Source organism: Phalacrocorax carbo, chromosome 2, assembly GCF_963921805.1.
Source record: "Phalacrocorax carbo chromosome 2, bPhaCar2.1, whole genome shotgun sequence".
NCBI lineage: Eukaryota > Metazoa > Chordata > Aves > Suliformes > Phalacrocoracidae > Phalacrocorax > Phalacrocorax carbo.
Genome location: NC_087514.1, coordinates 149,947,137 through 150,019,225, shown reverse-complemented (window position 1 = coordinate 150,019,225; position 72,089 = coordinate 149,947,137). Strand labels below are relative to the sequence as shown.

The following is a 72,089-nucleotide window of genomic DNA, read 5'->3' as shown; positions in this document are numbered from 1 at the left end:
CCTGTGTTAAAAATCTGTGCTGGATTGATGGGATTCTTCAAATGCTTTTCTCATTGCTCTGTTGAGCAGTTACCAGTCAAATGAGATTAAGAACAAAGAGAAGGACTCTGGAGAGAGATGTGATGGTGTTGGGTTGCAATCCACCTCCTCTACTTTATAGTCATTGTTTAAGGTGACCCAAAAAAATCCCATAAGAGAAAAGTTCTTTTCTCCTCTTCTCCTTCAAAGCAGACATCTGTTAAGAGGGGAGTTAAATGAAGCTGAAGATAGTGGAGGAAGTACTGAAACTGCAATTACTGCTGTGCAATGTCGTTCTCCAGTAAAAAGGAGCCAGTTCCTTTGCAAGGCCCAGCTGGCTGCTTCCATGCCCAGTTACCAGGGGTTCATGTGTTGCCACCATTGTGCTATAAGTGAGAGTAGGATCACTCTGGAGCACCCTTACCACCCCCCTGAGAGGCCCTGCTCCCACAGGGTGCAGCTCACCCCACTCCAGGTGACAGCAAGAGAAGCCAGGGGTAGTCAGCACCTTGGGGATCAAGCCCAGAAAGCTGTTGCTTCTGCTCCTGAAAAAGTATCATCAGCTGGCTCTGCTCCTCTTCCAAGAGAGCTGACAAAAAAGCTATTTAAAAATCTGTTTAGAATTACGTATTCTCTGCTTCAGGGTTTGCTAAGCTCGTTATAGAAGTGGAATGAAATTCCACTGCACGTTTAACATTTTTATTGTTCTTATTTTCTGAGCTTTTCCAGCCTAATAGAGAATGACTGATCCCACTGGTGATCCGAGAGGGACGAGGTGTAGGAATCGCAGCAGCCCAAGCACCATAGCAATACTGTGACTACCAGTTTGGCTACTTCATTGTGCAGGCTGATCCAAGGAGGGATTAAGAGGATTTCGTTTTCCATTTTTTAAGTTGAATGGGCTGGGACAAAAGCCTTTTAATGCATTTCTATACAAGTCAGGATATTTAGAAAAGCAGTAAAAACGGACTGCACCAACTTTGGGCTTTGAGCAATATAAAATCATTTGCCATAGGAGATTGACTGTACGAAACTACCCAGCTTCCCCCTCTTTGATCCTTTAGTGGTCACTGATGACCTCCTGTCTTTCTCCGTTCTTTACAGCCTTCTGCAGGGAGCCACCGACCACTGTCTGGCAAGTAATGGGAAAAACGCAGCCCTGGAACATCTGATTGCCAGGTTGTATTAAAGTCTGCGGAGTGTGTGGTGGCTCAGATCAAATACAAATCAAACATAAACCACAGCTTAAATTTAAGTTGACCTTCACCTTCTGACAGGTTTGAAAAGGATTGATTGTGTTTCATTTGCTCCTCCCTCTCCCCCCACCTATCCCTACAGATTTGTAATTAAGGGCAGAAGCAAAGGGAACAACTAATTGTTATCACCATTTTGGATTTCCAGACTAAGAAACTTCAGTTCAGGGAAATGTTGTCCAAACGTTATGCTAAACTGACCCATGGCCAGGAATTTTCAACACTGCACTCATTGCTAATCTGTATGCATCAAATCATGCACATTTTTCCCTTTTAGCACCCACCACTTGTGCCTGAAGACTGTTCAGCTCTTGACAAAAACTTCTGCCAAAAAGACGGTATTTGCCTTTTCCACTAGCACAGGGAGTGCAGGCGAGGAGGGAATTGGCTTCATATTTAATGACCAATACCTCATTTTGGATTACTGACTTGTAGTACCTGCCACTGCAGCCAGCTGGAGACTTTGTTGACATTTTTGCAAAACCAAGGCCTCAGTACCTCAATGGTATTAGCTTTTGTAACCCTTTGAAGGCTACTGCTACCTTATTTAGATAACTTCACCCATATACCTGCTGTTCAACATGTACTTGTTCTATGCAATTAAAGCAATGTAACTACAAAGCTCTTAACTGGGCACAGCTTTACAGAAACTGAGTAACAAGGCTGTACAAATGGCTGGCAATGCTGAATACACTTTTGGCTAGGCAGGCACTCAATTCGGCAGATTGTAAAGAAAAAAACTAACCCCTTGATTTGGATCAAGTGAAACTGTCCAATTTGTGATTAAACATCTACTGCAACTCCTGGCAATTTACATGGTAGCACAGGCACATGCGGAAAAGACTGTTCATCAACTGGTTCCCAGAAGGGAGGAGAAGGTGGGTTTGTCTTCTTTTCCTTTCTCCCCCTGTCTGTAGCCCAGCAGTCCTCTCAGCTGTCTTATGTTATTAAAGACTCAACTTCAAATCTTGCCTGTCTGATTTGGAGGGCTCCAGAGGGTTGCCCCAACTTTTAGCTTCTCTCACAAAGAATACCAGTCATCTATACCAAGCAATTTTTTAATATAGTTTCCCTTTGGGAAACTGTTCCTTCTGCCTGCAGCCCACCTTGGGAATCACTCCAGTGCTAGCATGTTTGATACGTACTTGTTCTATGGAAGTCAACAAGCCAACGCGCTGAAGCAGTGTTTGTGCTTTAGGCACTAGCAGCAACAACCTGCACCAATAAATCGTATCTCCTTTACAGATGCAAAATAGTCCAGAAAAATCTGTACAAAATCTTATCTCAAAGTAGGTCACCACTAGTTTAATGATCGGATGTATTAAAGACCATTTTTGTGTTTAATTGTATTTGTCAGAAATCTACCAGATTTAAAAAAAAAAAGGAAAGTTCTTTTTAACATGTAGATAGGAAAGGTGTCAGAAACCAGTAGATACCACCAACAATCACACGTAATAACTTGGAAGCACGTTACACCACAACCGACTCTGATTCTCATGAAGATAGAAGAGCTTCCTCCACCAGCCAGTGAAAGGTCCAGAATATTTCTGGGTAGTCAGTGTAAAGTTAATTATAACCTTAGAGGTAATTCTTAATTTTTAAGTGGCTGGGTTCTGAAAAATGTGCAATAATTATGCCCATTCTCAATGTTAATTTTAATCCTTTAGAATATTTTTTATTACATATATATGTGTGTGTGTCGATTTCAGTTTCCCTTGTTTTGTATTTGAAGTCCTCAGCTGAGATTTTGAGGAGAAAAACTCGTTCCCATCACCTACTGTGTTCTTTCTTTCTAACCAAAGGACAAAATCTCGATCCCTCTCAAATCACTGAAGTTTCGACTTTTAGACCATAATCTTTGGAGCAATGTGTTTGCTGTTAATCACTTTCTCTTGGGTCTCTGTGTTGTTTTGGTTTCACTGTAGGCAAGGGGACAGTAATAAATCAGGGGCTCGCCTGGTGCTGTCCAAGGTAACAGTGTCCTCCCACCGCTTGGCTGCACCCAGGGCTGCCCCACGACATGACACGGGTGTGTGCTACACCCCTAACACAGCTGGGGAGAGCGTTACTTAGTCAGAAAAACCCTCCCATGTTTCTGGGATTTAAGCATCAAAGTAATGACTGCACCCTATTTCTCAGTTGTAAAGGCAAGACGACGTGCAAGGATCAAAGTGCCACCTTCTGAACCATTCTGAATCTTAGCAAGCCTCCTCAAAAAAAAAAAACCAGAACAAATCCCAAACCAAAAAAAAGGTTAATATCTGTGTTTGAAAAACCTATGCAGTTTTGGCCGTTGTCTAATCAGAGCAAGATAAAATGCATATGGTACTATTTTAAGTTTCTTTAAACTTCCCAGAAATATACCTCTTTGCTGCCTCAGTAAATCTGGGAGGTTTGAAAGCAAAGTCAAAATTACAGGGACACAAAAGTTGCATTTTTAACAGAGGCTGCATGCAGCCACAGAGATCTATTTGGCAGGGAGGGAGAAAAAGAGATCTGTGTGTATGCTTGCATACGCCTTCACTGTTTCAGGCAACATATAATAATTTCCCTTGTGAATAGCTCTAAAGTTATTGTAGCATTAAAGCTGGATAGACCTACAGTAATGGTATTTCCTGACATTTCCAAATGTTAAAAGGTCAACAAAAACAGTACGTATGGAAACAATCTCTTGTCATTACATTCTATAGCATGAATTAAATAAACATTTCCTCTTTTTTCTCCTTTCTCCTGTCACTCAATGTAAAAATCTAAACTAGGACTCCAAATCAGCATGAAACCAGTAAGAGGTTTAATTAAAGAAGAATTCAATAGAAGGAATCTATTCTGTTTCAGTCAGATCCACTTTTTCTTCACTTACTGAGGAGTTAATGAAATTCCAGCAGTAATCACTGACAAAAACATGAATCTGTGCAGAGAAAGTCTTCCTCAAAAGGAAGCTTCTAGTAGCAAGAGACACCCATCTCTAACCAGTGCACAAACTGGTGCCCCTCAAGGCAGTAATGTTCCCTGCCTTTGCTTTACATGTTGTGCAAGAGCATAGCTCCCAGTGTAGCACTAAGTTCAGCCACCGTCTGGTACACGCTGACAAGCTCATCAACAATAACTTTTCAACTGCTTTTGAAATCAGACTAGGAACCAGCTGCTCCTAACACCAGCCTTAATCTGTATGGGTCACACATTAATAGACAGCTTAGCACTGGGGTGCTCAGTGTAGCTGGGCATTGCCCATGAACAATGTCACAGCCTGCTTATCTGGCCCAGGAGAGAAATGCAACTATTTTTGCAGCATGGATCTGAGACTCCAGCTTTGCACAATGGTTGCCCTTTCTTAAGAGCTTCTTGTACAGCCAAACAGCATGGATTATGTTTTCAGTGTGTTAAACTGTAAATGCTGTTTCATGCAAAATATTGCTGGACACAGTGATGACCTACCAGAGCATGACTGGGCTAAAACAGCAGAGGTGTGACTTATCTGACCCGATCCTGTGGTCCTCGGTCATCTGGCAGGCTGGAACAAGGAGAACAACTAACTTGACAGATTCAGTGAAGAGCTGAAGTTTGAACCATACTGTTGGCAGCAATGCTCACTTTAATACCCTGGTCTGGTTGTCCCTACCCAAGTTTTCTGGGAGTAAGATGACCTTAATCATTTAACTGATTATTAATGATTCTTATATTTCATTATATGAAACTTGCATTGATGTATGAATTTATTTACCTATATATGAAGTATGTGAATACTCATATTTCGTATACATGGATATGAATATGATCTATATGTATGATATATAATAATTATATATAATATATTAATATTATTACAGAATGTATACCTTCATATACATTGAATATGGCATTCTTATTGCCATATGTATATGAATGTGTACATCATATTCAATACAATATCCATATTTTAGATTCAATATTCATATACATTAAGTATATTCAAACTTTTATAACTTCAATGTGGACTGCAACAAAGATGCTCCTCATTTCATCACCAATTTCTTTCTTCTGCAGGGAATAACCTGGTAGAGCCCAAGTCAAAAGGGAGATTTCTAAAATGGCCCCACCACCTCTGTGCTGTCCAATGCGTGCCCCCCTCAGGCAGTACAACCCCACCCATAAGTTATATTCCCAAAATAATATCCAGCTGGGTCTGTTGAGGAATACCAGAAGTGTTGTTGCTCAGCTTTGATTCTGTTGGGAGGCCAGTTTACTATAGCCACCTCAGAGTTTTGGGTGCATCTCACCAACCACATCTGGAGAACAGCCTATTCAATACTGAAATTTTACTTTGATCTCATGTTTTGTGTGGGTGTGACAATAATTCATCTTGTGGCTCTCTGCTTTCACCATTAGCGCTGCTTCTCGTGTCCTACATCTGAAATAGGGCCTGTAAACTGTACCGCTCCTAAACAGAAGTTATTTGCCACACTGGCTTTGGCACTTCTTGGCCTTCTAGACATCTGATAAGTAATCTTCAAATTATTTTCCACACAGAGAAAATGCACAAACCCATGCAATGGTTGCATTGTGTAGTGTTACCTCCATCACCCATCTCTGTCCCAGGGTAAATTTTAACTCTAGAGGACAAATTATCCTTGCAAACATCTGCAATAAGGCATTCTTACTATTTAGACACACTACTTTCTGCTGCACAGTAGCATACACCTAATGTGTGTGTGGAGGATGACACTTCCCCACCTTTCACCAGACAGGTAGCCTCACACACCTTACGGAAAAAAACAGTAGTCTGGTAATGTAACAGTGCAGAGCATAAACTGCTAGTTAGATCTTCAAACACACCCAGTATTCCTCGGTTTAGAGGAAGACACACGAGGCTCCAAGGACAGATTAGGGTCAACTACAGGAAGTTCCATCCCAGACGTTCTTTCCAGGACCTGGACCCAGAATGAATATGGTAGGAAAAGCCTCCCTAATAAGTCAAACTCTTTCTTCTTTCACTAAATAAACCAAACATTTTTCTAACCTGTATTGTTTCTGGCTCTGCTCACCACTCAGCCCCTTACTACAGCTTACTTCAAAATTCCTTGCTGGGTGTTTGGCAGAGGGAGTATGATCTATAGCGTGACCTTGCAATTCAGTGCACCGCTGTCATTCTGTATAACGCACTGTAAAGCATAGCTTTTATTGGAAATGAAACTGCATAAACACTCTTACTTTAATGTGAAGTAAAACATTTTGCATTACAAATGTGCAGATTCAGGTTGGGAGAAATTATTTACTGAAGAGCCAAAAATCAAGAAGCAATGTGCCTATATTTTGATCCTTTTAAAATGTAGCCAGTGTCTAATAAATTCTGTTTCAGTTTTGTAGTCTTTCATTAGGGGGAAGATTTGTCTGCATACTATGGAGAGCTGAATGGGATTAAACCCTTATCTGTTGCTCTCTTTGTCCATGTGAGCTCCAACCCTCTGCCCACCACAGTGACTATAAATAGTCACTGGTTTCATGAAGTAAGGGAAAAGCACAGTGAATCTGGTTTTGCAAATCTAATTGAAGATCAGTTGGGCTTTAGTTATCTAAGTGGAATCTCTTTGTCTCTACCATTGTAGCTCTACTTTTCCTACATATACTGTCTGACAGTTTGTTGAAAAACCACCTAGCTAATACATGCACTGTAACACATGCTTTAATTTTGTGCTTTTTCAGTCCATTATTAACTGAGCCATCACTATTTGTTCAGAATTCAAAGCTGACTACCTCCAGTGGTCTAAAAGTATACGGGCAAAACTCATAGGCATCAGCATTGCATACCGTACAGCATGAGAGGTCACAGGAACAATTATGTGTCTGGAAGGAGACGCCCCAACCAGGCTACAGACAGTTAGCTAATATTATTCCAATGTGTGATTTTGAGAGAGGATAAACCTGTCCTGGTCGTCAGCTATGTAAAATATTTGGATCATTAGGCTAACTCTGGCAGTATCTTGCTGGTTGGGTTGGTTTTTTGGTAATATACTCACAGTCATTCAGTCAAATATTTGTGCCAGAACTTTCACCCACAGAAAACACTGCCAAAATGCTGCTTCTGAGCACCTCAGTGCTTTGTTTAACAGGTCACAGTGTCACAATTGACACCCCTCAGAGAGCTAGTACGAGACACTCAACCTGCTACCTGCAGCAGACTAGCCCTAGGGAGGTTGCTTGCTCCAGAAAATATACCCCAAAACAAAAATAAGAGAGAACATAACGAAAAACACAGAGCCGCAGGATAGCAAATACAGCTGCTTTTTCCTTCGTCCATTACTTCAAGGCCATCCCTGCAATATGGATTTCATTAATAGCTCAGAGACAACACTGCAGAATTACAAGTTCAAGATGTTATTGGAAAAGCCACCCCATGACTCTTATGGTTTTTTTTAAAATATCATCTTTAAAACCAACTTTTAAAAAGTGATTATTTGGTGTGTTGTAACACTGCCAGCGATTGGGCTGGAAGTGAGTATACACATATGCAGTGAGAGCATAACGAATAGCAAAGACTTTCTGTGCAGCTTTCCTCAAAATAGAAGAAAAAAAGGCAAAAGTATGGTAGAGAAGCTGGGTTTGAGCACAACAGGGTACAGCTCTTGGTACACCTGAAAGGTTTCTGGATCAGGATCAGTGACTTCATCTGTGCTTATACACAGATCGATGGAGCTCCAGTCCTCTAATCATAGTTTTCTACTAAATCCCACATACAATTATTTCACGGTGCCATCATATTTGGAAGTCAGCTACTATAACAATGAAGCATAATGCTGTCATCCTGATGTTAGCAAACTCTTAAACCACAACCTTTTCATTGAGAAATATACAGATTTTGCCTTAAAGAAAGTTTTCAACTTGGCCAGTTATCAAAGTTTCAAGTATACAGAGCAATTACATGAAACTAGAGTGGAAACAAGACATTGCAGTTCTGAAACAAGCTATAAGACACTAATTAGTGCTTGAGGGTGCAGGACAGCCATGCTCACCGCTGACCTTGCAGACCAAATAACTGCTGCACTCATCACAGCTGTGGTGGCAGAGGTGGGTCTTCAGCATGGCACCAGTGCCAGGCTCAACCTTTCCCTTTGATCATAGAGCCTTAACTGTCACTGTGCCCCACTGCACACCCAGTGCTCCGGGTCAACCAGATCTCCAACAATTCAAACAGGTGGGGTTTTTTCACAGCTGGCAAAAGCAAATCATTTTACAAAGCCTGAATTTGCTAGTCACAAAGAAAACTCCTAAGTGTGGCGCAGGATACCATGTCCTCAGCCAGGCACAGTTTGCCTTAGCCCAGCTGCCCTCCACCTCACCAAGGCTACCCGGCTTCTCTCATTGAGCATGCAGGAAAGCACAATGGGCTGGCTGGCATGTAACAGGCCCCTAAAGAGCTGTTCTTAAAGCAACATTACTGGATGCATCACCTGAAATGGAGACTAACAAGAAATGTTTCAAATTACATATTGCAGTGCTGCAGTCCAGGACAAAAATGACATCCCATGTTTTACCTGCTGAGACAGGAGACGACCTGCCTGATGAATGCAGGCTGCCCAATCTCTTGCATTGCATCTAGAAAGCTACAAGAGATAACTGAGAGGCCTCCCCTTCAGAGTATATTTATGTATTTATATATAGAACTACTCTAAACTTTGTATACTCTATATATACATGCCATAACAGGTTTTCTTGGTCATTTGTGATGCGCTGTCCTGGTACTGCCTATTAAAGAAAACACTGAATATTTAAAGTCTGTTTAGGTCTTCTCACATGCCATTGGCGTAAGAATATTAAAATCATCACTTCAGTCTTGTATTATATATTCTTCACCAGATTATTTTTTAATTGTTTTGGTGTGTGTGCACAAATCCCAAGGCATATGTGCAAATTAGGATTCCCGTACCATGCCAATCTGGGCACATGCCTCGTTTACATGCTCATTTAAAAATGTGAGTCTTGTCATTTCAATCTGCTACAGTAATTTAGCTCTAATGTGGAACTGGTGCCAGGGTTTTGAAGGGTTATTTTTCCTCTCCGTGGACAAACTGCTATACTGGCGTGGTTACATTCCTATTCAATGGCATTATGCCACTTAAAAGAGTTAACCTTCTCTATGCAAATGTTAACAATTTTCTGGTAATGCCATTCTACTGAAAATAAAATAGAAAATCAACCGCTGCTGTTACAGAAATACACAGGTACTCAGAACCATGGCATGATGGCACAGAGTGCTCTTCAGCTCTCATCTATGTCACGGAAAAATGCTGGGCATAAGCTCTAAAATAACCCAATTGTTCTGGATATGCTTACGAGTAAAATGAGCTTACTGTTAGCTCCATGTAACTGTCTCTCACAGCAATGCCCATTCTTCTCCCTTTGCATAGTATTACGGAGAGCAACACGGGAATCCAGCACTATGCACCATGGCTAAAAGAGCATCAGCAGCAGTCTCGGAGGCAGGTAGACAGCTCTGAGGCCAAAGCGGAGGCCCAAAGCATACCAGAGGGTAAGAAATGTGCTGGCAACTGGGTGCCACATCTGGAAACCTTAATTCTGAAATGTATAACTTCATCTTGCAGATGCTGTGCTGAGTGGCCAGAGCAGTTGTCTTCAATTATGGTGAGAGCCAAAGGGTGGAGAGAAACAAAGAGGGTAACAAGAACTAGATGCTGTTCTGCCAGCTCCTGAAAGATTATATGTTTATTCATTTAGTTAGTTACCAAAACACCGAGCTTTTTCAAGAGAAATCTAGACTTTGTATATGTCCGTGAGCAATACAAGTGCACAAACTAATCTGCATCCAAGATGGTAGTTAGCTACAGCGGATGGCAATGATACTGATGTTTATTATTTATAATATCCTCTTGGTCAAAATCCAGGGATCTGGCATATGTACTGAAACATTCTGAATTTCCAAAAAATTATTATCATGAGTAACTCGGAGATTATTATCTGCAGAGCACCCAAGTATGTGCTTTGTAGCACACACTGTCCTTGTCTTAAATGTTAATATTCCTGTTCTAAATGTCACTCATCAGGAGAGAAGACAACTGGGCAGGGAAGGTTGAGGGTCAGAAATGACATGATTAATGGCAGAAAGATTGTAATTCTACTCAGTAGACATTGGCACCTGTTCAGGAAATATTCATTAGATGGTGAAAACTTAGCTTTCTTCTTTGTGGAACAATTCACTCTAGCTGGGCTCTTCAGACTTAAATATATTGTGTATGAAGCAAATTGCTTGCCCGCATCCTCACCACCTTCTGCTTTCAGCATTTCCTTAAGCCATGCAAAACAGCCCTTTGAGGGCAGTATAGCTACAAATAAAACAATTACACCAGTTTTAGCTCTGGCCCTGTGAGTCTCTGCATCTGATACCATTCACAGCTCTCCTACCTGCACTGGTGAGGCTTAAGTGTAGCTTACTCCCAATACTGTGCCTCTCTCCATTGGTAGATATTCTCTTACAGGGCATTAGGCCTCCCTCCCTCCTGTCCATGACCAGGTTTGGGTCTCAGCCACCCTTCCACAGGGGGTCTGCCACCACCTTCCTCAGTGCAGCATTACCAGGCCAACAGCTGCTCAAGGCATATCGAGAAGTCAGACCAGAACAAAGCTGTATCAGCCCATATGATCTGTCTTACCATGCAAGGGCAAGTTCCACTGCTGGCACACAAGCACCTTGTGATTAATATTCTTCCCTTTACTGTATCAGGTCTGGTTTAAGTTGTAGATATTAATAGTTGACACTACCCTTATACTTTAAGCCACCTTGAAAACTCTGGGTGGCATTAAATAGCAAAGTAAGTATGTGCCATAAAATAAATGCATTGTATATACTAGCAGGACAACATTATTTAAATGGCTGGAATCCCAAATAAAGTGTGAATAAGGAGCAGCATAATACCTTTAGACTATGGGTTCTTGGCTTTTCAGCATGTAAGAAATCAGTAATTTTTTTGTCATAGCATACAACAGGCTTTGAATGGTTTTCTCCTTCCTTGACTAAAAGAATAAATCAGAGAAATTCATGGTGTCATATGCAAATGGAGATAACACCAGTCCAAATCAGAGGGAACACAGCCTAAGGCCTGGCTCCCTGAAATTTTACACTTTGAAATATGGGGGGGGGGGGGGGGGGGGGGAGGACTGGTGTGATTAATTTTACTACCAGTTCCAGCAAAAAGTGGACATAATAAATTGCAGCAAAGAGAAACCTATGGACCTTGTATCTAGATATCCATCAATGCTGTAAGCAGCAGCACTGCAAACTGTGCCCATAAGATCACACTCTTCTGGTGGATTGAGGGTCTTTTGTTAAGCATTCAAAGTTTCAAAACATGCTGTTCTGAAGTACACAGCCTTTTGAATAAATAGTTTGGGAAAATAATTCACCAACACACACAATGGTTCAAATGCTATGGTATATAACACAGAGTACAGGCTTGTATCAGTCATATTCTTGGTGTAGAGGACACTGTGGGTTTAATACAAATTGTTTACCAAGAAGAACATTACCTGGAAAGAAAAGAGGTTGCATAGATCAAAGTTTTTCTTCCGGATCAATGAATGCCTTATATTTGAAGGTCACTACTACCACCAAACTGTTCACATGTGCAGGGATACATTATAAAAAAGTGACACCATTAGAGTTGAAGAGGTATTTAAAAAGCAACAGGCAAAATCCTAGCCAAAAAGACATTTTATCTTTGTAGAGAGAATTTGGTAAACTAAGGTTCACATTTTCCTCAACCAATTTCTATTCCTGATTGAATATGCAGATGATAAAAAAACACAACAGGTTGTTCAAAAGACAGCTGTCAAAGACACTTACTTTTCTGCAAACATAAATATAGCCTGTGATTTGGCAAACAGACACAATGTTTTTACGTTTTTATCGTTAATTTTTCTAACTCTGACCATGATGAGAACTTTGAACAACCAATACATGATTTATACCTGCTTAACGTAAGGGTGATTTGCTAGAACCAGAACTGTTAACTAGAAAGAGTATTTATTTCTCCCTCTGGCTCCATCCTATCCTATCTACAACCTGATAATCTGGTTGAGAACAGTTAGCTTGTTGATTTATAAGTGTCATATGTGGTCAAACAAAGAACACACCCTTTAAAATATATATTTGAAGTATTGTCCCAAAATAATAAGTTATGTTTATTTACCTAAAATCTCTCACACATGCGAAGTATCAAGAGTCATTTGAAACTTAAAGATCCATAATAAAGTTCTGAACAAGAAAAATAAAGGCTATGAACGTACGCTTACAACCACTCTATAATTATCAACAAGGCTTTCTTTATGGAACTCTTGTTTCTCTTAGTTGCTGCTTTAGTTAAATCCACACAGGACTACAGAAAGGGAAACATCTCAGTTCCTGTATAAAATACAATCTTTTCCCTCAATGGCAAGAGGAAAATCATGGTGCATAAGAATTCTTTAATATATTTGCCTTTAGAGTTTATTGACTTTACTTCTACTGGTATTTCACCATGCAGGAATAACATTTGGTTACCAAAACTGAATCCTTGCTGACTTAAAAACCCATCCATTCAACTACATTTTTGAACGAGTTGTATTAATTTAAGCAGCATGAAGCTAGCTGGGCAGAGAGAGCTAGGTCAACCAGCTATATTTTAAAGGTTTTCTTTTCGGGGAGGGGGGGAGCCTAAAAACTTGCACCATAAATCAGGATTCAGCAAGTGAAAGGTGGAACAAACATCCCTCTGGGATAATAAATCAAGTTAGTACTTGAATTTGTATCATCTTAGAACATCTTTCAAATTTATTTATTAGGTAGCTGAATGATTTTATCTTATCCATGTGTAGCCATCCAGTTCTGCCTGTGTCAAGCTGTTCCAGACTACATCTCTCTGAGCAGTAGCCTGTGCCGTATTGGAAAGAGGCTACCATTGATGAATATGGTTTTGATTTTGGAAAAGTGAGCTGTCTGTCTTTATCATGGATTAAGGTATCATTCAAAGGTACACAGTACACTCGGCTTGGAGCGGGCCAAGGTAGTCTCCATCCCCGCCAGCCCTCCAGCCAGGCTCTCCATCTGGTTCTCATAACGCTCCCCAGCTACATTTCATCTCATAAGCTGAAGAGACGATGCTAGATTAAAAGCAGGCCCAGCAGCGATAGGTTTCAGAAGTTGGGGCAGGTATTCTAATTATGTAACACATGTAGTCATTTCTGGTACATAAATTGGCTCCTTACCAGTACATATTTTATTAGTACTGGTGTCTCCAAGAATGGGTACTTTAAGGTAAATGGCATCAGCCTGTACCATACACCAGGGTAAGGAAAACTTCTGTTTGTGTTTTGTCTCTTTAGTCCACTTCTAACTACCTTTTAACTTACTACTAGAAGACTGGTAAATAGCAAGCCACCTAAACCCTTGCAGCCATAAAAACATCATTCCCCTGGGCAGGAGAGGCTGCAAGAGGACTCGCATTTTCTGAATTCTATCTTGTCACTGCATTTTCTACACTGCGGCCTCCACTTTGCAACAAAGTTCACCCCAGCACAGATTCTCAAGTTCCCTTGAAGTCCCTTGGAATTCAGTGGGATTCAGGGGCTCTAAGCTTTCTATCTGGCAGATCCTATTGCAGCACTGGGGACAACTGTACCAAAAAATCTGATTTACTGTTGCCATAGGTACTATTTCAAGAGCAGCATACAAAGCCATATAAAAAGCATTACACTTGCTCAGCTATATCCTTTGAGTATTGGTTGAAGTCACTTCCATTGTTTTAAAAATAAAAATGATTTATTTAGGCCCACGTTCAGGAAAGCATTCAAGTATAAGTTTAAATAAAATAAGCTAGAAGTAGAATAAAATAAATTGTCTAAAGTATACTGAAATATCTGGCTCTTTTAGTAGGTTTCTGACATAGTTAGAACAGAATTAATGAATATCCTAATACAAGGAATCACATTGTTTCCTCAGTAAATAAAAGGTAAATAGACTCTCAGAGTTCAAAACTGACAATTTTAAAATACAACCCCTCCAAAATCAAAACAAAGTCAGTTTGCTAAAAGTGGTGCAAGTCAGGGTGACCATGTAATCTGTTTCTCTACTCTAATGAAACAAGCATCAACCCTTTATGTCGCCCAGCAGATAACTGGGTTTGTAAAAGGAAACACTGAATTTCTATTGATTTTGCTGTAATGCACACCAGCACCTAGTGCTAGTGTCACCTCAGGACCTTGCCACAGGAACAGTTATATTTGTACCAAGTGCCAGCTCTGGCATATACCACTGCAAGCGAACCTATACCAAAGCTATTGATCAGCTCCACAGCTGCTTTGTCCCCCAGCCCCTGAACACCCAGTGAACTAGCAAACTGTTTTGATACATGGTAGACTTGGAAAATCCACCTAGTAGGGAGATTTTAGCAGATTTCTTAGATTTCCCACTCGTACTTAAACCAGTATGTCAATAAACTGAATACCTTCATGCTTGGTATGAATCTCATATTTCTCCTGAACTGTCCTGGAATCCTGAACTTCCACCTGTCTGACATGAAAGGAACATTTAACAGAATTTACTGGTTAGTGGAATTTACCCTACAGGATGCCTTTTTTTTCTTATCCCGCAGGCTGGTAAGGCTCCAAGACTGCTGAAAAAGTTCAGCGGGGGACAGCATTATACAACCTCTGTGCGCATTGTAGCCCTATATTTAAGAACACATTTAGTTACAATTTATTTCCATGGCCTGTTTTCTTTTTCAGCAGCCTGTGTGAATTCTTTCAGGATGACATTAAATCATTCAGCTGTACCCATTGTGTTGGATTCAATATAGAGCGGACCAAAGAACGTATAGGCTGAATGCCACTCTGTCTCTTAAGAATTACATGATTACTAGAAGTAAATTATGGTGTATTATAATACAAAAATATTGTCATGAGTTATTTGTGGCTAAACACCAAAACAAAGTAATATGTGGCAATGTCTGATACACAGTTGACTTAAAGTCATTTGCTCCAAGGACTTAGTTACTAACCAAAATTATTGCCATTAACTTGTTCCATAACAAAACACTGCACAAAAGAAAAATAAAAGTACTTTATGTGGCCATGGAAAGCCCCATCCTCAGGCTAACATTCAGGCTAGATGTTGGGCCATCCCTCTCAGGCTCATTCAGTCCAACTAAACTGAATAAACCAGGCACTTTGAAATCAGTCCTCCTCATTCAGGCTCCAGCACTGTGCTGGTCTGTTCCTGCGCTCAGTGCCACAAGCCAGCTTCGCACACCCAGTGTTCCCCATCGCTCTGAACTGCTCTCATTTAATTTTCCTTTTCATTTCTTCCAATTTGTTTCCCCAATCCCTCTGGAGCCATCCTGCCCAGAGTCTGGATGCTATCACAATACAAATAATTTGGGGTGAAAAGGACTCCATTCTGAAAATGGAAGAAAGTGGACTCTTGGAAAAAAATTGAACCTTTCTAGAATAAATAAAACATTTTAAATGTTATTCAAATAACTTGCTTTCATCTCTCTTTTTATTTGTTTAAAGTTAATTGGAAAGCAAGAAAGAAGTCACCAGGACACACATTCCAGGAGCCTCCTTGGTATAAATCAGGGAGCACACACGCTGCACACCAGTAACAATGAAATGACCCCTTAAAACATCGCATTTCTTGCCAAGCATAACTCCTTCAAACACTGTAAACTCCACCACTGGCCAAAGTTTGAGAGCTGAAAGTTCTTCTTTTCCTAGTTGAAGTTGGGGCACAATTCTGAGAAAGAAAAAGGGGCTAAAGCAACCCATCACAGCTGCTGTTTTCAGTAGAAAAAAACCAAGGTGCAGTAGTTAACAGAGAGGTACTTTCAGCCTCTAAACCCCCAAATTCTCCTGCAGGATTAAAACTATCAGGCTCCTGTCATCAGTAATTTGGGTGCACCTCTTTCCCAGCATGCCTGTGGAAACCACTCGCACTTGCTGTGTTTGGCCAGACAAGATCCAGCCCTGGGTTGTCAATGACACCAAGCTGGAATTTGAATTGGAAGACAGGGGAAAAACATCAGAACCGGCTCATGATGTTTTTGACCATCAACGCCATTCGGGCTGTACTGCAACAGTCCATCAACACACAGAAATCAGAATCACGAAAGTCAAACAGTTTAATTTAAAAATTAGTAGTATTCAAATTCCACAAAGTCTTATTCCTCCCACTTTTCAAGTTTACAGCTTTGTTACTGTGACTCCTGTGCACCTGGTGGATTGGATACTAGTGGGACACGGGAAACAAAAACAGATGATTAACATTAGCCAGCGAGTGTAAGCACCGGGGAAGGCCAAAAAATAGGCTGCTTTTAGCTCCTCCCATGTTATCCAGCTGTTCAGATTAAGCAAACACTGAGAAAATTATTCATAATTTGCACTTACATAGAATTTGCTATTAGAGGGTATCAGAGCAGTTTATGACTATTAGATATTTGGTGTTAATGGGAGAAGGGTCTGACATTCATCTGCAGAGAAAAATGCATCAAACAATAGGAGACAGTCAAACAGCATAAATATATTGCACATGCCACTGTAGGTATCACTGAAAATATGGAAAACATTTCGAAGGGAAAGTGAAAATAGCTGAAATATAGAATTATTTATGCCAGAAGACTTCAGAAAATAGTTCCTCTTAAATGTTTTTCCTTCCACTGCTTTGTTAGGGAAAACCAAAAAACAAAAAGAATCCCCTCTCCATGATCTCCCTCTTCAAAAGAAAATTAGTGTTTGATTCCACGGAAATAGTTCAGTGTCATGAAACAGATCTCCATTTTTTTGAGGAGAGAAAATCCCAACTATTTTTCTACACCTTCTGCTCATAGAACCCAGGTTGCTTTGGACACTTAATAACCACCACACGAAGTGAAACACTTTTAAAAAATCCAAAATAGGTCAAACAACCCTGCCACTCTCTCTGCATCCTGCACACTCAACTCCTGCGAATGCAAAAGTGTCATTTGATACTAACAACTCTCTTGCAGAGTTTGCCTCTTAGCATCTGTGCCTGTATTTAGAAAAAATAAAACAAAATCACCACTGTGCCAAACAACAGAAAATGGCTTAGCACATAAAGTAAGGCTCCCAACTGATCTATACTGGGACAATTATAAGGGATGTGTACCAAACAAACAAAGATAAAGCCTATGAAGACTGAATGCCTGTTTTATAAGGCTTCCAGCAGTTACCCCTTCACTTCAGTCTCCCAGTCCAGTTCATGAAATAAGCTGCTGCCATCTTATGGAAGAGACCTTGAAAAGCATTTGGTCCAAAACCAGTTCTGCTCTTCCTCCCTTGCTGCTTTTCTTCATCTCACTTGGTTTATTCTGTGACTAATAACCTTTTTTTAAATAATTTTCTTGCCTAGCAAAGATCCGCCCATTGTGGTGAGTTATTCTTAAGTGCAAGTTGCTTTCTCACCTATGATTTTACAGTAATTTTCAGAGCATCCAGGAAGTCAGATGGAGTAGTGTACTGGGAAAGGCAACAAACCAGCCAGGCTGTTAATCCTGACGCTGCATCAGACAGAGGTTTCTTGTATGATACAACAAAAGCCAGCTGGAGCCATTCAGCCACTACAGGATAAAGTCATCATTTTTGCCCAGTCTTAAGGCAGTTGTTCTGTGTGCTCCGTCTCTGGCCTTCTCTACATGGCCAGCTTGAACTAGTTTATCTAAAGGTGTGATTTTTTTTAACATGCTTACTAAGATAAATGAAAATACGCCAGCTTAAGCCTGAAGCCAGCATGTACACAAGGGTTCCATTTCTGCACCTGCAAGGCACAAAGAGCTGCATTTGCAGAATATCAGGGAGCTTTGCTGAGTGATTTTTCCTTTGAGCTGAAAGGGAAATCCCTCCACAAGCTTCCATGTTACTGCATGATAGAAATGCAAGATTTCAGGCAAGGACTGCCTGTGAGAGCAGAGTTGTCAGCAAGGTGAAGATACTGTATTTGTGTGAATGTAGGACTCCCGCAATTTCACAGCTTTTGTTGTAACCTAGGACACTATATTCACCTTGAACATTTAAATCAAAAACATTTTTGGAACGAGTATGATGAGCATGAGATTCAAGAAAAATGCATGAGAGAAGCCAAGTGTCCTCTTCACCTCCCGCAGCAGCGAATGCTGACCTGCTACCAGCAAGGCTGAGCTCCCCAGCCCTTCTGGGGCTAGCACCACGGGGCAAAATACAGTCATTGGTCAACCACTTACTTCCTGTTATCTACCCAGGCCTCAGCTCTTCTTTTTCCTCCTCCCCATGAAAAAGTTTCCAATCCACTGATAACGAGGAATAATGTTAAGGAATTCTTACTGAGAAGAAGCAGCTCTTAGTACCTAGATTTTTAAGTGATATTAGCTAGATTTAGGTAACTTGCATCCAAAAATCCTACAAAAGTTAACTGAGATGTCTAGTCATTTGATAGCTATGTCTAATAAACACTGAATTCCATGGAAATTCCACTAAATAGAGTAGTTATGGTGCTGTATCAGTATCCAAAAAGCAAGCAGGAAGATCTGGAGCTATGCAGACATTAACCCCAGACAATGCAGTAGAAAGATGATACAGTATGTCATTAATAAAGAATGAAAGCGGATTTTAATCACTGTGCTGCTAGGAGGCATGAGCCAGAGAGCAGAACTACACCAGGGACTGAAAAGGTTGCTAAGGGATTTTATAACCTCCAGAGCTGCATGTAACTGCAGAAAACATGTTAGGTAAGAGACAAATATCAACACGAGACGAGTCAAGAGCAGAAGTCTTCAAATGAGATTGGCCAGAGAGGGTGGAATAGCTAACAGAATGAAACATTTTTAAACACCGTTCATTGGAAATTAGTCTCATCAGGAAGATCTGCTTTCCTTCTTTGGGGCAAACACAAAGTAAGTGGTAAGGAAAATGACACAGGTTTTTTTTTCAGAGTTTGACACGTCATGAACAGATAATCTAAAGAAAATGCCCACACTACAAGGTATCTGTAAGTCCCATCCATACTCAATAGATTGAACTGACTAGGTAAACATTAGCCAAGACCAGAGACAGTAGTGCAGGCATGACACTGCAGGCACTCCATTTTCATCATTTTCATCAAGAGTTTGTAAAAATTGTAAGTCACTGCTAGTAACAGTCAAAAAAAAACCCAAACCGAAACCTAAATCTTGACAGACTGTTGAGGAGAAGGGCAAAGAAACCCTACAGACACATCAGGATCATTTGGTAAAATGAGTCCATTGAAAGAGCACATACATCCAGCACATTGTCTCTACATAGTTCTTTCTAAGAGCAAAATCATAACAGAAATCTGCTCTAATCCAGAGGAAGCATAATTGTCTTCTCTGTTACCCAAAGCCGTAGCGCTAAAGCAACAGTGCACAGGCAGCCCTGGGTACACGAAGTGATGGTTCCTGGGTCAGACCATAATGCATATTTTCCCATACTCCCAGTACACCTAAATGAAATTTATATATAGCATCACTGAACTATTACGAGAAAGCTACAAGAACTGTACTAGGGGGAAAAAACTGGTCAGGGACAAGGACACTAGGTGGGAACCCAGGCATGTTAGTCCAAGCTGTGGGTTTCTGCCTCCTTGTGGGATTTTACACAAATAATTTGTGCCCAAATTCTCAACAGGAGTTTGCCACCTAAAAGCTTCTACAGAAATCAAGACCCCTCTTGCAGTGACTCAGCAAGCCTACCTCAAAGCACTGCAGAGGGCCAATGATTGCAGAGAGCTCATATGCTATGGTAATGGACAGCTGCAGGTGCCCAAGACAAATATACCATCTTCTTTCTCTCATATCAGCTTGAAAAACCTCATTTAGTGGCATGTCTTAGTTATGCCTGCAAATACCTTATTATAACATCCACATTGGTCTTTAAATAAAAATTCCAGCACTTTCACGGCCCCTTATTAGCTGAGAGATATAAAATTTCAGTAAGGAAAGAGATTGTGGTTTCAAGGGTCCACTTAGTCTCTAATCAGAGCATAAAAGAGTTTTTTAAACATCTATTTAAGATATGAAAAACACGTTGCCGTTTGTCTTTTTTCTTTTTTTTTTTTTTTTTTTTTTTTACTTTTTTACTTTCCTAACAGACTCCTCCAAACAGCTTCATTTAAAATGGTCTTTTTATGCTGCCTGGTGTTTTCTTTGGCAAATTTGGAGAGCTGGGTTTTGGGAGAAAGTGAATTGCACCAAAAGACCAAAACGGGATTAGGAGATTTGACAAGACTTCATAAAAATCAGTTGTGCATGGGCAAAGGGGGAATTTTTCAATAGGTCATTTTAAAAATAAAATCTCCGGAGGAAAGAGTTCTCCTTGGTGGCAAACTCCTCTAACCCTTGCAAAGCTGACAGGAGGAGTCTGCAAGGGAGGCAGAGGTTATAGAGCACGAGAACACACACAAACTCTCACATCTTAAAGTTATTTTACACATGATTAGGTGTAATTTTTCATACAATGCACACATGCACTTGAGCAATGGCATAGACCTAAAGACAACCAAAGTCCTTTATGTCGATCTGTCTCGCAAGTAGTTTTGGGGCTGGAGGAGGCAAAGGGGCAGATTCTATCTTTAACATTCACAAGCCTACTTTTTCATTTCCCCCCCTTCTTAATTTGCTCCCTGTCTTCCCAATATTGGTTATGCTGTAAAAATACCTAGAGATCAAGGGAGATAGTCTATGCAAGGATGGACACAGAAGACTTTGCCCACACCATAGGTATAGGTCAAGCTGCAGAGCACTTTTCCAGCCCCCCTCCTATCACCGATTGCCCTGACAGTGCAGGATGGATTTCTGAGCACTGCAGAAGGAGACAGCACAGTCCAACACTGCACATTTCTAGAGCATGATATGAGCAGCAAAACATTCAGAAGATACATCACCCCTTGCTCATAGATAGCAACTGCTTTATTTAATAGTTCCTCTATTAGAGATATCAAAGTAATCCTTCTTGCAATGCTGACAGTGAGCGTTTGCAAGTAATTACAAAATATCATGGTATTCTTTAGGATAAGCTGCCATTAAACTATGTTGCTGTCTCAGCGCCATATAATTTCTTCTCTTCCCAACTTCAGCCATGCCTGTAAGATTGAACATCCCTAAAATATTTCCAATCTAATCTCCTTTTATTACTAAATTAATGTTAGACCTAGAACTTTCCACTAAGTATAGGGAAACCACACTAATGTTAATCACTTACATGTGGTCGCTAACATATTAATAGCAAACACTTGAAAAGATTTCAACCGCACAGTGCTGCCAAGGCTAAAAGCAGCAGGAAAGCAGCGGAGCCATCAAGCATAGGCCTGGACCAAGACAAAGGCGTAAGCACAGAGCAAGCAAGAAAACATTAATTTAAATAACTGAACTGCAACAATTCTCAATTATATGATTTACTTATAGATAGAAAAAAACACAACACCATCTGCCACAAAAATTAGGGGCTCTTCAGCATTTGTTTAACATGTTTTCATGTGTTTCCAAGGTTGCTGACCTGCACTTGCTGCACTGCAGCAGGGCATAACTGGGACTGATCATGCCCAAGGGTTTACCTCAGCTCAGGAGCGGCTACTAACACCACCACAGCTTTTTAGGATTCAGCTAGGAAACAAAACTCCAAGTAGACATTCTGATATATGCGACTACCACAGGGTCATTAAACTAAAAACTCAGGTTTTAGTGAACAAAAAAAGCCTTAGAAGTGTTTTCCTGATACAAAATAGAGACACAGAGCCGTTAAGCTGCTTTCCTCAGAGCCACACTGAGAACTAAGACTATTACTAGGTTTAAGCTTTTTGATATGGCTCATTTCCACAGACACTGATGCATTAAAAAAAGCGGTACAGACTCAGAGAAGTGATTACATTACTAGTTCTGTGCTGTATTACCCAAGAAGAAAAAAAATGAAAAGGCATCACTTTACAACAAGCAGTTTTCCTGTCCAACAGGAAATGCAACTGCTTCTTTTACATGTCATGAATGAAACAATCTTCAGCTTGGTTCCAGTAGGCACGTAGGCATCACCTGGAAAACACAGGTTTCAGTAGAAGCCTCAGCTAAGATTACACACACTTTCATTACAGCAAAGGAAATAAACAGAAGGACAAGCTTTCCATTATTAAGGTTCCAAAAAACAGTGGAAGAGGTTGTCTGCAGAGGCAATAAAATCTTCATTGTTGTGTTTCTTGTAAGAATATTTTAAATACATTAATGGTTTGAGTGTACTTGGTCCTTTTCTTAAAGTCCTTTCCTGCTCTGTTTTCCCAGACTAAGTCTGCAAACAAAAGATGTATTCAGACTTCAAGCTAGTACGATAAAATGTTCCGAACTGTATACTGTCAAATAATTTTGACTTCTCTGGAGGGCATGGCAAATGCATTTCAATCCTTTTATTGCTTCTGACTACTACCATGAAATACATCGCAAATAATTTCCACTAAGCTCAGAAGACTGCTGCTCATATTTTGAGGAGAGCCACTGTATCTGCAACTGACAGGGGAAACTTAATTGCACTTCTTTTTGATTGCTCCAGCCTCACACAGTTTGCCTCTCCTCTCTAGGCAAAAGGAAATTACAAGACCAAAAGATGGCTTTTTTTCTTATTCTTTAAAGGGCAAAGAGAAGCAGGCAGGATATTCCTAGGGTTAAACTCACCTGCTGGCTCAGTCCATCTGTTATAGCCAGCCCATCATATTTCATCATGTTTGCCTGTGAAACAAGGAAAGTTTCCTTCATTCTTTTTGTCAGCTAGTGTGCAATCCTAGGAGAAAGAAATAGTGTGGTAGGAAGGTGCTCCTACCTCTGGATCAAGGTCAGACAGTCAAACCTCACAACTGGAGCGGGTCCATTCCCAAATACAGTCCCTGTGGCACCAAACGAGAAAAGATCCAGGAAGCAGCCTGCTTTCTGGAGAGGTACGTTCAACTATCGAGCTCTGCGTTGCTTGAGCCAGACTGCCTTCAGTACCTGAACTAGCTCCTGTGTCTCCGCCACGTTAGCAGTCTATTGATGCTTTTCACACCCTTACTCATTTACCATCTTTCTACCTGGATTGCTACATATGTAGGGGGAGGCACAGGCATTCAGACCTGACACAAAAGGGTACTGTTCCATCTTCTGGTTCACACCAACAAATAGCAATATGCCGCGATAATAGCATTATTGCAGCCATTTCACAGACCTGAAAAAGGACCTCTGTGCCTTAACACTTGTCTCTTCCAGCTAGATCTGCTAGTCCTTCCTCTCCTACAAGCTTTGACTCAAACACTGTAAGTTACAGAAAGGCCTGTATGAGTAATACCTGCAGTCTCAAACACCAACAATTTGTTAATTAAACCATCATTGTTGATCTTTGAATGCTGTCAGTGATCCAACAGGTTAGCTTGAAAACTGTCTGAGAGACCATTATTAACACTTCACCAAAAAACATAAAGTCCTGCACTGAGCGAGTTTGGCTTTGCAACTTTCTGGACTCCTCCCTATGGCTACATTTAAACTCTGCCACCTGTGAGGACATTTTAGCTCCCAGGCCCATACAGCCCAGATGCCCTCCAATTCCAGTTCAGGATGAAACCTGGATCTGTACCATTGCCTCATGCCAGGGATCCCAGTGGAAGGACACCAGGGCGTGCAGGCCAGACAGGAGCCGAGCACCATCCCCATTAGCTCCTGAAGGGAGCAGCCAGTGGAGCAAGACCCCAGCACACGCTGTGGGACAGACCTGCTCCACAGGTTTGAGGCACATGGCGTAGACTCCCTTACAGTACAGCTTAAAACACCAGAGGAAGGGGAAGGAATCTGCTTTCTGTCAAACTCCATACTAGGAGAGGCTATCTGCTGCTGCTACTACTGAAAGTACATTTTCCAGCCCCTAGCAGTTCCTATCCCTTCAAAAGAAGATTGCTCAAACTCCTCCTAAAATTACCCGCACATCATCTTATGCTTACTCAGCTCAGTTACAGGAGCACTTCACCAACAACTTTGTCAGCAGCACTCCAAAGCACAATCTTGCAGAGATTAAGCTTCCTAACTTTTAAAAGCAATTCAACCATTTTCAAGCCAACATTTTACTGTATGTTCTTTACCAAACAAACTACAGAAAGGCTAAGCTATTAGAACAGGCAGTTTCCTTCTGTCGGGAAACTAGACATGAAACAGGTGCAGATTCACTAGCTGAACAGGACTCAGCTCCCGTCATGTTTCTCAGTATTTCGTATCCTTTGGTTTCCATCAATACACAAGGGCATACAGAGTGAAAGGCTTCACTTTTCTTGGCTGTTGAATGGCAGTGAAGAATGCATACACCCACTACAAGCTGAAGTTATCAGTGCTTTCTCTGAGGTAGTACAGCTATGAAACTAAACCCTCCCCAACTAACCAACCAACAATGCAAGTTTCACCTTGAAATCTTCACTGTTTGTTAAGACCTGCCTAAGAGCTATCTCATCTCCAACCCCCAGACCCCAGAAGCAGTGAGAATTCTGCAGTCAGCCTCTCAGATGTCTCTCAATCCATGTTCTGAAGCATACCTGTGTTTTGCTTTGATTGCATTAACATTCACAGAATCACAGGTTGGAAGGGACCTCAGGGATCATCTAGTCCAACCTTTCTGGGAAGAGCACAGTCTAGACAAGATGGCCCAGCACCCTGTCCAGACGACTCTTGAAGGTGTCCAACGTGGCCAAGTCAACCACTTCCCTGGGGAGATTATTCCAATGGTGACTGTCCTGACTGTGAAAAATTTTCCTCTGGTGTTCAATCGGAATCTCCCCAAGAGCAATTTGTGTCCATTCCCCCTTGTCTTCTCCATGTGACTCCATGTAAAAAGGGAGTCTCCATCTTCGTTGTAGCTACCCCTTAAGTACTGGTACGCGGTGATGAGATCCCCTCTGAGCCTCCTTTTCTCAAGGCTGAACAAACCCAGTTCTCCCAGCCTACCCTCATATGGCAGGCGTCCCAGTCCTTTGATCATCTTGGTGGCCCTTCTCTGGACCCCTTCCAGCCTGCCCACATCTCTTTTGTACAGCGGGGACCAGAACTGTACACAGCACTCCAGGTGTGGCCTGACAAGCGCTGACAAGCTGAGAGCGGGATGATGACTTCTTTCTCTCTGCTGGCGATGCCCTTTTTGACGCAGCCCACCATCCTGTTGGCCGCCTTGGCCGCAGCAGCACACTGTTCGCTCATGTTGAGCTTTCTGTCCACCAGGACCCCCAGGTCCCTTTCCACAGCCATGCAGGTTTTCAGACTCTTACAGCCATGCTTATGAGCACAACAAGAACATGGGTATTGCAGGGCCTTTCTGCAGCTTTGGCTAGAGGAACAGCGCTGTTAACCCACCTCCAAAATACTAGCAGATGGCCTAGTGTGACATTACCTCAAGCCCTCCTCTCCTGAGGGAGGTAAGCAGTGAGGAATAGCTACTCTTCAAATTAAAAAAAAAATCTCATCTTTCACACCCCACAAAAGGGGGAATGGCATTTCTTTCCCCAAGCCCCATCTGCTACAATATTCTGACACAATAACACATCAGGTTTGTTGCAATAAGGTGCCAGCAGCACTGGCCTGTCACTGTCCAACACATACAGCCATCACCGTCAGCAGTTATCAAATGCAGTCAGGAATTCAGCTCTTCTGATGCACTGCACATCAGTCTCTGTGGCGCAATCGGTTAGCGCGTTCGGCTGTTAACTGAAAGGTTGGTGGTTCAAGCCCACCCAGGGACGGGCTCGCTTTTAGGGGCCAACAGCAACCTCATGAAGCTCAACAAGGAAGTGCCAAGTCCTGCCCCTGCAGAGGAACCACCGGCAGGCACCAGCAGATCGGGGGCACCCCACTGGAAAGGAGCTTGGCAGAAAAGGACCTGGAGGTCCTGGTAGACACCAAGTGAACATAAGCCAGCAACCAGCCCCAGCAAAAGCAGACGGCAGTCTCTTGGGCCGCATTAGGAGCATAGCCAGCAGGTCAAGGGCGGTGATCTTTGCCCTCTCCTCAGCACTGGTGAGGCCACATCTGGAGTACTGCATCCAGGTTGGGGCTCCCCATTACAAGAGAGACATGGGCATACTGGAGAGAGAGTCCAAGGAGATAATTAAGGGAGCGTTTCTCCTGTGAGGAAAGGCTGAAACTGCTCAGCCTGAAGGAAAGGCGACTGAGGAGGGATCTTATTAAGGTTGATAAATACCTGAAGGAATGGTGCAAAGAGGATGAAGCCAGGCTCTTTTCAATGGTGCCCAGCAACAGCACCTGAGGTGATGAGCACTCACTGAAACACAGGAAGTTCCGTCTGATCATCAAGAAACACTTTTCTTCCTGTAAGGGTGACTAAGCCCTGCAAAAGGTTTCCCAAAGAGGTTGTGGAGTCTCCCTCCTTGAAGACATTCAAAAGCCATCTGGACATAGTCCCAGGCAACCAGCTCCAAGTGTACTGGCTTGAGCAGGTGGGTTGGACCAGATGACCTCCAGAAGCCCCTTCCAACCTCAATCATTCTGTGATTCAGGGTATGGTTCAGGAGAAAAATTTAAGTCAAATGGCATCTAGGCAGATGTGATCTCTGACCTCTGGCACCTTGAGTACGCAATTAATCTAGAACTTCAACTTTGATTTCATATCAAGCTCAGGCTTTATCAGTATGTAAAGCCCAACCCATGCTTCCACAGGCATCCTTCCTTCTTCCAGACAATGCTTGCCCACAGGCTTTGTACCTTTGTCATACCAACCCTGAATTAAAATAATTCATTATGTGTGAAGCTGAAGTTCAGAGATGATACTTAATCTCTAACCAATATGAAATAATAATATACATTGTATTTCTATATTGCATTATATATTTTAATAAAGTATCTTAATTATAACAATGTTTTATTATATTTAATAGTGGGTTTACTATATGGCATACTATATAATAATTGTATTATATATTTTGTGTGCATAATATATTACATATTAAATATATTTTATATTATTAAATCTGCCTTCACAGTTTGGGCAGCTGCTGCTACTCTTCCCTGAACCCCAGTTTACAGCTTTGGTCCTAATCCTAAGTAGTAACGAGATGCTCCAGATGTAGCTATGTTGAGAAAAAAGTTTCATGCTGTCATGAACACCTTGATAGCCACACTCCTCAGATCAGAACATCCAGCCTGACAAGCATTAGGAACGCTGGGAAAGCTGGGACGCAAGCACTCCTGTCAAAAGGATCCCATCAGCAGACTTGTTCCAAGAACCAAGTAAATCCAGAGCTGATTACACACAGAAAACACCAGAAAAGTTTCCTTCCAATCATGATTTGACACTCTTATTTTAAGGCTGCTTCTGGGTTTCTTTTAGGCTTCTAACAAAGAACCAGAGCCCACGAGTCCCAGAACTTCAATAACCATTTTGCTATTGTTGCATGTAAAATATGCATAGATGCTACAGAAACTAGTAGCATGAAAAAAATATCGTCAGTAGTTAACCACCATGACCATTTAAACTCCCAACAGAAAGGACCAGATGTTACTCTGGCACAAGGACAAGGACAAAACTTCTTACTCTTGCATCAAAATCAGCCACAGAATGTAAGCATGCAGTAGTGTGGAAACACACCTTCACAGTTCTTTGCCTGTATAACCCTTCTATTTTTAATTAAGGTGCCACAGATACTCAAGAGCAAGGTATGTGGAAACCTTACAAAACTTGAAACAGTTTTAACGGAGAGCGTCTCTCTTTTTTCCCCCAGAAGCTAATGCTGTTGGAAATTGACCAGGAAAAACACCTTGTATTTTGCCCTTGAAGGCTCAGCTAGCTCTGAAAACCATGCAATGGTTTGTCTGGCAAGATGAAAAAGCCCTGTTCACACCAACGTTGCTTCTTGACACCTTCATGAAGGACAGCAAGACACTGAAAACTACTACAGAAGCTTTCAACAAGCTAGCACATGTGGGCTCGATGCAGCACCTCGAACATTTATATAAATCTTCCATAGCTAAATAGCGGTAACTTGTGCTGATCACAACACAGGCTGCCCAAGTTTTGCAAGTTGAAAAAATGCATCCAGTTCAGCCTCAAAACAAAGAATTATGACACTGAACTATGGGGCAAGATTAGAAGGATTATTGTAGCTCACTATATATCCTTCCGGTTACTGGCAAACAAGGGAGCTAACAAAGTGAAGTGTACGGAGCAGTTGCCACTGTGGTATGTGATGGCAGCAAGAACACCGCTGTTTCCTGAAGTTCAGCCAAGGCTGATGAGACAGTCATTAATATTGTTTGGGGACTTACTGAACTCAGGTTTTCATTTTGTTAGGACTTACTTTGAGCCAGCTGTTGATCTCATTATTGCAGTAGGAGAACAGGAAAAGTGATGCTGTAGTTTGGCTAAAAGCCCCACTAACAATAAAAAAATAATAATTAAAAAAACGCATCTTGAAATCTCCACCAGAAGCCTGTCCCACCTTCGTTTTAGAGCAGTGGAAGAAATCCAAGACAAAACCGTAACAACACTTAGTAGTATTCTCAAGCGTAAGTTCAAGAAGATGCAACTGCTGTGCCGTATTCTTCCAGGCTAGTGCAAACACTACAGAAAGCCCCTGCCAGACACAAGTACTTAACTGCTAGTTAGTACTGGAAACAACTTCAGTTTTAACTGTCTTTCGTGATCATGATCATGTAAGATTTCTCAGTTATCTCATTCTGGTTTAGTATTTTCTTATAAACTATATGCCACGGAAATGGACACATTCTCATTACCTGATGAAGAGCAAACAACAGCTATCTCCACTATCCCTCAGCTACCTACTGAAGTAGACTGAAGGATCTCTCATGCATACTCCTCTGCCTGCAATACCCAATATTCCACAAAGACATAGGCTTAAATCAGTACTACGTAGAGGTTACAATACAGATTTTAGTAGTTTTAGATATTCTTGCATTACAGCTACAACAGTGAAAGTGCACTTGGAAGTGACCGTGATACAATTCTGACCTGGAAAGAGGAAAAACAACTTTGGAAGTATGGGAACAGTCTTATCTGAAAGATGGCAGCTTTGCCCTCACACCCACCCCCCCAGAAAAGAGGATCAAGAGGAGGATTTAAAAAATACATATATATATATATATACACACACACACACACTCCCTTAACAGCGTAAGAGTAACTGATGCTAAATTTGCTCTAACAAGTACTAGAGGCACAGGAACCCACCCCTCCAGTACGTAGCTTCTTGCCAAGAGTAATGAGGAAAGCTATCAAGGCTCTAGGAAAAGCCATTCCTCGGGGACATAACCAAACGTGCTTAAAAGATAGAAGAGCTAGTTGCTAATCAATTAGAAAACACCTGCTTTAAAAAAAAACAAAACAAAACAAAACAGCTAACTGCTCTCATTCTCACTAAATATGCTGTTTCAGAATACTCTCCCAAGAAAAATTTTGCAGGGAAAGAGGGAGCAAATGACTTGATTCTTTTGCAGAACAATACCCGCTATTCAGAGTGCCCTGCAGTTCCTCCCTTTGACAAGGGCTGTCAGATCTGGCAAAGGCAGAATGAAAGATGAATCCAGGTCCCGTGATAAAAGGGCCTTCCATAAGAAAATTAAAAATAAGTCTATTCTCAACATAGGGATGCACCCAGACTAGGGAGAAAATAGGTAGGGAAATAAATTACAGGCATCTGCCAGCATTATGCTACTTGCCCAATATTACTGAAATAATTGGAATAATTGTTATTCAGAGTTTTAGTGCTCCTACAAGTTTCCTCTACTGCTAGCCTACAAAAACCAGAAATCCTTTGAACTCAACGCTAACAAACAAGATTTGCTCAGCCCACATGTTCTACATGAAACAGTAATACAAATCTAACATTTTAATATAACATGTATGTATATTTAATATTAATTACATTTACATATTTAAATTATCCTACTACATTAACAATACTATAGATACAATATTTGGTAAAAACTAGCATGGTTAAGTCTTCAAATTTTGGTATTGTTTTCTAGCAAGTGTAAAACAGAATACAAAACAAAATTTCTGTGTGAAGAATAGTGTATTTTAACAGAAGCAGCCAAGACCTGCTGCAAAATACAGATCATGTATGTTGACATTTACACAAAACCTTGCAGTAATAAAAGGTGCTGTCATCACTATATTTACAAGAAACTGCCCAATAGTTCAGTACTGATTGCACTATAGTGATTATTTAAAAAGAAAAAAACCAACAGAACAACACAGCATCCTTGTCTTGTCCTTCAGAAATAATATTTCTGTAATAAGTGACCTTGTTTAAGCTGTATGTACTAGAAAATATACAACTCTACAATAGGAAGAGGTTAGAAAAGTTGAATACTGAGGAAAAAAATTTATTAGTCTATACAAGTGTTCTGAAACAAACCATTGGCTTTGATACAGCGAGTTCAAGTGAATACTCATTGCAGTAGTATTTTTCCATATAGAGATCAAGAAGCCCTATAGCTTTAGTGTCTGTGACAGGAAGTTTTATTTCTGAACAAGTAGCCGCACAAAGCAGACACGTGATAAGAGATCTTCACAGCCACAGCGAGCTACAGTTTGAGACAAAGTTATATTATAAACATTTAGGAAAATCAGGCATCCGTACTGAAGTGTGGCAAATTGATTCACAATGAAAGAACAAAGGTGTCATTCAGACTCCTTGCCAAAAATGAAGACTTTCTAGAACAAGTCTAGGGAAGGCTGCATCATAAAAACCTAGAGTGCAAGAGTACCACAAATTTAGTATATAAATATCACAGGATTAAAACTCCAGTTAAGCCACCAACTGAAGTGATGATTAAAAAGAAAAAAGCTTTGCAAAGGAAGCTTTCAAAACATCTCTTCAAGAAGGTGCCGATACCAACTACGGCCTGTACCGATTCGTATTGTAGACAGTTCTGCTGAAAGACAAAAATTCAGCAGACTTGTCTAAGGACTGTATAATCTTGCTGTTTTAATACCATAAAAAAAGCATTTACCAGAAGAAATGAAATGTAACATTTATAGCTCACACGGTTTTCAAGATCTGTGCACACTAGATAGTTCTATAATTTCAAGAGCATTTAAAAATAAGAGAGCAGACAATGCACTAATGTGTCTTAGATGGATTTTTTGAATAATTAAATGATGAACGTATACAGTCATAAAATTTGTAGTGCATTTGTTCTTGCACATTATTTATGCTACTTATAAAAACCTGAAGATTGCAAACTGGGCATGCTTACCATAACGTTTTCAAACTGGGAAAGCTGCAGAACATTTTTCCTACAAGTGTTCACTGCCATGATACAAAACAAATATGTGCAAACTGCAAGGTCCCTAAAAATAGCATTTAATGAATTTATGTACAGAAAGATGTCACTATCTGTTTAAATACGCAAAGAATAAGCTTCCCAAAGTTTATAACATAGAACAATATCCACCACACGCTGCTCCTCCTCCTCCATATCCTTCTTCCTTGTTTGTTAACTTTACACCTCTGTTTTGGCTTTCACTCTCCCACAGTCCAGGAGTCTGAATGATTTTTTCAACAAGTTCTTCAAAGGCACACTGTACACCATCACATGTTTTTGCACTTGCCTCTGGAGAAGGGATGCAAGAAGTCAAATGTTAGCACCACTTCCAGTAACTTGTTTAGTACTTCTCTTTCAGTGAAGTCTCAACCTACAACCTAGACTTACAATTTCTACAACATATTCTATAATAATTTAGCAGTGCCAAAATTAGCAGGTATGCAGATTTCTGTCATCACATAAGGCAGCACCTCAAAAGACTCTTTAATAGAAGAGCTTCCAAGTTGAACGTCACTAGGATATATGGAGACAGCTATAGCTTAGCTTTATTTTTCTGTGGAAAGCGTTTCAGTAAGAAAGAAGGGTTCTACTAACTTAAGATGTCTGATAAACCTGATTGCTGTTCTGTATTTCAGTTCTGTACATTAGTCAGAACTGCAGTACCACCATACCATAAGAAGCAAGGATCCATACTGCAGGATTCTGGGTCAGCCTCCATGACACAACTCATATGATAAAAAACAATAACGGATCTCAATTCTTCTGCAGTTAAAATTCTAGGCAACTTCACTCAGGAGCCTTACTTTGGCTAAGCCCAAGAAATTTGCTCACAGGGTATGAGAGCAACAGATGCCATCTGAAACTGTTCAGTGCCACCAGGGCTTGCCCTGTTCTCCTACACAGCCAAGCAGGTGCTTAGCATATGTAGCATGCGCATATACATATTTATAGTTTAATTTTAATGTTTCTTTTCATCTTCCCTACACTTAACAGCTTGTGCCTTAACTTTGAACTTCTATTTCCACATCTGACACCATACCCAAAAAGAAACACAGCAAGGTACTAGACCAAGATATGTCATTAGTCAGAGATGGGAACATAAGTACAGGAAATGTCAGTGAACTGCTTTTCTACTGGAGTAATCCTATAAAGTAATCCCTGCTGATCCTTAAATGAAACATGTAATAAACTTAAACATAAAGAATCACTTCACCACCCACTTTAATTTATGACTATGCCTACAAGACCCATTTCATTTTGCAGCAAGATGAGAGCAACATATTTGCTCCAGTCACGATTATGTCATTATTCAATCCCACCCACCATTTGTAAAATTAATTATATTGCTACCTATTTCTACATCCCAGTTCTAACACAGATTTCTGTCAAGCACCAGCTCTTTTGCTATACTGAAAGCTGGGCACTAGTACCAATTTTCTCTCTTTCATTTTGCTTCTGTTATTAATTTAGCAAGTAAGCTGGGAAAAGAAATCAAACAAAACCTCAAATCTAAAACAAGTTTTGTCAGACTACAGTAAAGCCTGTATTCCACCCGTAATCCTTATGCATTTCAGGATACTCATCCACAGTTAGAATACGTATCTGGACCTATTTAGGGATAGTTTTAAAAAAGATGGGAACACCTATTATCTTTGTACCTACTGCAGCTGAGAAATATCATTAATTGGACTGTACATATAAAGATTATCAGTCCTACAGAAGCGGTACTTTTCATTATGTAACAAAAAACAAGTAAGATCTCTGCAAATATCTGTTACATACCTATGAACAACATGGAATGTTTTCTTGCAAATTTGAGACCTTCATTTCTGTCAACTTCACGGTTTTCCTATAAGAAGACATAGCATTAATATGCATTATTAACAAAATACACCAACAGATTACTTACTGCAGCCAAATTAAGTTTACCTTATCAATCTTGTTTCCAACTAGCATTTTCACTATGTCGTTCCTTGTGCAGTATGTTTCCAATTCATTTAACCAGTTATCCAGCTTGATGAAAGTATCTCTTCTTGTGACATCATAAACTGAAAGATATTAGCAATATTATTTCCACAATATTTTTCCAACAAATAAAGCTTACATTACAAAAGAGCAAAAATTATGGCTTTTTGAATTACAAAACTGAAGGAGTCCCAAGGACTCCAATTTACTTACTCCAGCCAGACAACAACTGGAAAAAAGTTGAATATCCACCAACTCAAATCACTGATGACACTAATGCAGAGCAACTCTAAGATTCAGTCATCTACTGTTCTCAGCCTAATTTATGTTGAGACATCCTAGCTTACAGGTTAGAAGCTAACATTCTCAAAAGAATTCTACACTTGCAGCCCCCTGATGTAGGATACTTTTTAACATCGCTACACAAAAGATGTGCAAAGAGGATGGCATGACCTACTAAACTGAGTTAATTAATGATAATTAAGACTTCTGTAACACTGTTGGTATGCTACTGATTTAGCTAAAAACGTAAACTGACTGCCAAACTCTCACAAATACCAGTGAACTACTGAATTTTCAGCATTTTTACTGTTTCAAACTGTTTAGCATATGTGTGGGATGTAAGTAATATAATAAGCAATACTAGGATCAGAAAAGGAAGGCAGAAAGCAGATGTTGTTAAACCTAAAACCCACTACCCAGTGACTGTCTAATAGCTACCATTTCAAGCTATGAAAGTATTTGTTCCTTCATTCTCACATCCCATGTGGAGACAGGCATAAACAGTTGGTTTCAGTCAAATCTATAGCTTGACTTGCATGAACAACCTTTACTTTAGGAAATTGTTTAACAAATAATAACCTTCTCTTGACTATTTAATTAAAATGAGAGAGCAAATCTCAACAGCCAGCAGAACTTTTATGGCTTTCAACAGTAAGTGGCAGGTGCAGTGCCAGCAACTAAGCACCTTCCTATACCAGGAAGATAATGCAACTCAGACTTAGGAAAACAGTACATACAAAACAAAACATACCAGGAAGCCTCATGACAGAGGTTATTCCGAGTTAATTTATCTGGACACAATAACTCACCAAGAATCTCTTAAGTCAGATGCAACTTAAAAGAAAAAAAATTAAACTTACTTCCCTGCCCTTACTTTAGTTAGCTCAATTCTAGCAGTGGAGAAGCAGAACTTCAGACCTCAGTCCCCAGTAAACTGGTTTCCATTTACAAAGGAAAGCATTTCCATATTCAAAAGAGACTTCACTGAAAAGTTGCAATTACAGGTTTTGGCCGGGGTTTCTCCTACACAGACTGATGATTTTTATGTTCCCAGCTAGTCTTTTCTAAGTGATTCTGACTGCGTAACATCCCATCAGTACAGAGATACAAATAGCAAAACAATCCCAGCTGGACTCCACAGCATTTATTTTCATTTCATTAAGAAAAAGGAATAGGTAGAAGAAAAAGAGAAGGCTGTATACATACTGATACAGAAAGGATACACTGAGGAGAAGAGAAAAATCTCTTTTCTATTTTCTTTTCTTTTGACCCTGGGCTTAGTAAGCACAGGCAAAAACCAAAAGTAATAAACAAAAGGCAAAATTCTTTGCAGCACAGGGACAGCTCCAAGCTATCCCTTCAAACAGCAAGTTTTTTATCTCATGCAAGAATCAGTGGTTCTCAGGCCAGTCACACTGACTACATGAGAAAGAGGTCAAGACATCAAATTCAAGATCCTTTAATATATCAGGTGTTCCACACAGATACAATGATTTTTAATATCAAGTAGATATATAGGAAAGTTATATGGGTCTATGCAACTCCAGTACATGAGAAAACAATACATTTATTCAAAATAGCATGCAAAGCTATACTTACCTAGGATAACACCTTGTGCACCTCTATAGTAACTGGGTGTTAATGTTCTGAACCGCTCCTGACCTGCAGTATCCTAAAAAGCCATTCAGAAAGGTCCATTATTCAGAGTTTGAGCAGGATCTAGTTTAGCTCTCAGGTATTCTGCTTCTAATGATCACATAATATAAGATTCAAAGCATATTCAACTACCAGATTAACTGAGTTTATATCCTCCCCTCCTGTTTTACTGCACATTAACTTTGAGATTTTATGTAGTCTGTCATGGGAAACACCTTTAAACTGCTAGATGTAGTAACTAACTGGACTATATAGCAATAAGATAGCCATTTCTGCAGAACATTTGTTCTGCAACTAGTATGGCAACAACCAGCAAGAAAGAAGCATAGCTGTAGTACTTACTAAGATTTTGTAATAAGCATCAAAACAGATGGCAACAAAACTAGTTCCCTCATTTCAATCACTTTGGTCCTATTCAATTTAATTCAGTGCCAGGGTAAATGTATTTAACACGCTATGACAGAGCAGAAGCAAGTCAGGTTTTTCTCTTTTTAAGTAAAGTTCAATTTACATCCTCACATTTAAAGTGTCAACAGCTCTGCAAAAAACTCAAATATTAGAATGCTATTTTCTTAACAGACATCGTTACAGTGCACACTCATCACAAACTTTATGGATAGATTTAAGTAACTTCATTCAAGTTACCCTAGATTAGAAGCAATACATGATACAGTGTGGATTCAAAACAGTTCCCTGACAAAGAACCTGAATAACTTAACTGAACTTCCAGCATTTTACAAGTCAGTCAGTCAATCCCACACATCTCAAACTGGTTCTGTGTCATGATACAGCTTTACAAGCTTTTCTTTTCCAGTTTACCTCAGAATTATTTCTTCATATTCACCAATATGAAAGATAAACCCTAAGTTAGCCCTATGTAACATTTTCCATCCCATGACCACTCATAATTCTGCTACCAGTCTGGTTTTCCTCCTCTATGTCTAGTTGTCTGTCAAGTTGTTGCAGTTACTTTCCTTGCCAAACTCATTTATTTTAGTGATTATTATCGTCCAATTAAGACATAAGTCCTGTTTGTTAGCTGAGATAGGAAACACCCTCAAAGCAGCAGAAGTATTGCTATATATATTTCATGTTCCACTACTACTTCCCAAGGAAGCAAAGGTCAGGTATCTTGCTTACATGAGAAACAAGGTTTTATTCTTGCTTGCTAGAAGAAGTCACAACTGGGTCTGAATATTCAAAAGGTGCTTCAAATCACATAAGTGTGGAGGAGACTGGTTTGCAGAATGGAGAATGTTTAAAAAAAGCTTGGAAGTACTTTTTCCTTCTTCACTTGCCATGAATTTAGGAGTTCTACTTTTAACTACAGTAGATGTTGAACACACTAAGGCTAAGGTTACAAACACTGCCTCTCCCTCTTTCAGCTGCATCTGCTACAAATAACACTGACCTTGAGGCTATAAAAGTCTTTGTATGAGGGCAGTAATAATTCTTAACCTATTAATACACTACTAAATTTTGCCTAAAACATTTAGGTTAAGAAGTGCACCCTTTTAAAACCTGTCAAGTACAGACAAGAGTGATGCATACAGGGGAGTCTCAGATTAGTGAGCGCTAACTCTTAGAGAACAATTAATTACTCCTTCAAAAAATCTAGGAATGGCCACATTCGCAGTTTTAGAGCCTGACTGATTTAGTAGCATTTTACTCCTCCTTTTCTCTACTCCTATCCCAATCAGACCTGAAATCAGTGCTGCAGAAGCAGCTCATAGGCAACAGAATTGCCCCGTTAGCCAGTTGCCTCACAGTTCATTCCACCTTCTGAATGGTTCAGTATTAATCTCCCACTCATATCCCAATCACCTCCATATTAAATAGAAAAGGATTCTATACAAACTGTACATTATGTAAGCTATCACTATTCCTAAAGTAAAGCAGTACATTAAGAACTCAGGAAAGACTTACCCATATTGCCAGTTTAGCTTTGTTTCCATCAACTGAAATAGTTTTCACCTTGAAGTCCACACCTAGAGGAGGAAAAATATTTCAGTTCTTCAAGCATACTACAGCTATTTTTGAAAGAGAAAGTAAAGAGAAAGGGGAAGAAAAAAAAACAACTCAGAAAACAATTTCTGAGGAGCAGGAAGAACAAGTTTCATCATCTATTTATGAACCTTTCTCAAAACTCAAGGTTTTGTTGCTAAAAGGCTACCAAGTCCTATCAAGGTGATCATGCACAGGTAAACTGATATAGACAGAGACTCATCTACTACATGATTGCTATCCTGTGAGAAATAACATTAGATGACAGTAATTCCTCTAACAAACATGTCAAATAAGCTTTACATTATATGAACACATGGTCTATCTCTTACTGGTATTCCAGCAACATCAGGGACTCACCACGCCATGCTCAATGACAAAGAATAAAAAGAACAGACAACGTGGTAGCAGTTCTGCTGCTGATAACAGCCATCTCCCTCAATATCTGACAATTCCCACTCCCCACTTTTCTTTTTTTTAAACACACAGGAACTAGCAGCCTATCACTTGCCCAAGCACAAGCTGCACAAAACTCAAGCCACGGAAAACAAGATGTTAATGACTGTGCAAATTTAAAGGATATAGCAACACACATCAGTTGCAGAGGCTGGATACAGCCATGATCTGTTTTGCTGTAATTTAATCCTTAGGTTACCAACAGCAAATAACTGGAAGAATGTTTAAATTTTTTTGGAGCAACTCTCACTTCCCACCAGGCAGCAGCCCTGAAATGAAGTAGTAGTGCAGAAAGTTGATACCTTTATATGAACAACTCTCAAGTGTAACAGCAAACATTCTGCACTTTGACTTAAAATGGTAGTCATTGTACTTGCTACAAGAATAAGAATTTCTAACTATTCTAACACAAAATGTTTAAGTAGGGCCTCATGATAAGTGTGCTGCAGTTATATTCCCAAGGCCAAGCAGATTACAAACAAGTGCAAACAGCTGCCAAAACATGTTCAACTTAAAGTCACAGAGGGTATATAGGATGCTTAAGAAACTGTACACTGCAACCAGATTTACAACTTCACTGCAACTGAGGTTTAAAAGACCTTTGTTTAAAAAAAAAAAATATCACACAACTTTTATTCCGCTGTTTCACAGCTTCAGCTCACTAGTGTTCCCTGAGTGGAAAGTGATTTTCAGACTACATTCTACACTGGAAGAAGCCCATACTCTTTATTTCAAGCAGAATTTTGCCAAAGTGCATTAACTTTCACAGTAACTGAACAGAACTCTTTTTTCAGTGACTAAGACTCCAGTAATGGAATGCTCCATGCCATGCGCAAGGATGGTACATTATTTTAGGATTACGTTCACAGAAGAGAACAGTCGCTATTAACTTTGTTTTAAACACCAGATCTTAGAACTCTACTGTGTTCACAGAAGACTGCTATGCTAGCAAGTTGACTCAAATTGGTCCTAAAGAACATCCTGCCCTGCCAATTTTGCACCACTCAGCAGAAACTTTTAGGCTAAAGAATCTCTTCTTCCACTGTAGTTGCATATTTCTTTCCCTAACCTCTAAAAATCACCATTGCTCAACTATGATGTCCAACAGCTCACAGCACATTCTTATATCCATTAGTCTGACCTGAAAACCTATAACTGTAGATACTACACACCTATCAGGTACTTAACATAACAAATCTAAAATATGTCACAGTAGTTTTAAGAAGAAAAACTTTTCTTAGGAAAAAAAGTATTAGGTGTATTTTGAAGCCACAGCATCCTCCTCCCATTCAGCAAACAGATTCAGTATCTTGTGTCTGCACAGCTCTGCAATTTTCATTTGATAGGAAGTGCATATATACCTTTATGCTAGCCTTGCTGCTGGCTTAAAATTAAAAGATAACAATTTAAATTCTGCAGGACCAATGCAAGTAAATTAAGCAACTAAAATAGTTAATAAACCCCATGTGTTAGACTAATTGTTGAAAAGCAAAAGTATTAAAATGAACTAATAGCACACCAAAATATATCCTTTAAAGTCATCAAGACATGGCAAATTAATTCTAGTAAACCAAGAAGCTCACCACATACAAAAAGCCAGTTCACAAAAAGAAATCTTTTAAATAAGTAGGGTTTTGATTATCAATCTGCCATAAAAAAGTACAAGTAAGAGATGTTGTAAGGGGTAATAAAAATGTTTTTACAAATACATTGACAATAAAAAGAGAATCAAAGAGAATCTCCATCCTCTACTGGATGTGGAGAGGAACATTGCTATCAAGGATGACAAAAAGGCTGAGGTACTAAATGCCTTCTTTGCCTCAGTCTTTAACAGTCAGACCAGTTATCCCCAGGGTATTCAGCCCCCTGAGCTGGAAGGCAGATCAGGGGAGCAGAATAAACCCCCCATAATCCAGGAGGAAGCAGTTTATGACCTGTTGAGCCACCTGAACACTCACAAGTGTATGGGGCCAGATGGGATCCACCCGAGAGTACTGAGGGGAGCTGGCGAAGGAGCTTGCCAACCCACTCTCCATCATTTATCAGCAGTCCTGGTCAACCGGGGAGGTCCCAGATGACTGGAAACTAGCGAATGTGACGCCCATCTACAAGAAGGGCCGGAAGGAGGATCTGGGGAACTACAGGCCTGTCGGCCTGACCTTGATACTGGGGAAAATTACAGAGAGCTACATCTTGAGTGAGCTCACCAGACAAGTGCAGGACGAGAGGATCAGGCCCAGCCTGCATGGGTTAATGAAAAGCTGGTCCTGCCTGACCAACCTGATCTCCTTCTACAACCAGGTGACCCACCTAGTGGATGAGGGAAAGGCTGTGCATGTTGTCTACCTGGACTTTAGCAAAACCTTTGACACTGTCTCCCACAGCATCCTCCTAGAGAATCTGGCAGCTCATGGCTTGGACAGGCATACTCTTTGTGGGGTAAAAAACTGGCTGGATGGCCAAGTCCATAGAGTTGAGGTAAACTGAACTAAATCCAGTTTGCAACTGCTTATAAACAGTGTTCCCAAGGGCTCACTTTTGAGGCCAGTCTTGTTTAATATCTTGATCAATGATATGGATGAGGGGACTGAGTGCATCCTCAGTAAGTTTGCAGACAAAACCAAATTGGGCAGGAGTGTTGATCTGCTCAAGGGTACGAAGGCTCTGCAGAGGGATCTGGACAGGCTGGAGTGATGGGCCGAGGCCAGTCATATGAGGTTTAACAAGACCAAGTGCTGGGTCCTGCACTTGGGCCACAACAACCCCATGCAACGCTACAGGCTTTGGGAAGGGTGGCTGGAGAGCTGCCCAGCAGAAAACGACCTGGGGCTGTTGGTTGACAGCCAGCTGAACATGAGCCAGCAGTGTGCCCAGGTGGCCAGGAAGGCCAATGGCATCCTGGCTTGTATCAGGCATAGTGTGGCCAGCAGGAGCAGGGAAGTGATCGTGCCCCCGTACTTGGCACTGGTGAGGCCGCACTTTGAATACTGTGTTCAGTTTTGGGCCCTTCACTGCAAGAAGGACACTGAGTTGCTGAAGCGTGTGCAAAGAAGGGCAACGAAGCTGGTGAAGGGTCTGGAGAAGAAGTCTATGAGGAGCAGCTGAGGGAACTGGAGTGATTTAGCCTGGAGAAGAAGAGGCTGAGGGGAGACCTTATCCATCTCTACAACTACCTGAAAGGAGGTTATAGTGAGGTGGGTGTTGGCCTCTTCTCCCAAGTCACTAGTGATAGGACAAGAGGGAATGGCCTCAAGCTGCACCTGGGGAGGTTTAGATTGGATATTAGGAAATATTTCTTTCTGAAAGAGTGGTCAGGCATTGGAACAGGCTACCCAGAGATGCGGAGGAGTCACCATCCCTGGAGGTATTAAAAAAAATTGTACTTCAGGGCATGGTTTAGGAAGCATGGTGGTGGTGGGGTGGTGGTTGGACTTAATGATCTTAGAGGTCTTTTCCTACCTTAATAATTCTATTCCGCTAAGCAGAAAAAAATGCAGGGCTCAAGAAAACCTTGCTAAATTGAACAAACAGGGTACTTATGTTCCCTAAATACTTCAGTGAAATACAGACATGTTTGTGTGACAGGTATCAGTCCTGAGCTCGCAAGAGTGATGTTTCTATCTCTGACAACAGAAAGCCAACAGTACTTTCCACCATGCCTTGGAAGGCAGCCAGAAACAAGACAGCACTACTAGACCATACTCCTGTCTGTTGACACCTACCACCTCAGCCATATGGCCTCAGCACTACACAAAAACATACTATGGACTTACAGCCTGCAAGGAATAGCTCTGTCACCTTCATGCTGCTCTCCCATTCAGGCCAGTATGCCATGCTGTATGTACAGGAAGTGCAAAATCAACTAGAGTGTATTATTTGTGTTGTAGGTAACTGACAAGTTGGACAGCTTAGGGTTGGAGGACTCCAAGTGTAAGGAATGATAAAAAGTTAAGACAGATCAGATCTGTGTAATACATCACTTATGAAAGAGGGATTGCACTGAACACTTACCTAGAACCTCTCATACAAAGAGCAAGCTAGTAAAGACAAGCATGCACAGTAAGGAAAACAGAAAATACAGGGGTATATACAAGTTAGCCTCAAGAGAATGCAAGGCGGGCAGGCAATCCACTAGGTTGAATAAAACATGGTTAATCCAACTGAAGCTACTGAAGTAAAAATATTTGCCCAAGGCATGTTATTCTTTTGAGAATTCCACAGGATTATTACAAGATTCTGAAGGAAAAAAAACCACACAAAACAATAGCTTAGGGTTTCATTTAAATTGCACCCAGTAGGTTTGTACAAGTTACATCTCAACAGGTCATTGCAAGGGACCAGCTGTGCTGTAGCCAAGGCTTTCCCCACTGTTGTGGTTTTTGTGTACTGTTGTTTGTTCTTTCTCAAATAGTGCACTGATGTCAGTTTTTGACATTGGTAAGGAGTATTATGTATGAACAGCAGAATGAAAAACCACCCCACAATTAAGGAAACAAACAAACAGAACCCAGTTAAGATGCCCACACTGAGGTCTACTGGTATCCAAAACATCATGAAAGCTAAAGTAGCTATTCTGCACTGACTTCCAGGCCCACACGGTTGACATATCAAGAAAGTAAGGTGTTTTGAAGTATATACAGTGTCAAAACTATTTAGATTAGAATATAAGATTGCCATCTTCCCCACCTGCTCTGTTTCATCCCTGGTTCCTTCTACCCTATCCTCCCTCATAAACCTCATGAGGTAGGGCTACTTGCACAAGTTCATTTTTTACAAGCAATGAAATGAACAAAAATAGGCTGTGTTCCTCCTCTCGGCTGCTCAGTGCTTTACATGGAGCAGTACTCCTGTATCTTATTAACATTAATGAAAAATAGATCAATTTATTGACTTCTTAACCAATTAGACAGACCTGGCTTTGTTTACCAACAGCTGAACTCAAAGACAAAATTTCATACAAGTCCTTAGCCAGAACTCTTCCTACAGACAAAGTAAAAAAGGCAATGAAATCCACTGTGTGGAAAAGTCATCTTTATTTTGCATTACTTTAGTTATTAATTTGGAACAGAGCTGCATCACATTCTTCAATGTTTCATTTTGCTTCGTTTGACAATGATCAACATAGTATATGCTGCATTCTAGGTGACTCCAGCACAACTAACTTCACTCTTGGTAGGTATCATACCAACATAGCAATGACACATAACTGCTTTTTTTCCCCTCCAACAGCTCTAGATTCTTGGCGCTCTTCCATTTTTCTCAAGAGTCTAGCTGCCAAGGAATTGATTACTATGTAAGATAGGAAAAGCCACACTGTAATTTCCTCTGTATAGGGGAAAAGCAGAGCCCACACAGAGCCCAGTACACCCTAGTACTGTCAGGATTGGCAAGAGCTAACATGTCCTACTAACGAGTGTCGTAAGTTTTCTTAAGATGTCTACCAAGTATCATATTACATAGAACACAGTTCTGGACAACAATATTACTATTCAAACAACCTGATAGCTATCTTGCAAAGATATATCAGTAGGAGACATATCAGTACCTCTTACATTTCCATTTTAGCCTGAAATGCTGGCAGTGAACTGCAGGTTGTTTCACGGGAGCTTTTTACTGCCTATGCCTATGACTTCCATCTTCATGGTGAAGGGTGACATTTATCCCTTTTCCTAGCTAAGGATATATTTTTGCACAACTACAGACCAGTAGAGTTAATGCTCTACACCAATGAGTGCTGCATGCTAAAACTGTGTCCACATCATTCTCTCCCTGCAGAGAAACAGACATGTCTGAACTTCACTACCAGTTAGGCAAGTCTGAACAAATTACAATTTTATACTGAAGTTGGTATAAGTTTTTCTCAGGTAGTCTCAGCACATACTTACCAATCGTTGCTGCAAGTTCTGGGTCAAAGGTATCATCTGTGAACCGCAGCAGAAGGCTGACAGGGAGGGAAGAAAAATAAGAGTTACTGTTATTGTAGTGTATCTGTAGCTTGATGGAAACCTCTAAATTACAAATCTGAAAGTAACAGCAAGATCACATAACTAAACAAAAAACATGTCTCATTCATCTATAATTTCTCTTCTACAAAAAACAGAAGGCAACACGAAAATAACACAGCAGACATGCTCTGCTAGAAGAGCCTAGGCCTCTTCTCTGCATTTATTCCCGAGTACATCTCTTTGAAAACTAAGTACCACGCAAGTTGCCAAATCAGTTGCCTCAACAGTCACATGATCTGCTTCTCAAAGCGTTCTGCATCTATCTTACTCTATTTTTACTCTCCCAGATTCAGTACAAAAGATTTTTTGTTTCATATTGCTTCACACAGTATTTCTGTAAGCTTGAGAAAAAAATTCCAAGTCAGCTTTTCACCCCAGAAATAACTCCTTGAACTGGGAACATAGGAGAACAATAAGGACTACACCCATGAGAAATAACACAGATGTTTAAGAGTAGAATTAGCTCACAATTGTTTCACAATTTTGTATCCTTTTGTATGTAAGGACTTACAGACACATTTCCCCCTATCCTTTACTACCAATAGATGAACAGCTACAACTAAGATTTACCAGCACATCACACTATAGTAGTAGCGCTCCCCGAGGAAGTGCCCATAATACCACTGTACCTGCGCCAAATGTAAATATTTTGTCAAGAGACAAAAATTCTCAGCATACAGTTTTTAAAATCACTGATCTTATGCATCTCTAGCAAGTGTATGTTACCATGTGGCAGACAGCTGTTTGCTATGACACCTTCTATTGATTTCCAGGCTAAAAAAACAAAACAAAGACCTATTTATCTTTTGGTCTTTCCCTTCCCTCCCCCTCCTCCCCATTTTCTTCCACCTCTCTTCCCTTTTTCATGTGAATTTAGCAGCCAAGTACTTTTTAGCATTTGGCCGCAGTCCTGCATTGACAGAAGAGTGACTACTGACATTCCTTTACTTCAGTAAGGCTGGGTGTCAACTCCCAAGTTAACCATTGACCAAACTTTTTTCCATACACTAGAACCCCAAAACTAAATGGTAGCTTTATTTACTAAAGAATAATTAAAATTTAAAAAAAATAGTTGATAGCATAGGTTTTTACTGGTCCCTTCAGACAGTTGTACTAGGATGCCATTTTAGAGCAGCTACTTCTAATTACAACCAAAACTATCTTTGTTACAACTCAACGTTACAACTTTGAAACTATCACTTCAAACAGATAAAATATGGAACCCTCATACTGCCACTAGAATAAAAACGTCAGTTTACAAGTCTTGAGTGCTAAGCCTAGCCAACTTCTACTTTCCCCTCCTTTCTTTCATATGCAGATATCCTCGCCTACAAAGTACAGCATACTCACAGGGACCAGGTTTAAGATAGCATTTGGTTCAGAAGTCAGGACTCCAAGCACTTACTACACCATGCTAATACAAGTTTAGCATCTGACCTTTCCTAGTCAAGTAATAAATAAGTGATGCAAATTCAGGAAGAGTTTGATATTAAGTTCCTGTAACTGAACAACTGTAGTGTTATCGTTTCATAGCAATTCCTGATGTGAAGCAATAAGCATAAAGTAGGCATACAAAAACATTGTGCATACTATCTGCCTCAGGAAAAATTCTTCCATATGGCCACATATAAAAGAGATTACCTCAGCTGAAAGAAATTTGCTCAGATCATGTCTGTCACCAGTGGCCTACTGTTCTAGATTATCAATTTACTAGCTAACTCAAAGGAGTGACTGCAAAATTTTTAACAAATAAAGGGTTTTTCTAATTAGCAATTTATATGTTATTTAGTGTCTTGGCAGAAGACTCAGATTACTGCCATAAAGATATCAGAACTAACATGACTGGTATGGTACATTCCTGGATGCCCTCCTGTATTTACATCCCACTTCCCGTATTAGCTAAAAGATAAAAAAAGGCAGCATAGACAAACACCGTGAAAAGGGCAGGGGATGGGAGGAGGGAGAGAAGGAAATCAAAGTACTTGAGAAAGAGTATAATTAGTCAGCAGAAGAACCAGTGGTAGAACTACATCACTGCCTGCCTTATACGCCCCTGTCGTCGTGTCCCCCAACAGCGCTGGGTCACTTGTGACTCTACGTGTACATATTACAGACAGGATTAACTGCGAAGTACTACGGAGATGTGCTAGGGCGCCCCTCTTCACCGGGCACAAGGCTGTACAGGACACAGGGAGGCCCGGATCCCCTGGCCGGGCCAGCAGAGCTCTGTTGGGGCTTGGTTTCCAGCTGGGTCTGGCAGACACCAGCTCTCCCCTCCCCGCTGCGGGGCCGGCAGCAGAGGCAGGGCTGCGGAGGAGGCCGGCAGCCCCGAGCAGGGGCAGCCCCTCACCTGCAGGAGGGCCGGCCGAGGAGGGGCGAGGAAGCTCCCCCAGCGGGGCCTAACCCTCCTCAGGGTAGGCCGCGCCCAGGCCGGCCGGCCGACGAGGCAGCGGCCTAGGCCGGGCCCCACCGGTGCCCCGCGTCATGGTGGGAGCGGCTGCGGGAGGCGGACGCCCCCTCACCTGGACTTGCCGACGCCGCTCTCGCCGATGATGAGGATCTTGAGGGTGGTCAGCACGTCTTCGTCCATCGCAGCAGTGCGCCCGCCCCGGCCCTGCCCCGACGGACGCTCCCTGGGCAGGCTGCGCGGCCCCGCCTGCGCCTGCGCGCCTCGCCGCCCTCGCCCCTTCCCCACCCGCCCCGCGCATGCGCCCGGCGCGCTTCAGGTGCGCCCGTGCCGGGGGGGGAGAAAAACACACCCGCCCCCACCGGCGGCGCATGCGCAGCGGGAGGGGAGTGCAGCCGTCCGGCGTGTTTACAGCGGGGGGGAGGTCTGTCGGTGGGCGCTTGCGCGCTGGGGTGCTGTCTGCTGGCGCGTGCACGGCGTGGGGCGGGGCTGTGGTCGTGAGGGCCACGGAGCCGGCTCTGGTGCTGTGGGGCGGGAAGGTTTGGGCTTTTTGTTTCTCTTGGCCTCGGGGAACCGTGATCGGCGGAGAAAAGAAGACGCTTGAGCCACACCGTGGTAGCTAGCCAGCTCCCTGTGCTGAAGCAGAGCAAGGAGGCACCTTTCGAGGTGAAGAACACACCACCAAAAAAATGAGTCGTTTGATCACGAGCCCCTCTTATGTCTACCAGTGTAGGCCAGTTGATATGTGATGCTATATACTATTCTACTAGCAGAGCCCTTCATCCTCTGTTAAAAGCCCTAAATGTTATTATAAAACTGATTCCAGTGAGAAAACCTCTGTATAATCAATTCAGCTAACCTGCTATTACGGCTTGAAACCTACCTCAGACCATGTGTAAGCAAGTGCAACTCTTAAAATTAATCAGGTGCATGTCTGATGCGGGCCTGCAATTGTCCTTGGTCTGTGCTATAGTCCTTGGGCCAGCTAGGCAGCCTCTCCTCCAAAGACTCAGTAGCGCAGGTAAACAGCCTTGGGTGCTTCTGGAGCTACACCGAATTAAAGTGATAAAGCCATGGCAGCAGTTTGCAGAAGACAGGTGTACCTGTGAGACTGTGATGCTTTTTCTCTGAATGCTGGCTGTGGAGGGCACAGTCCTTGTAGCAGAGTCCTGATTTTGCTGGGCAGTTGCCATCAGCTGAATTACAGGGTCAACACAGTGAGCATTCTTTTGTGTTTATGTGGTAAACATCTCTGGTGCCTTGCTCCTTCCACTTTCAGGATCTCCTGCCTCTTTTACCTCAGAAAACTAACTCCCAGGATGAGTATAATAACAATAATTATCCTATTAAATTGTGGAGGTATATTCTATAATTAAGCGTGTATAAATGGCTGGCTGTGTTTCTACCAGGACTGGGCCTGTTTATTAGTAATAATCTGAGATTTGTTGAAGGTGCAACTTAGTTTTCATGGTTTGGATTGTGCTTTGTGGTCATACAGAAAGCTGTATGTCTATACTCTGAGTTTTTTGTTGAAGTGTATAGGAGCTGTGGGATCTTAGCATGGAACTGGATGAGAATTTGAATTTGGGAGGTGGACCCAAACAGCAAAGTATGCTATTAAGGATACTGAATTCCTTGAAGTTATTTGTATTCTGAGTATTTGTATTCCTGAATATTTGTATTCTGGCATTTTATTTTTTCTATTGTAGCCATAGAATCAAACTATTCAATGTGGATATTAGTCCAGATTCAGATTATAATTCTATACTTCACTCAGAATGAAGGCTTGGCCAGGATGGCATTCAGAGCCTTGACCTTAATTATGTACAGATGTAAAAAAGGGAGCAAAACCTGCCCTAAATGAACAGTCCCATAGCTCATGCTCATGGATGTGGTGCTTTAGACTTTCCTGAGAATGACCTTTGAGAATAGGTGTTTCTCCTTTTTGCCCTGGTCCAGGTGGAACTACGTAGTACTCTCACTCTGAGATTGGGTCTGCCTGCTGCAGGCATCCTGTTTGCTCTCTGTGTATCTATTTTAACTCTGGAAAGTGTTGTGCACTTTTCATCCCTATTACAGGAGCCGGTGGTAGTGGATAATTGAAGTAGCTCAGACCTAGCTCCTTCAAAATCAGAGTATTATTTTTTCACTGGAAACTGTCCTATAATCAGGGCAAAAGATGTGCTTATTTTCCTGTCAAGCTTTTGCAGGGTTTCTTCAGTGAAACCATCTCTGAGTTGGAGAGACATCTAGCCTGCTGTAATTCATGGGTGTCTGCCTGTTTTCTTGCGGGCTTTTCACTGCTCATCAGGAGGCCTCGGTTACTCGTGATGACTAACCCAATCCGTTTCTTTAATAAGGATGGAGGTTTTTTTTTTTCTTATCAGTTACTATGTCATTTGATCCCAACCTCAGATGTATGCGGGTCAAGCCATAACAGCTTGGTTAGCCCTCATGGATAATTAGTCTTCCTAGAAGAACACTGGAGATCTTTTGACTGCATTTTTAAAATGGTATTCAGTTTCCTTTTGATTTCTTCCCAGTGATCTCTGAATTTCTGGCAGAATAGCACCAAGCAGATCAACTTGTCGACATATAATATTTGTAAGTAACTATGTGTACTTTCCTCATTCTTCATATGCGGCTAAGGGAAGTGGTCTGGTGGTAGAAAACTAGCATAACTGGTTCTGAGGCTGCTCCTTGCCACATATGGAGCTGTATATGTAGAGAGATTAAATTTGCACTTCACAGTTTCCCCTCATGCCTTTACAGTCTTCTCTGAAGGCTGCCTGGTTCCTGCCTTGATACAGGGCTCAGAGAAGTAGGAAAATATCAGCTCCATCTCAGCTACCACAAGCGATCAGTGTTCCTGAGGTTTTGATTACTTCAGGGATGTTACAAAAAAGGGAAAATATCTTAATGATAGCTCCTGTAACCATATTTTCAGCATCAAAATTCCCTGTCCACTGTATTACGGACTTGACTGTATCCTTGACCATGAAAACAGACCATTGCAACTGAGTAACTGCGATTACGTTTCTCAAAAGATGGGAAATTATTTACAGTCCCTCCCTTAGGGCTGGGATTTACAATGAAAGGGCCATTGCACTTCATGTGTCCTCAGGGCACCCTAGGCCATTGCATAGCACAGTGCCAGTAGGCAGCCACTGAGGGCGAGTAAAGGCTAGAAGGACCTCCATCCAGTTTGTTCCTGCTGAACTAGTTGCAGTGTAACCTTAGCAACAAAGATTATTGTGCCAGTAATGAGTCAGTAACTTGAGAGGCAACCTGGATAAACAACAAAGGGCATCCTCAGTCTTGTTCTGTGGCTGAAAGACACCTGGGAGCCTTTAGTAAGTTCATTTGAACCATCTGCCTTAGCTTCCACAGCTTAAACATGAGCATAATGGTATTTGTTATAGAGGAGTGCAGAAACAGCAAGGGCTGACATGCCAAGGGAGCTAAAGGTTTGTGTTTTCCCTGCCAGCACTGCCTAGTTTAGCAAGAGTTGTGAAATTCATGTTGGGAGAGTGGCTACATAACTGCATGGCTATACTCCTCTCTTCCCCTTCACCAGTGCAATCACAAGTAAAACCAGGCCTTGAAATGTATAGGTTCTCTTTGGGTTGTTTAAGTACACAAAAGTCTCGGGAGGATGCACGTCTCCAGGTGTCAAAGTCTGTAATTCATTGGTGCTTTCAAAGATTCTCTCTGTTATGCCAGCTATGCACAATGTCCAGCAGAAGCTGAGAAGCTCAGCCACATCAGAGAGAGGTTGACAGCAATCTACAGGTCTGTTGCAAAGACTAATCCCACTGTCCCATTTCCAGATTGCGAGGCTGACCCATATGTTGTTGTGGCAGTGAGTCAGGAGTTATGATTCACAGTGAAACAAGCATGATTGCTAAACTCACCAGTCCCTCCTAGCAGAAATGACACACATACACACGCTCATTCTTTTTTTCTTCTTCATGCAGTAATTTGCGAAGTTCGTAAAAGTGACTGTCAGCATGTATGTCAGATTCAGGGAGGTTCCTTTGCTGTGTGACATCCTTAAACACAGACAGCACATCTATGTGATTTCACATTCAGCAAGTAATAGCAAGGGGTGAAAGTGTTGCAGCAGTCCCAGAACTCTGGGCAGGATTTCTCTCGAGACCACACTGCAATGTAAATGATCCTGCTGTGGCTGGCCATTCCTTTTCTAAAGAATCTAGCCTATTTTTATGAAGCAACTACATAATAATATTTCTGTCCCCCGCTCCCAACAGCAGCCAGAGCTGGGCATTCCCATCTGTTGATCCTCTCAGTGCCTGTTCAGTTTCTGTGAACAGTAAGGGGGATTTAAGACTATAAGCACATTAGCTCTGGGCAATTAAAATACACTGCTTATAGTCATCACAGTTTAAAAAAGTGGATTACACACAGCGCTGGGGTTGTAACAAACAGGAGTCAGCTATTTGGGGAAGAACAACAAGGAAAATAGCATTTCAGCCACTCAAAAAGCTATGGTCGTATATGAGAGTGATATACTGGTATTTCTCAGACAAAACCAACATGTATTTTGGAGATGATTAACTGCATCTTGCACAATGATCATGAGTAGATTCCTGATTTTGTACTGGAATAATTAGCTTGCTGAAGATAACATGAAAAACTTAGTTGCATGCTTTGAAATGTTATTTTGTTAGGTACGAGGTGTAACACTCAAGAGACATCGCATCTTACTTCTTTGCTAGAAAATGGTGAAAAAGGCTAGCCATGTCCTACTTACATCAGATTTTGTTCAGATAAATTGATTAATCATTCAATCCCAACTAATGCAAGCAGTAGTCTTTAAAATGACAGCTTATCTTTCTGCATTGTGTCATGAACCTTTAAACCAAGGACATCTTTTAAGACTGGGTGACCTAAATACTCTTCCTTAAATGTCTCCAAAGCACCCATTTAAATATGTAAACAACAGTGATACAGAAGTAGATTCCTGTTTAGGATTGTCAGATTCTTTACAAAACATTAATTACTTTTTAAAAAATAAGAGAGCAGCTTTGATACTTGAAGTACATCTATCATCTACTGCACATCAACAATGAAAAGGGTAAGACAACAGTTTTCAAAGGGCACATTAAAAACCACAAAGTTTGGACGTTAGAGTTTTCCCACAGCTGCACTTCACGTGTACTTCATGAACATACTGAACAGTGGGTGCTGTGAATTGTTCTTTTTTCATGGCAAGTACATTTGTATCCAGCACAGCAGTAATATATTTACCACTGAATCAGAAGACAGAAAAATATTTCCCAGAATATTTGACAGACCAAGTTCATATGGACTGTTTCCTTTCAGTCTTAATGAAATAAAAAGAACTAATACATTTCCAAAGCTTACCATTTCCGTATTGGTTCCTCAGTTTTTCAAAGGCCACTTTAGGATTTGCTTTGGATTTCCTGTGTTCGTGGGAGAGCTAAAGATGTGTTTTATGAATACAGTAAATGTGCTAAAGGAGACACAGTAGGCATGCCTCTGTGTGCAGTACCTTTCTGCTTTAGCAAAATCTGTATCTCTCACAACCAAGACAACTCAGGTTCCTTCTCAGAAAGCAGCTGTTCTGAAAGAACTCTTCCCATTTTCAGAGAGGGTATACTTTAAATGATCATTTCGAGGGAGGAAAATCTGGAATAGAGTGACTTTGCATTTAATAAAGGACATATTCATTTTGCCTTCTCCAGTTTCTTTCAGTCCTTGGTTAATACTAAGGGGAGAAGGGAAGGAATAACCCCTTCCCTACTGTGCTACCATCTTATCCATAATCCCCTCTGAAGGGATAACATACCTCATCCAGCCTTAGGTTGCATGTGCCTGCAGGATTAGTGGTTAGAACGGGATGGGGTGGATTAAGTAACCACTATCAGTATCTCGCCCTTTGCACAACACTGTGTGAAGCAATCCTGATAAATCAGAGGATCTGGTGGCCAAAGGACAGAGACACACTATCAAGGCAGGTATTGCCAAGTAAGCCAAGCAACAATCTGTATTCAGTCTATAACAATCATTGGAAGAAACGCACGCAGAAATGTGAATTCACACGGGGGCAGATCAAGGCCTACTATGGCCACCAGTTTTATCATGTCAGAGCAAAGTACATCTGTCACCAGTGATGGTGAGTAGCTTTGCCTAGGCAACAGCATACGAACAGGATGAATATGTAATGATACTTGCCCAGAGTGTTACTGCAGAGTTCAGCAGTTCGTGACCCAGGGCTTTTTGAGCCCTTAGTGGTGGTGTCTTATATATAATAGCTATATTTCTCTTCGATAATAGCTGTATTTCTCTTCATAGAAGATAATATCTCATCCATGTATTTTGAACCCAAAATAACTTACACCATCTAGGGCCTCCTGTGACAGAGTTGCACACCTTAACTACATATATATCCTTTTAGTTTTATACTTTCCATCTGCTACTTTAATTTGATTTCCATTCTCAGATTAGATGAGACAGTGAGCAACTGTCTATTTGCTTACTCTGTGCCACACATGACATGTTATCTCCATCATATCCTTCCATAGTTTTGTTTGTTTCAGCCAAAGGATTCCTGATCTATTTAATTGTTCTGCATATGGAAGCAATTACAATTTTAATTATCAGACTTTCACTTTGCTGTACTGTTGCCTTCCTGCTGTATCCTTTTTCAGATGAGAAGACTAGAACTAGACAAAGTACACAAAAAATGAGTGCCCCTAGGGCTGAAAATGGGATGCTTTATTTATTTATCTGTTCAAAATCCTGCCCTGTCATTCATTCTGGAGTGGTAACAGCCAGGTCACAGCTCTTCATTACAAATGAACTTTTAGGATATTTTTTAAACAGAATCACAGAATAGGTGAGCTTGGAAGGACAGAATTTCTTGCATTCTAATTTGTGCCCATTGCCACTTGTCCTGTCACTGGGCACTGCTGAGAAGAGTCTGGCTCCATCTTCTCTGCTTGCTCCCATCAGCTATTGATACACATTGATAAGATATACCCTGAGCTTCTCCAGGCTAAACAATCCCAGCTCTCTCAGTTTGTCTTCATATGACAGTTTCTCCTCAGATGAATTAATTTTCACTTACACATGCCAAAATTTGCCTTGCCATTTTATCTCCCAGTGTCTCATTAGTACAAGACTCTTGCAACTCTTCTTCAGTCCTCATCTTCACTCTCCTGAACGTTTCTGCAGCAGCAGAATCAAACTATGTTACCTCATTCAGAAAGATATGTGGTACATTACAGGCCTCAGCACACATCTTCCTTCTCAGGTGCTACTTGGGAATCCCTACCCCCTTTAACTCCTGTCCTTTGCTTTCTGTCTTTTAACCATTTATTTGTCCACATGAAGATCTTCTCTCCTTTTCCATGGCAGCTTAGTTTCTTTATGATCTTTGATGAAGGCTCTTGTTGAACAGCTATTGAATGCAAAGTAGAATGCATCAGCTCGATGTGGCATTGGCTTCTCAAAGAACTCTGATGTGTTTGTGCAGAATTAATTAACTTTACAGAAGCCATTATTGCAGCATGAATGTGGCAAGGGGAGGCTCCAACTTTCTGAGGAATCACAGAATCAATGAGGTTGGAAGACACCTTTGGAGATCATCTAAGCACCCTCCCTGTGCAAGCGGGGTCAGCTAGAGTGGGTTGCTCAGGACCATGTCCAGGCAGCTTTTTAATATCTCCAGTGATGAAGACTCCACAGCGTCTCTGGGCAGCATATTCCAGTGTGTGACCACCCTCACACTAAAAAAAAAAAAAGTGTTTCCTTGTGTTCAAATGGAATTTCATGTGTTTTAGTTTGTGTGCATTGCCTCTTGTCCTGTCACTGGGCACCAAGGAGAAGAGCCTGACTCCTTCTTCATTTCCTCCTATCAGATATTTATACACATTGATAAGATCCCCCTGAGTCTTCTTTTCTCCAGGCTAAACAGTCCCAGGTCTCCTAATCTCTCCTCATATGAAAAATGCTCCAGTTTCTTCATCATATTCATGGCCCTTCACTGAACTGGCTTCATTAAGTCAGTGTCATTCTGATGAACTGGACCCAACACTCCAGCATGGCCTCTATGTGAGTAGAGGAGAAGGATCACCTCCTTTGACCTGCCGGCAATGCTTTTCCTACGGCAACCCAGGAACCTGTTGGCCTTCATTGCCACTAGGGATGCCTTCTTAATTCTAAAATGTCCTGTATCTTACTGTTTATCCATGTTGGCCTTCTGGATCTTTCAAAAGCTACTGCTGACAGATGGTTTACAGTTACACTGAGCTTCAGGTATGGTGTCTTTAAATAACCTGCATTTTGCCTACACTCTACCCTTTAGTTTACCCTTTTGTCTTCTCTTAAGTGCTCTCCATCATTTTATTTATTTTTTTAGGTACTGGATTTTCTTGCTTTTGTTATTTCTGCAAGGTTGTTGAATACAATAGTTACAGTAAGGCTTTTTCATAGTTACATTTTGAACCAGACTGTTCCTATCATTCAGAACAATATCAAGAGTTGTTCTCCCTCTTGAGCTGAGCTACCTGTTTAGTGGAGGAGTTATTTTTGAAATCCAAACCTTCATTCCTAGCACCATGTTTTGACATGGTATTTTATATAACTTACCTTGGAGGTAACTGAAGTTTTCATTATTATTTGAGTTTTTCTGTCCTCTCAGCCTCTCTCAGAGACTCAACATGGCCGAGACACTGGTCATGTCATTGTCCCTGTGATCGCCTCAGTCAGGCAGTCTGTTGCACAATCCCAATCCTACATTGTTGTTTGCATGTTAAGTAAGTAGTTTTCAATTAGGAAAAGCCTTAATACTAGTTGTCATAATAACCATATGGCTCAAAGGTTGCCCCAACACAGAAGACGACTGATAAGACAGGAATGTAAAAACCTGTGAGAGAAGCCATGTAGCAGTTCCTTTATGGTAGTGTGAAAGTGGCAAAGGGAGGCAGTGGAAATGGGCATTTGGCACAGGATGGGCCATCTGTCTCTGGCAGTACCTCCAGCAGATGGAGCACCTTCAAAATTTGGGTGTCATTGTGAATATATAGGCATTAAAAAGAATACAGTGCAAAGAATGTGACGTCCTCCTTTCCTTCAAGAGCACAGCTTATTTTATCCACCGACATACTCGGCAAAGGACCATTGTTTTTGTGTCCAACAGAGGGCTCATGCCAAGGTTAGTGTAACTGTGCCGTCTTTATTCAACTTTCTGTTAAGCACGTTCCTCACTAGGTGGCCATGGCAGCATAATAACAAACATTGTGCATCATTAGATCTTCCCTTATAAAAACTGCAGCACATCAGGGTTTTGGAAGGTTTTGCAGTAGTGTGGCTGAGTAACTCTTTTGCACTTTCATCACATTTCTCTTGCACTTAGAATATGCTATTATTATGAAACTTTCTATTGAGGCATGCTGATAATGTGTTGCAACTCCCTTTTAAGAAGAAGTGTAGGTAGTCGGTATTTCTTGCTGTCAAATCTATAATAAAAATTTGTAATGATTTTATAATAAATTTGTATAATCCCTTTCTCCTGAGTGTTACCTGTAAACTTTGCAGGAGGCTTTTTAACAACCACTAAAGTACAGCTCCTTGAGGTAGAAGCCAGAAACTGTGTAACACATCAACCTTGAAGACCAATTTAGAAGGGAAAGCAAGGCAAAATACAATCTCCATTTGAAACTGAAGCCAAAATATAGATGGACAAAGTAGAAATGTAATAATGCTAATAGTACCCTTATACTGTTGCAAAAATTGCAAAGGGAATCTACAGCTCATGTTCATAATCATTTTCCTTACTTCTCATTTGATACAAAACAGTGCCAGTAAATGAGCAAGCCTCCTTAATACCAAGCTGAGGCACTGATTTCCTATTATTTCTATATTTCCACTGCACAAATGCCTGGAGACCTTCATTACAACGGGGTCCAACTGCATTCATTTCTGCAAAATCACAGGGCTTCTGAACTTGCTGAAAGAGAAAACTAGCCCTACTTAGGCAGGCAAGAATTTTCCCTATAACGTATTGAGTTTTTCTTGGTGGTATCTGTCTCCAAATAGTGATCAGACTTTATGTCCTGGATGGCAAGTATAAGATTAACCATAATCTGCTGTCATCTCCTCATGACAACATATAAGCCAAAACACTTGCGAACAAACCAAAATATTTTCTTCTGGATCAGGAGTTTGAATTAGATGACTGAATTTTCCTGGCATGAGAGGATTATTCCTTGTCTTTCACCTAATCCTCCTCTGTTATACAATATATATAGTTACACATAGTTTTTTGTTTCCCATGGGTTTGAATAGATTACTTTTCCACTGGGTTTCCTGCATCACTGTAATACTTCCCCTTGATTCTCTGGTTTCGTCTGCTCAACTCTGTGTTTATAGTGCATCCGGTAACCTGAATGAAGTTACAGTTTTTAGATCTGTCATTTAGTCTTTGGATATACTGCTAGAGTCCCCAGGGTCTTGTATTCAACCTGTAAGATCTCTTGTTCCATCACCCGCCGTCCATTGTTTCAAAGTAGTTTTTCCCACAAGCGTTTCAATTACGAATTGATATTTAGTATTTGCTAAGGACTTTAAAGCCTTTGGTTTCCATTTGTCACTTGATCTTTCCACCTCAGGTCCTAGAAGCACGCTGAGCTTTGGAAGCACTTTTGCAGATCTTCTCATATATACTTGATCCTTTGATCTTCTGTATCCTTTGCATTCACAGTTGTTTTAACAAGACAATACAGGTTTAAATCATCTCCATTACAATTTGAGCTGATGAGGCACAGCATGTTCACCTCTGTGACAGGAGATTTTGAAGCCCTGTGATATGAGTCCTTTCCTGTTGTCTGTGACCTTTTATTATCTGTGCACCTTCCTCAAACAAAATATTTTTTCGAGGTGCAATACCTATGTCTCTGTCTTGACTAATATTTGACAATACATGAATACCTATTGCTATTGCATTTCAGCAAACATGTTATTTGGCTTTTCCATGGGTAGTCAGGGGTTCTGGGCCTCTGTGGGTTTTTGAGTTTGCTTAGCTGTTGGTTTTTCCATAAATTTCAGGTACATAGTGTTGTTCAGTTATTAGCAGATAATACAGTGGTCCTTTTTCATCTTTAGTACTGAATATAAAGAGTAACTATCACTTCACATTTTGGCTTTTTTTCAGCTCCTGTTAAGATCAGTGACATTAATCTCTTGACTGAAATGTCAGCACAACAAAGTTCATATAAGTTTTTTACTTGCAGATCATTTCTGAGGTTTACGGTCTATTTCAATGCATTTATATGCAACTGTAGTTTGTGAAATCAGAGAAATTCTTCACATGGTGTTAAGAAATTATTAGATTTTTTTCCATAGGGGAAAAAAAGCCTTGGTGTTACATTATCTTCCAGGAACCTAGCAACTTTTTATAGAACTATTTAATCGTGAGCTTTTGTTATTTTTCCTAAATGCATGTGCAAGTCAACAGCTCTTAAAATTGCTTAGAGCTTCTTATTATTTTACCCTTTCTGTTTAAAATAAACAAGCTCTCCCTGAGCATGGCTACAGGTTGTTTCATGAGATATGACTTCCCATACAAACAATAGCTGTACCACTCTGGCTGAGTACACACAGGGGAGGCCCTGTTAAGTAGCAGCTAGATCACAGCATGGGGATTTGGTGGCTGGGGTTCAATTTTGAGGCAGTTGGCTGGATGACCTATAAAAATGACTTTAAATATTTATGTTATTATTCCCTTCCTTTCTTCATCCGTAAATAAGCTCCCTTACAGAACATTTTTAGTGATGGAATGCATCCTGAAAGAGCTAGACATTGCTATAGAGCCATACTGTGAGTCAGAAATAGTGTGAAACTTTAGCTCTGTAGGCTAGATTGCCTCTTATAAGCATTACAAAAGCAAAGGCAGTTGATATTAGAAAACTTCCTTTTGACCTTTAGACACCATAAGCTTTCTTCTTGCAGGGCGCATTGGCAGATGGCTACTAGCCAACATGTGAAAGACACTTCCTGTATTACAGACATAAGTACTACTGGCTACTTCTTCATAGCTTCCTTTTATTCTAGAGTTGCATTTTCTGCTAAGATCGTATTCTAGTCAAACTCAAGCAGATTCTACCTCTTCTTCAACACAAGCTGAAGACATGGCCCTGCTGTGCTGCCCATGACATCTGAGGAACAGCAAAAGGAGATGGTACATGGTCTCTGTTCTTTGGGAGCAGATGGTGCAGGGGCATGCTCTGCCAGGTGTTGGTGCTGCTAGGGAGAACAGGGCAGCCTGAACCTGACAGCCATTCCCTCGCTAACTCCATGGAGTTGCAATAGATTAGGTACACAAGCTAATGTAGCCCCGAGACTGTACTAGCAAGATAGAAAAGGTTCCTTTTTTCCCCGCAGCTCCCATGGAAAGGCCCTTCCACCAGGATGAGTGATCAGTCTGAGCGAAGGTTCCAGGATTTACCCTTTCAAGAAACAAAATCAGAGGAGTTTTTCTTCCTCACATAAAAAAATTTAAGATGTGTGACTATTAGTTAAAATATCCTATCAATTCATCTGGTATAAACAAAAAAAGCTTCATCCTGCTCTGTAATTAACATATTCATATATATCATGAAAGGAGCAGGTCAGCTCTGCCTAGATGTTACAGGGAACTACAGGCTTTAAAGGGTTATATATTCTTAAGCAAAAACTAAAGCATGGTTTAATTATTAATTTGTACAAGAGATTGAGTAGGTCCAGGGCAAAGTTGATTATAACCATCTATATTTTAGGAAGCATGTCATGTTATTATTCTCTCACCTCTCAAAATGACAGCCTCCTTCCTAATCCATTATTCCTCAGCAGCGCTTTTTCAGGAAAGAAATATACTTGCCAATACAACAAATGAGTTACGTGATTCAAGTGCTACAAAATGAAGACAACTTTATGCAGCTCCTACAATCTTGTTTTGACTAAAGCTAAGAGGTGGCTTTACTAGTTGCCCAAACAGTCTTAATATATCCTCCACAGCACAGGCACCCAGGGAGCACTCCCCAGGCTGCAAAAGCCTCTCTGAGACCATACTGCTGCCAAAAGTGGGGACTTTATTCCCACTCACAGCTACATGCTCCCACTGCTGCCTGATCATGTGCAGTAGGAAAGCTCCAGTTCCTGAGTGAGAACAAACCTTGCAGAAGGAAGGTTTCTGTCAGATCAGCAAGTCGGTCTCACTCCCCCGTGGTTGCACTGTATCGGCAGAGCTGGCACAGGTGAAGCAGCAGGAGCACATAACCAAAGGGGATGAGGGTTTCCCCCACTGTCAGTGGCAGCACAGTCTTAGGTCTGCTTGAGCCACTCCTGCAGTCCTCACTCAGTATGAATTTAGATTATTTCATGTTATGCAGGCAACAGGAAATTGGTAAGCTTCATGTCTACTGGAAAATACCTTTATTTCCACAGCAGCCTATTATTAGAGTAGCTTGCACTTCTCCGTCTTCATTATGTAAATGAAGCAGAAAAAAAGACTTTTTTTCTTCCATTTTTAATTTAGCTTTATTTCTGAGAAAATTTGTGGAAATATTTGTACGAGCAAATAGTTACCACCAAGATCTATTTTGATTCATGAACAGAATCTGTAAGTCAGAATCTTTGTCTTATGACAAAGAGGATAGCCATCTTCTTGGAGTACCGCTATTTTAGATTCTCCAGGTAAGTGACAAAACCAGCATCTTTTAATTGGAGAGATTAATTCAACCACGCAAAGGTAATTTCAGCCTAGGAATTCTTCCCACCAAAATTATGGAAACAGGATACAAAATTGCAAACATTACATCATCAAAATTATTTCGCCTAATAATACCCTTGTGTACAAGAAACAGGAACCAGCAGCTTTGGGCAGTGGTTGACGTCTTCTCTAGACATCACATACGCTGCTGGGCTCTTTGTGGTGTCCTGGGAGTTCATAACAAGCAGATCATATATCCACAGGTGATATAATCTTCCATTGGTTTTAGATTATTTTGGGGGTATATACAACTCCAAGCTTGTTGTCTAGTTTAATTTTTCTTGAGTGGTGGTGTGGAAACTGATACAATCCAAGTGAAAACAGGATTCTTTAAGACAGAAATTTTTTTTGAAATTGTTCAAAGACTGATAAAATCTGATGACTTGCTAAGAATGCAGATATTTCTCAGCACTGTGCACTAGATCATTAACTATTGTTTTACTAATAGATGTCAGAAGAAGAATTTCACATTGACTGTTTAAATAGTAAATATTTCAAGTTTAGCAGGCATCCAGAATTCAGAAACTTTGAAATAATAAGCCTCTGTAAAAGGATCACAGATTATTTTCTGCTACAGCAGAACTCTAAAAGTATTAAAAATATAGAAATTGCTTGAACTTTTTGAACTCATGAGGATAAATTGAGGAACGAATAGCAAGTAAAATAAAAATTGTCATCTCATAGTGTGATGTTTTATTTATTGTTTCTACAGCTTTTGGACTTTGCACTTGACTGCTAAAGCTGGTTCAACATGCATATTGATCATGCCACAGAATACATTTTTTATAGGCCTGGATATATTAACAGAACGATAGAATCATAGAATCATTAAAGTTGGAAACGATCTCTAGGATCATCAAATCCAACCACCAACCCAACACCCCCACACCTCCTAAACCATGTCCTGAAGTGCCACATCTACGCATTTTCTTAAATACCTCACTCAGTCACCATCCCTGGATGGTGACTCTACCAACTCTCCGGGCAGCCTGTTCCAATGCCTGACCACTCTTTCAGTAAAGAAATATTTCCTAATATCCAATCTAAACCTCCCCAGGTGCAGCTTGAGGCCATTCCCTCTTGTCCTATCACTAGTGACTTGGGAGAAGAGGCCAACACCCACCTCACTATAACCTCCTTTCAGGTAGTTGTAGAGATGGATAAGGTCTCCCCTCAGCCTCTTCTTCTCCAGGCTAAACCACTCCAGTTCCCTCAGCTGCTCCTCATCAGACTTCTTCTCCAGACCCTTCACCAGCTTCGTTGCCCTTCTTTGCACACGCTTCAGCAACTCAGTGTCCTTCTTGCAGTGAAGGGCCCAAAACTGAACACAGTATTCAAAGTGCGGCCTCACCAGTGCCGAGTACGGGGGCACGATCACTTCCCTGCTCCTGCTGGCCACACTATGCCTGATACAAGCCAGGATGCCATTGGCCTTCTTGGCCACCTGGGCACACTGCTGGCTCATGTTCAGCTGGCTGTCAACCAACAGCCCCAGGTCGTTTTCTGCTGGGCAGCTCTCCAGCCACCCTTCCCAAAGCCTGTAGCGTTGCATGGGGTTGTTGTGGCCCAAGTGCAGGACCCAGCACTTGGTCTTGTTAAACCTCATATGACTGGCCTCGGCCCATCACTCCAGCCTGTCCAGATCCCTCTGCAGAGCCTTCCTAAATTAATTATATTTGTGTGTGTCTGAATAAATGACAATAAAGTACATCGCTTGAGATGAAGTAGTCTATATAAATTCAGTAATAATTCTTCTAAGTAAGCAATCTAGGGCTGGATGGACCTCTTTCCATGGTTCGTCTATGTTCATTACAGATTAAATACAACACAAAATACTTAAGTAAAAAATATATGGGCCTTTCCTCCTATTTCTTTAAAGTCTCTGCTACTTCCTATATCAAAAAGGAATTATAATGTGGCTTTTTCTACCCTGTCTTTTAAAAGTCTGAGTGCCTAGTCCTAGCTCAGTAAACCTTTCACTGTATAAACAGTATCATTCTTACTTTTTTTTCCCCTATACATTTGCAAATCTGAAACCCGGCTGCTTGGGACATCACCTTCCATCTCAGTGAGCAGTATGTATACATATGTTGGTGAAGAAATCTGACCATGTGCTGTCTGTGTACTCAGTGTTCAGACTAGTGAAAGTCAGAACATGATAGGTTCATAAATTGTTTCCTATGATCTAAACTGATCTGTCTAAAGTCTGCACTTTGAGATTGTTTTATAATTGCTGTCCGGAAGATTCTTTCCTGGTTGCTTCCTCCTCAGCCCTGGCACAAGCCCCATCTCCTGACAAGTGTCCTTCCAGCAGAGAAACACTGAAGAGTCTTTCACCTTTTGCTCTCAACTTCATGCTGAGCACATAAGGTCAGAGGAGGCTGCTGAGGGGGAATAGGCGCCCTTTCTTCTCCCCGATTGTGTCCTGTCCCTGCAGTGTTCCCACTGGCATCCGGGAAAGATCAGTGGTTCTGCTGTGCATCACGACACACTGGTACAAATATTGAAATGCAGCTATGTGAGTCTAATCCTGCATAATTTAGCCCATCTTTTGTCCCTTTTGTCTGCAGATCAAGCTGGACTCCTGCAGACTTGCCATGCTTATAGTGTACGTATAAATAACCTCTGAACTCAGCCGCCAGGACCTGTGCCTGGTTTCACACTGGCAGAAACCTAGAGTCATTTTTCTGAAGCTGAATAGTTACTAAAGATGTTCCTGGGGCAGGCACAGGGCCTGTCTGCTCATGTGTGGAGGTTACAGTTATCTGCACTTCACTGGGGCTTACCAGACAACCTGCAATACCTGAGTCCAGATGGCTAATTGTCCCCTACTTCAATCTCAGCCTGTATTTCCATAGATCAAAATTTTTCTCTATATTGAGCATTCAACGCTATGGGCAAGAATTCCAGAAGTTCTTCATGCATGTGCTGGGCTGTCCGCCTTATGGAAATTCATGATGCATTATTAAATTACTAGCAGAAACTATCCAGAATCAACAGGAATGATGGGTGAAACTCACAATTTCCCTTGTTTTACTGCTCTTTTATGATCTCTCCTTAGTTTCATGATTAGCACTGCCATTGATCTTACACTGGCTAGCATGGAGGAAACACTATTGGGGCTAGCAATTTCTAGTGATATATTTGACAGTGTGCCAAAAGCTTCGGAATATATTAAGTCTACCACATTTTGGGTTTGCAGTCTTTTTTTCAGTGGTACTAGCCCATAGCCCATCAATGGCGGTAACAGTAGGAAAATAGTAATGCTAATACTAGGAAAGAGCACATCAACTAGACACTAGTATGAGAATCATTTTTAGGTCATTTGCCTTTTCTGCAGTCCTTGCTTTGAGGTCCTCAGCTGGTAGCAGCACTGCTGCTGACCTGGTAGCAGCAGTGTTGCTGCCTGCAGAACTCCCTGATGACAGCAAAGCCGGGTTGCTCAGCAGCAGTTGGCGCAGAGCTCACCTCTGCAGTGCCTGCTGGGTGGGCCCTCCTCACTGCTTGAATGAATCTGGTTGCCATCTGAAACTTTGCCAGGTTCTTCTTCCTACAGTAAGGAGGTAACCAACTTGAGGTGTGTGCACTGACTTTCACCCCAGGATTTCCTTCCTGCCATCCTTCTGGTAACTCAAGAAGTCAAATGCCAAGGCATAAGCCCTTTTGCAGGTCTGTTCCCAGAAGTCTCTGTTCTCCAAACTCCACAACAGCATCCTGGCTTGTATCAGGCATAGTGTGGCCAGCAGGAGCAGGGAAGTGATCGTGCCCCCGTACTCGGCACTGGTGAGGCCGCACTTTGAATACTGTGTTCAGTTTTGGGCCCTTCACTGCAAGAAGGACACTGAGTTGCTGAAGCGTGTGCAAAGAAGGGCAACGAAGCTGGTGAAGGGTCTGGAGAAGAAGTCTGATGAGGAGCAGCTGAGGGAACTGGAGTGGTTTAGCCTGGAGAAGAAGAGGCTGAGGGGAGACCTTATCCATCTCTACAACTACCTGAAAGGAGGTTATAGTGAGGTGGGTGTTGGCCGCTTCTCCCAAGTCACTAGTGATAGGACAAGAGGGAATGGCCTCAAGCTGCACCTGGGGAGGTTTAGATTGGATATTAGGAAATATTTCTTTACTGAAAGAGTGGTCTGGCATTGGAACAGGCTGCCCGGAGAGTTGGTAGAGTCACCATCCATGGTGAAAATGCGTAGATGTGGCACTTCAGGACATGGTTTAGGAGGTGTGGGGGTGTTGGGTTGGTGGTTGGATTTGATGATCCTAGAGATCGTTTCCAACTTTAATGATTCTATCGTTCTATAATCTAAGTGGGAAGGAGCTGCTCACAGCACCTACACTCTGCACAGGCTGTAAAGCAAGTGCTGTGAATGCAGGAAGGTGCTGTCAGAGCATGTTTTCAGGCAAGGCTCTTTGTCTCCTCATGATCCCCAGGACCTTACTCAGTATCTCCCATTTCTTTCCTACATTCACTTGGGCCACAGAGAAGTGGCCCTTTGCTGGGTCAGCTGTGAGATCAGGATGAGGCTTTTACACTGAGTTCCCTGTCCTCTATTGAGAAGCAGGACTCTAGTGCAACTATTAAACAAGCAAGTTGAAATTATGTCTCGTTATCACAATCCTCAATATATTTTCAGTATAAGGTAATATTACTGAATTTGGTGCACTGAAGAGAAGAGGAATATATGTGCCATTTTGTGTCATCCAAAGCAAACTGCGAGAGGCACATGGCTGGATTATTGAGAACTTCTGCTTTCTTAGAGAAGCAGTGTCTTAAAGAGCTCCTTCCACCACAAGAACTCCTGATCCACCACTCCAGCTACATTTTGGTGTTAAGGGTTGGCTGACAGCTGACAGAAAGAAATGTGGAGAGGTCTGTGGAAAGGAAAAGCCATACACCATTTCCACAACACTGTTTTTAACATGTTTTTATCATGTTAAACTTAGAAAACTTAGAAAAGGCTATTTAGTGGCCCAAATCTGCTCAAAACAGCAACATCCACCTAGCACTAAAAAAAAAAACCAGTTTTAGCCCTAAACACCGGTCATATAATATTTACCATCATACATCATCCTGCCTCTTAGGGTCTTATAAATAGAAAAGTCTAGCAGCATCATAGAAACCCTTTTACCACAGTAACAGGAAAATTGTTAATAGATGTGTGCTCCAGAAGGGTCTACAGACTACCTGCTCCACAGTGTGACACAAGAACAGCACTTACCAGAGGAGGCTTCCCCGACAGGATGGCCAGGTGAGGCATTAGAGCTGCTTTCTTTTCCTCCTGCCGTAGACTTTGTATCAAAGACATGCTGGTATAGAATGAGGTCCTGCTCTCAGTCAGTCCCTGTGCCCTTGAAAGTATTGATAGGTTGCAGATGTTGGCTTTAAAATGTGGCATGAGGGTGACTCTGTGAATTGTCCAGCCTGTTCCAATACAAACAGGTAGCTTCAAAGCAGCCAGAGGTCTGGTTTTGTCCTTGACTTTGTCATAGCATGAGAGAGCCTTCACGAGATATTCTTCATGTGGCATGGATTTGTGTACCAGCTGTGATAATCCTTAGCTTTTCCTTCTACAACTTCAGCCGTTCTTTACAAAGGCATCCTGAATATCCACTTTTTCCAGAAGGCCAGGCCTCTGCATTACTGTTGGTAGAGATAAGTGACATGGCAGTCCTTAACAGTGTTTACTGGAAGGTCAGAGTGTGCTCTAATATGACCCTAAGTGCACACCACTGCAAACAGACTGATCCTAACCGAGCACTAACATTTACAAAGGGAGCTGTCATCTGGTCAGCCTCACCTCAGTGCAGTACTGGGCACAAAGGGTGAACACATGGGCCAGTCCTTGTGCAATAGTGGCAGGGCAAAGCAGCGGCTGGAAATGCATCTCCTGAGCCAGGAAAGTTGCAGTGGCCTTAATGTGCTTTGAAAGAGCAACATTAAACACCTACTGCCTTGCCAGCTAATGGCATCGTAGTACTGTGGGGTTGTTTCAACACAGCAAAACAAGGCTGAGTAAACCCTCTGCCACCCACACAGGATAGCTGAGAAGGTAGGCTTTTGAGGTGTGCCATGCAGAAGTTGTAAAAAAAATGCATCTGTGGAAAGGTATAAAAGGTTTACTGGTGATCAACCTTTTTTGATATAGTAAAAATTTGCATGAGTTTTTATATTGTAACAGACACTAATCAAGCTCTAACTCTCACAATTTGTTGCAGACTTTGACATCAGCTTGTAGAAATAGCCACCTCTGTACCACAGAATCACAGGTTGCAAGGGACCTCAGGGATCATCTAGTCCAACCTTTCTGGGAAGAGCGCAGTCTAGACAAGATGGTCCAGCACCCTGTCCAGACGACTCTTGAAGGTGTCCAACGTGGCCAAGTCAACCACTTCCCTGGGGAGATTATTCCAATGGGTGACTGTCCTCACTGTGAAAAATTTCCCTCTTGTGTCCAATCAGAATTTCCCCAAGAGCAACTTGTGTCCATTCCCCCTTGTCCTCTCCATGTGACTCCATGTAAAAAGGGAGTCTCCATCTTCTTTGTAGCTACCCCTTAAGTACTGGTACACGGTGATAAGATCCCCTCTGAGCCTCCTTTTCTCAAGGCTGAACAAACCCAGCTCTCCCAGCCTATCCTCATATGGCAGGCGTCCCAGTCCTTTGTAGCCTTGGTTTTGCTCAGGCAACGTATGGAATTAAAACAGAGAGAATGTTGCTGATAAATCTAAGCCATGATCAATTTCCAACATACTATATAAATGTTTGTAGATAGAAATATATTAATCTGCAGCAGTAAAACATTGCTTTGTACTGCTTAAATATTTTTTTAATAGGAATAAAAGCAGTATTGATACAAGGAGGAAAATTGCACTTGTTTCTTTTGAAATATCATGAAAGTTAAACCTGGCTTTCCTGGGCTTTCTTTTTTTTTTTTTTAAAAATAAGATTCTGGCATTTTTATCCTTTAAGTAGATCTTGATATTTAACCACTGAAGACCAAGGGATCAAGCTGTTATTGCTTGAGGAATCAATTCTGTGCAGATTTTTTTCTCCTGTTGAATATAGTTAGTTTGATTTTCATAGAAGCTACTTATATTTCTCCTTGTGGGGTTTGTTTGGGTTTTTTTTCAGTATTTCAGCTTCCCTATAAACCAACTTTCTTTGTCCAGTATCACTGATATTCTGCTAGTTCTGCAGTTGGCCATAGTGTCTTTCAGGAATAGCAGGACACTGCACAATTCTATTTTGGATGCAAAAGTATGCAGAAAAGGTCTAAACCCAATGAAATCTTTTTGTATTTTAGTGTCTGGCCATAGCTCCTATAGCTATCGTAAATTTTTGATCTTGCAAGAAATGGCTGATGCAATAACCTTTAACTAAGTTAGAAGAGGGAAATGTTGATGCAGCCTGACTCTTAGAAAAGAAGATGTGAAAATTGTCCTCAAACTGTACACAGTGTTAATATATTTATTGTTTTCTAAGGGTGAACCATATGTAAGATGCAATAAATGTTATTCCAGTCTCTGATGGGATCTGCATTTTGTCTGTAATAATTGAACAGACGCCTTTTGTGATGTCTACAGAAGGAGAATAACTCAATTTTCTGACATTGTAAGACAATATTCACAAGCCTTTGGGATAATAGGAAGATATTAGTTTCAGGCAGGACCTTTTAAATCCTGGAAGTTCAGAGAGCCTTGAAGAAGAAAGATCTGGGCACCAGAGCAGAATTCACCTTGTCAGTACATTCAATTAATTCAGTGACACAAAAGCTGCTATTTCTTTCCACTGACTTTAAAGGATGACCGGCACAAATACAGGCATCTACACCATAGGTGTTAAATCAAATGCATCCCCTCTGCACGCGCTGCTTGGCCAAATAGCGCCAAGCATGGCTGCACGGTGTAAACCACCACCCATGCCAGTAATTCCCAAACTGAGGCTGTGACCCGAAGTGGGACTGTGGCAGCCTTTGAGTGGAGTCACAAGCCTGACAGAGATGCAGTTGTTCTTGCTAATATTTTGTGATTCTGAACCTGACAGGTGTGGAGCTGCAGGTGGAAAAGTTGAATACTGCGGATCTGGTCCCAAAATAGTTGATTACCATGATCAAACACACTTGCTTCAACTAGAATGGAAATTTTGTGGCTATCTTAGGAAACAAAGTGCCCACATTAGGTTTCATTGCTGTCCACTTTGTTCCTGAACACTTTTGTGGAGATATATTAAATGGAAAGAAAAAAACAGAGGCAGCAATAAGTTGAATGGCGCTGCTGTGTAAAGGAAAATGTCTCCTCACTAAAATATTCACACAAAGAAAGGGGAAGGAGGCATTTGAAAGCACCCAGGATACACTGTATGTAGAATAATGGGACATAGATGGAAGAAAGAAAAGCCAAAGCTATTAAATTATGTTTTGACTGTCCTTGATGTTGAAAACTGTTATTATTCAGCAGAGTCCAGTCAGTATTTGTTTTGTTTTAATGTCTGGAATACTTTGGATTTCACTCTAATAATCCACTCTGTTCTAAATGTTTATACAGTGTGATTTACTACAGTGTGGATGTGTAATTATAGCGATGATTAGACAAAACATCTTTGACAAGAAAGGAAAACAGTAGTTAATAATGCTTTCCATCTGTTTGGTAAAACCTCACTTAAAAAGAAAGAGCCCCTTAGCATATAGCAGGGTCCAAGGCAACACCTATGCGGGTACATGACAGCAGTATAAATGCCTAATGAATTCATTCTGATCATTGCTCACACATTTTTGAAAGCACTACCATCTGTTTTATAGATAAATATTACAGTAATTAATGTCAGCACATGTTTATATTATATCATTTCCAGAGTCTTATTTTAGAGTTAAGACCTTTTTCTTTTTTGGGGAGAATAATGACATATTTTAAGCTATTGGCAGGAAATGCAATGTTATTAGGATAAAATGAGTGAATTTCAGTAATGGCTCGCTTCTTTATTGGAAAACTTTAGAGCATTTAATGCTTCTGTTCTTCATTAAAGGCCAAATACTGGGTCAGTGCCTACTCATGGAAAGCCCAAAAGAAACTTAAGCACTGCTGAATGAGGTAAAACTATAGTGGGTAATACTATGAAACCTCTGAGCTCCTGAAATTGGTATCTTGAGTCCCTGTGGCACCGTCCTGATGTCTGGGCATTGAGGGTGTATTAATGCCTGGGATTGGGCACTCTGGCTCCAGATTAGCAAATGATCTGGGTTTAAATTAAATGCACGGTTAGCTCTGGTAGAGTCACATCCCTCCAGGGCTCTACTGTTTCTTGCTGTTCATAAGGCCCTGGTATTGTTGAGTTTGTCACTATGCATTTGCCTCTCGTGCATTGGAAGAAAGCAAAATATTTTAATAAAAATTTTGCTGCTTCCCCATCCAAAATGCTAAGAAAGGTGTCTGCAACAGTTCAAGCCAAAAGAATTAATCTGATTCTCATTTAAGACTTCTGCTTACATGATGTGCCACTCAAAGGCTTGGTGAAAAACCCACTGAAGTCAAGTTAAAGACTTCTATTGACTTCTTTGCACTTCAAATGAGGATTTATCTCTATTTGTGCTCCAAGAAAAATATGTTCCAGATGCACAAAAATGTGGATGACTGTCCTGAAACATAACTGTTTTCTTTGTGTTCATTACATCAAAAACTTTCTCTCCTTCCCAGTGAAATTGAGTCACAGCTGAACTTTTCTTGTTCTGTTGCCAGTACTCGATGCACCTGTACAGGGACCTGCTATTTGAAAATCTTTGCCTACTGACGGACATTGGTGAAATTTGTTTCTGATACGGTTTCAGTTACATCTCTTGTTCCCTTTCTAGTTTCCATGCTGCCAGTTCCACATTTCATGAGTATTGCTATTGCACTTTAGCATGGTTTATTAGTGTCTTATATTTATTTGACTTTTATATTTTTATTTTATTTTTTTAACAAGACCTGCAGCAGATGCTGCAGTTGCCGAATCTAGCTGCGATTTAAGCATCTCTGGAGAGACTTAAATCTTCTAACACTACTCAGTACAATCTGAGCCGCCAATAGATTTTCCTGGATGTCTTCCACCATGGATTCCACTTAAGCAAGGTTCCTAAGTATCCATCTAAGTTTCCAACCAAGTAATTGCTGCTAAGATGTCTTGCAAAGAAAGCTACTCCATGCTTATTTCCATTAGAAATAAAGAAATAACTGGAAAGGGCAAAAGAACTGGAGACTAAAAGGAGAATGAAAAATAAATAGCAGCCCAATTTACTTGCAGAATGAAACTGTTTTTCCCTGAATATCAGTTACCTGCTAGCTAAAACGTCACTAATTACTGGGTGCTTGGAAGAGCTTTCTGTGAGATTATGTTTTCCTGGAGGACAGAATGTCCATAAGTTTGATAAGATGTGGTAGAAGTACAAAGAACTCAGTGCACTCAGTGGGAAAATACCCACAAGGATCCAATCTCCTGTTCTCAAAAGAATCCAGAAAGTTACCGTAATTTTAAAAAAGGCCAAGAAAGCTGGCAGCAATCTGCCAAAGGCCACTGAACTTGGACGTTGCTTTCATCCCTCTCGCATCCAGTAAGAGAAAACAACCAGCTACCAAGCTTCCTGTCCCACTCTTTCTCTTCATTTCCATAGAGGTGATGGTGACTTTGGAAGAATAAACTCCAGAAAGGCTGCAAAGCCAGTCTAAAGTTAGGAGGGGCTTTGCTGTAAGGTACAAAGAAGAAATGAAAATTATTTTGAAGATCAATTTATAGTCAAGACAGTGTGATGTGGTTGCTGGTGACACCATGGGACTGGGTTCTGTGCAGAGACCAAGCCACAAAATTCACACTCATACCTAGGACTGGCCTACTGGGAAGGGGAGGGAAGGTGTCAACATTTCAGCAAATTAGCTTGTATCATGACTGTGAGTCTCCTGCAAAGTTCTGCTCAAGTTTTAAACTGCTGCCAGCCATGAGTGGCATTCAGCTCTGGCGTTATGAAGCAAGCTTTTAAATACACATACATTCACATACCCCTTCTGGCCTACTATGTCTCCTTCCTTCAGAGGATGTTGAAAGATGAAATACTAAATGTTATACAGTAGGCCCAAGACTTAGGGACTCCCACCCCAAGAGGGAGCACAGTAGCTGCTTAGTAATGAATGATTTTGAACATGAGCGTGGAGTAGAGGAGAGTATCATATACCACTGATACAGCTGGGGGATTCGGGTAGGTGGAAAGTAATGACATCCATGGCTCTTGGCCACAGTATTGGTGTTGACACTACAAAAGTAGTTTAAGCCCCTTGATGACCACAAGCAGCAAGGGTCTCAGTTTTATGTCTTATCTAAAATAGTGTGAGTGCCTTCTTCAGAACAGGGCTTCTCAGTGTAGGCCCGGGATGCTCATTCAGTCTGCTCTGACAGTAGACCCCAATCTATCAAATCACCCATGCCATTTCTTAAGCTTGTTCTCTAGAGATTTTCCAGTCACGTAGTAACTTGGATTAATTCTGCTTATTGAAAGAGCTACTTAGAGACTGCATGTAAGGTTCCTTGGTTACAAAGGAAGTATATTCCCTTGCTGATATCAGACAATGTGCCTGCAAAATGTATCACAGTGATCAACGGCAATGTTATGGCCATGTTTTGCAAACATTAGTGTGTACAAATGGAACAACTGTTATAACCTTTGGCACTCCTATTTTACACACATAAAATGTAAAAGAGGTTAGCTTTTCTGACTGTATGATCCTAAGCATCCCTAATATATGAAAAAAGAAGAGAAAAAGCAGACAAAACAGTGGCTATACTCAAATTGTATAGAGTCAAGGGTTATTTCTATAAGTATATACAAACCTATTAGTCAGGAAAGCAGAGTCTGGAGTAGAAGATCCAACACTGTACTTAGAGATCCAGGAGACCTTCCAGTTCTTCCA

At 41.1% G+C, this 72,089-nt stretch overlaps 1 protein-coding gene and 1 non-coding gene across 2 annotated transcripts; one reads left to right on the top strand and one right to left on the bottom strand.

Moving 5' to 3' along the window:
* Positions 1–25,951: 25,951 nt before the first annotated feature.
* TRNAN-GUU (transfer RNA asparagine (anticodon GUU)) lies at positions 25,952–26,025 on the top strand. The gene has a single exon. It is a non-coding gene; the product is annotated as a tRNA-Asn (tRNA).
* A 4,286-nt stretch (positions 26,026–30,311) lies between these two features.
* RAB18 (RAB18, member RAS oncogene family) lies at positions 30,312–46,637 on the bottom strand. Its single transcript, XM_064444854.1, has 7 exons — positions 46,479–46,637; positions 43,837–43,892; positions 37,418–37,479; positions 35,435–35,507; positions 33,518–33,636; positions 33,371–33,437; positions 30,312–31,876 (listed from the first exon to the last, which is right to left on the bottom strand). The coding sequence occupies exons 1-7, from the start codon at positions 46,544–46,546 to the stop codon at positions 31,695–31,697; spliced, it is 627 nt and encodes a 208-aa protein (XP_064300924.1). The 5' UTR covers positions 46,547–46,637; the 3' UTR covers positions 30,312–31,694.
* Between the last annotated feature and the right edge of the window lie 25,452 nt (positions 46,638–72,089).

Excerpts from the sequence above, each read along its gene's own strand:
- RAB18 (XM_064444854.1), bottom strand. The coding sequence starts at position 46,546 with ATGGACGAAGACGTGCTGACCACCCTCAAGATCCTCATCATCGGCGAG. Across the intron at positions 37,480-43,836 it reads AGAACTTGCAGCAACGATTG|GTGTGGACTTCAAGGTGAAA; the intron begins GTAAGTATGTGC and ends TTCCTCCTCTAG. Across the intron at positions 35,508-37,417 it reads AAGCTAAACTGGCAATATGG|GATACTGCAGGTCAGGAGCG; the intron begins GTAAGTCTTTCC and ends ATGGCTTTTTAG.